Genomic DNA, 72,089 nt, shown 5'->3' on the forward strand with positions numbered 1-72,089 from the left:
GCTGTCATACTGTAAACAATGACCTTTCTGTGGTCTATTTAGTACCACATTAATGCTTTTTGGTGGTGATTTCACTGTTGAAAATGGCGCTTAAGTGTAGTCTTTATGTGCTGTGTGGTGTTCCTAACCTAAGCACAAGGCTGTGTGATGTGTCTTAGAAAGAAAATAGGTGTTAGATCAGCTTTGTTGAGTCATGAGTTACGGTGCTGTTGGCTGTGAGTTCAATGTTCATATGACAATAATACATAGCAAGGTGTCTTTGGATAGGAACACGCATGAAACAATGTTATATATTGATCAGTTGGCAAACAAGCTGTGACCCAAGGTTCTTGGGAACACAAATCTGTATTTCCTCTAAAAGCAATGGTTTTCGATGCAGAAATCAGTAGTGCAAACACTTAATTAGTGCAACGAAAAGACTGCTTTTGAGAACATAACTTCCATGAATAATGGTGGTTTTATAAAACATAGCTACCATGATAATGAGAAGTGACTGTACTTTTTTTTGGCCTCACCACATGGCGTGCAGGATCTTATTAGTTCCCCGATCAGCGATCAAACCTGCGACCCCACGGTGAAAGCGTGGAGTCCTAACCACTGCACCACCAGGGAAGTCCCTGACTGTACTTTAATACTGTTTTTTTTTTTCTTGGCCACGCTGCTCAGCTGGTGGGAACCTTAGTTCCCTGACCAAGGATTGAACTTGGGGCCACAGCAGTGAAAGCGAGGAGTCCTAACCACTGGACCGCCAGGGGATTCCTGCTAATACGTTTATTTTTAAAACACAGGTGATTCTCACCATTTCTCATTCCTAATCATTATATTGTGTTTTACCATTATGTATGTTCCTGAGGTTGTGACTACCGAATCAGTGTGTTGGGAACAGAATACCAAGTTGTGTTTCTGCACATCTCTTTCCAATTCCATGTTGTGTGACGTTGTGACAGCTTGAGATGGGCCGTGGAGGGAGTATTTACATGAGGGATATTGATAAACACTACCAACCCGGGCTTGTTCTATTGATGTTTAGACATTAGAAAGTGATGCACAATATGTTAATAAAGCAGATTACACTAAAGTGTATGGTGTCTATGGCTGTTACGTTATGAATAGCACAAAACATTGAGGATATAGTCTTCAGTTCTCAAAAACAATTGTTATTTTAAAAAAAATTGTTATAGACTTATTTGTGTCCCATGGCCCAATTTATAGTTGAAGCTTTAACCCTAATCCAACTGTATCTGGAGTTAGGGCATTCAAAGAAGTAATTAAGGTTAAATGAGATCATTAGGGTGGGCCTCTAACACAACATAGTTACTGTTTTTATAATGAAAGGGAAAGACACCAGGGAGGCAGTCACACAGAGAAAAGCCACGTAAGGACACAGCAAGATGGCGGCCATCTGCAAGCCAAGGAGAGAGCCCTCAGGAGAAACCATCCTCGATGGCCCCTTGAACTCCGTCTTCTAGCTTCCAGACCCAGATCCAGATTCCTCTGTGCGTAGATGCATAGAGAGAGCGCCCTCTGCTGTCTCTTCCTCTTCTTATAAGGACACTAGTCCTGTCAGATCAGGCCTTATTTACCCTGAACTACCTCCTTAAAGGCCCTATCTCCAAATATAGTCAAATTGGGCATTAGGCCTTCAAATAAGAATGGTGGCAGTGGGGAGAAGAGAGATAATTCGGTCTATAACACAGTACAGTACTTAGGTAAAGGTCTTTACCCCATGTGAACATTCTGATGTCTTAGGGGGAATTCCCTGGCAGTCCGGTTGTTAGGACTCTGGGCTTTCATTTTAGGGGGCACGGGTTCAATCCTTGGTCGGGGAACTAAGATCCCGCATACCGTGTGGCACGGTTAAAAAAAAAAAAATTTGATGTCTTAGGAAACTGGAGTTGGAAGCAAAGGATTTGCTACAATCTCTGCACTCATAGGGCCTTTCTCCAGTGTGAACCCTAGTGTTTAAAACAGATTTAGGCTCTGTTGGGACTTCCCTGGTGGTCCAGTGGGTAAGACTCCATGCTGCCCATGCAGGGGGCCCGGGTTCGATCCCTGGTTGGGAAACTAGATCCCACATGCATGCCACAACTATTTGGCGCAGCCAAATAAATAAATATTTTATTTTAATTTTTTAAAATAAATTTACTTATTGATTTATGGCAGCGTTGGGTCTTCATTGCTGTGCGTGGGCTTTCTCTAGTTGCGGTGCGTGGGGGCTACTTTTCATTGCGGTGTGCAGGCTTCTCATTGTGGTGGCTTCTCTTGTTGCAAAGCACGGGCTCTAGGCACACGGGCTTCAGTAGTTGTGACATGCGGGCTCAGTAGTTGTGGCTCGCCAGCTCTAGAGCACAGGCTCAGTAGTTGTGGCTCACGGGCTTAGTTGTTCCGCGACATGTGGGATCTTCCCGGACCAGGGCTCGAGCCTATGTCCCCCGCATTGGCAGGCGGATTCCTAACCACTGTGACACCAGGGAAGTCCCTAAATAAATATTATTTTAAATAATAAAATAAAACAGATTTAGACTGTATAGGCAAGAAGGGCGAATGCCTTTCATATGAATTTCAAACTTTCTATGCCTCAGAGGGGACAGTTTGATGGTGGAAAATAGATTCCCAGTTTTGGCCAAGAATGGGTTGCTGTCCATGGGCCTCCTGGGAAAGAGGGCTGGGCTTTGTGGTCCTCATTTGGGGCCTGGATGCCATGAGTTTTAGAAGACTCAGAGGAGGGGTCAGTGTTACAATCTCAAGTGCCTCTGGGAGCAGCATGAATTTCCCCCCTTGTTCACAGGGCCTATCAGCACTGATGAGGGGAATGTCTTCTTCAGGTCTTGCCAAGAGCCGTGTCCCCTGACGTCCAGAGTTCAGCAGGTGATGTTCACTGGTTCTACAATCACAGAGTCATGGGCAACCATAATTGGTACAGCAACAGGGGAATAATAGGGAGTGAAGGAAACTGCAGCCGGTTGGATATAATGAGGAAGATGTGGGTGAAGGTTTTCAAAAGATACAAATGTCCAGTTAGAAAATAAATAATTCCTGGGCTTGTAATGTACAGCCTTGTGGCTAGAGTTAGTAACACTATATGACCCAAATGTAAGACTGGAAACCAGAAAACTCCTAGAAGAGAACATAGGTGGAACATTTTGACATAAATCATAGCAATATTTTTTTTTTGGATTTGTCTCCTAAAGCAAAGGAAATTAAAAATAAATAAATAAACAAACAAGTGGGGCCTAATTAAACTTAAAAACTTCTGCACAGCAAGGGAAACCATTGACAAAACAAAAAGAAAACCTACTGAATGGAAGAACATATTTGCAAATGATATGACCGATAAGGGGTTAATATCTAAAGTATATAAACAGCTCATACATCCATTTCAACATCAAAAAAAGCAAACAGCCCGATTAAAAAAATGGGCAGAGGACCTGAATATGCATTTTTCCAAAGAAGACATACAGATGGCCAAGAGTCACATGAGAAGATGCTCAACATCACTAATTATTAGACAAATACAAATCAAAACCACAATGAGGTATCACCTCACACAGGTCAGAATGGCCATCATCAAAAAGTCTATAAATAATAAAGGCTAGAGAGGGTGTGGAGAAAAGGGAACCCTCCTACACTGTTGGTGGGAATGCAAATTGGTGCAGTATGGAGGTGCCTTAAAAAACTAAAAATAGCACTACCAGATGACCCAGTAATTCTACCCCTGGGTATTTATCCAAAAAAAGAAGACACTCATTCAAAAAGATACATGCATCCCTTTGTTCGTTGCAGCACTATTTACAATAGCCCAGATATGGAAACAGCCTAAGTGTCCATCAACAGATGAATGGATAAAGAAGGTGTGGTGCATATATACAATGGTATACTACTCAGCCACAAAAAAGAGTGAAATAATACCATTTGCAACAATATGGATGGACTTAGAGGGTATTATGCTAAGACAAAGAAAGACAATATGTATGATACCACTTATATGTGGAATCTAAAATATAAAACTCAGGAATTCAGTGGCAGTCCGATGGTTAGGTCTTGGTGCTTTCAATGCCAGGGGACCCTGCTTCAATCCCTGGTTGGGGACTAAGACCCCACAAGCCATGTGGTGTGGCCAATAAATAAATAAAATATAAAGCTCACCCCCCTCTTGTTTTCCAGAGATAATCTCTAGTCCCCATGCAGACAACATCATTGCTCTTACATATGAAATGATAATCACTTCCCAGCAAGGTAGTGATTGTGGAATACAAAACCTTAACCTCAGTATTCAGACGTCCACTTTCCACATCTGTACATATGCTATCACTGCAGCGACCATCCTGGCAGCAAATGTAAATTTGGGAAGTGACCACTTTTCCCAGGTAAGTATCACATTCTTGGAAGGATAGATCCTATCTCAGAAAATTAAATAATAAATGCTGTATCGAAAAACAATTCAGATTTTTGGATTTGGAACAGAAATACTGACAAAGAGAGGCAGAAGGGATGTCTGAGGGTCCCGGAGGCATCGCCCCACCTCATCCACTTGTTTTAGGGCTGCCTAATATCTCTCCTCCATGTTTCCTCTCATAACCTGTCTGTACTTTTCTGCCTCTTTTCTCTGACCAAACACTGAACCTCATAACATCTATTATAACAGCTTAATTCCACGTGAAGTGAAGAGCAAGACTGTTTTACTTGTAATTTTTTGTGTACATGCAGTGTCTTTTTAGTAATAGTTGACTGTGCATATTTTAGTCTTTTGGGTGGATGATTTTCAAATGGATCCTTAGGAGAATTTTAGTAACATGTCTGAAGAATGCAAGAGCAAAAACTTCCTGCCCCATTTTGTGAAAGGAAGAATACACTTAAACATGTGAACAAAAGAAGGTAAGTTAAAATAGTAAGGTAAGCAGGGATGTAAAGAATCTCTAAATGTTACCATGTATGAAAACATATTTTATATTTGCATAGTATCTTCATTACTATTAATATTATGATCCCTTCTCTCTAAAAAGATTTCTGGTGACCCTGAATCAATATAGATTTTTAATGTGTCATCTAGAAATCATGAGATGGCTTATTCTAACAAACCGTATTATGATCACTCTCATTCCCTAATGGGTATCTTCCTAATCCTTCTTGTGGAAATTGAAATTTTCTAGAGTCCCTTAGAAAATAAAACACAAATGTCCTAAGGAATCTGTTGTAGCCAATAAATTAATTTATGTTTTATGCATCTCGACTGCAATTTTTTTTATCTCCTAGGGATAATAAGGACAATATTCATTCAGATGCAACAAAATACACAAAGCAACTAATTTCAGGCCTTGAACGGTGGATAGCGTAGGGCTGTAACCTTGAGGGCTGTAATGAGAGGCCAGGTGCAGAGAGCCAGTGAATCCTAGCTTTCTCCTCCAGCAGAGGTATCCTCATCACTGGCCTCAGAGGCTGAGTCTCCACGCCTTCCTCCAGAGTTTGATACCCTCTGTGGCACCTGAACAGTGCCAACTCCAATGTCAGGACAACCTCAGAGACCAGTCCAGGACAGAACACAGCCAGGATGATAGGGCTTTTGTTGCTGCCTCCTGGACTTCATGGTGGGCTAGAAGGCCAAATGCAGCCCCAACCTGCATGACCAGATGGATCTGGATCCCAGGTCTTGGGACAGCTTCCTTATGCCCTGGACTTAATACCAGCAATACCTTGTACTGGGATTTGGCCTGGGGGACCTGGAATGCTGAGGAACTGGCCTAGGATGATGCCAGGTGCCTCAACAGAGTTTCCCATAGCCTAGAAGAGGGACCTTGCAGGGAGCAAGGGGAGATCAGTTCTGGCCTGGTTCCCGCCCTCCTGTAGCAGCCAGCCACAGAACATGCAGACAATGAAATGCAAAATAGGCAATTTGAGGTCTACTAAGTGTGGCAACAAGGAGACATCAAGTGTGAAATGAGGAAGTAAGCTTAGGATGTCTAAGATATATTGCTAAGTGAGAAAAGGAAAGTACAGATCTGTATACAAAATACGTAGGACTTTATTTTTCCTGAGCCAACAACTTTTATAGGAAAATACCTGAACACAGACCCACATAGAATGACACACATAAATGCAGACACAATTCTAAAAGGATAATACTATAGTGCAAACCTCAGCTATTCCATTTATTTTTGCAATCCTCTTTACTCTGAATGTCCTCTTTAACTCTTCCTCCAACTGGGATTTGGTCAATGTTTTCAAGAATGAAGAAGGATCACAGTTTGGAGACAGACTCTTCAGAGTGACCATTCTTGTCGGGTACTGAGCTTAATTCCATGTCTTCTCAGACAACTGCTAAAACTTCTCGGAGATCTTAACTTTTTTCACCATTCACTTATGTTTCACCAGAACTATTTCTGCTACCATCTTTGAATCACTACTTAATTGTTATTAATAGCTTTCTGTAATTTGCATTTTACAGCTGCTTTTCTGAGATAATTTCGATTCCACGTGGAGGTCAGTCCCAGTAATGACTAGAAAAATAATCATTATTTTCCAGCAAAAAGATGAAATCATCTGTTTAAGATATTCCCAATATTTCAGTTGTTAAACAAAAGTCAGCTGAGTAAATTTGAAGATCTAATTGGCTTTATTAGGTGATTCATGTATTGGGTAGCATTCTATCTAGCAACTAGAAGGATGCTCTAAGGGGCTGCACAAAATGGAAGGTTTTTATAGGCAGAAGTGGGGGGGGGGGCAAGGATGTTGCCAAAAAGAAAAGGATTATTTTAAGGCTGAAACATCTTTGGTGGGGAAAGGAATGGCACAGGTTTTGTCATGCTCATTGCCTCTTCTTCCTCAGGGGGAAGATAGAGAGGGCCCACAGATTACCTCATTGGTGCTGGCCAAGAAATTCCAAACTGGTTGATTATGATTACGTTTCTCAGAAAGGTTGAAATTGCAATTAGGTTAGGTATTAAGTCTAGTTTTGGAATCATGGTCTTTAGCACAAGTGATGTCATTTTGGGCCTGTGGTTTTTCTCTTTAACAAGGTGTTGAGAGCATGTTTTGCTATATGTTCCACATTTGTTTCCTTATTCTCTGTTTGAGATTGATTTCAGATTCCTGAAGGAATTGAATATGTGTCAGGTTATGGATTAAGAGATATTCAGTAGATAAGTGTTTCATAATTGGATACAATTATTAATTATAATGGAGGAGAAATGTTTTATGCAAGAATCACTGATGGAGATCCATCTTTCCACTCCTGCTTCAGGCTGGTGAACATCCCTCTTCTATCCTCCATGTTCTGGCCCTATCTGGAGTTGTTTTTCTCTTGTCCCTGACCAAGTGTACATGAACTGACAAAAAATGAATCTAAAGCTTGAGAGTGCATACCTTTGAACTACAAAACAATAATGTTTATTAGCTTCAGCTTCCAGTGGAGTCATTTTGTGTCTTAATTACTGTATGGAATGATACATGCCTTTAGATTTGTGACCACTGAGAGCATCTCAAATGATATTTTTAGACTCTGGGAACATGCTGAGCTGCTTCACTGAGTCTGAAATAATGTCTCCAAATGAAACTGAGTCCCCCTCAAATGGAGTTCCCTTACAAAGTTTATGATTAATCTCTCTATCCAAAACCTTATTCCCTTTCTTATCCCCTATAACCTCAATCCTGGGCTAACTGAACACTAATCAATCAGAATCAGACGACTAAAATTGCTGTTGTCAATAACATCACCGTAGGCACTAAAAATGCTCTTATAGATATCATTAACATACAAACTCAGGTTGTTTCTCTAGAGCAAGATTAGCTAACAGACCCCCGAGCCATGGACCACGTGGCCAGAGAATTATAAACCAGAGACATCCTGATTCCCATATCCACGATTAAGAAGTGTCACAAGATGATTAATCCTGGCCTCTTCTTCTTCCCCTTTAAAAAATACCCCTAACTCAGGGGCTTCCCTGGTGGTCCAGTGGTAAAGACTCCGCGTTAACAATGCAGGGGGTGCAAGTTCGATCCCTGGTGGGGGAGGTAAAATCCCACATGCCGGGTGGTATGGCCAAAAAAACAAACAAACAAAAACACCACCCCTAACTCAAAGACCGCATGGGAGTGGATCTGAGGCCTGTCCTCCACTCCATTCCTTGGTGCCCTGCAGTAAATGCTGTTCTTTCCTTAACCACAACCAGGTGGCAGTAGATTGGCTTTGTGAAGCCAGCGGACTAAGTTCCATTTGGTAACACAAACAGCAGCACTCCCACAGATTTTAGTATGGTCCTTTTATGAAGAACAAAATATATCCTTAGAACTGGAGTCACTGTTTTCCTGTTTTCCAGCACCGCTCATTGTGGAGTTTAGCCTTTTCTCTGAACTTCTGGTAGGTTTGTGCATCTATGTGAACTACATTACCCAGAATGCTCAACGGAAAAGGGCAGTATGAGTAACCAACGAGTTCTCAGAAAATAGGCAGTTTCCGTTTGAGGCGCAACTTGTAGGGGCGGGACTTCCGGCCTCCTCCTCAAGGTGACCGTTTTAACTGCTCTGGGTCAGTTCAGCTCTGGAGCTCCGTGTTAGAAACGGGGTGACGGAACCGGGAAGGTCCGAGTAGAGACATAGTCCCCACTTCACAGAGGCGGGTCTGAGGCTCGGCGACGCCGCCCGTGAGCCCCGCGCCAGGCCCGCGAGAGGGGCCGCCGTGCCCTGGTCCCACTTCTCCCGCGGCTCCCGGCGCCGCTCCGCCCACAGAGTCCGATAGCGGCGGCGGCGTCGCTGAGGCACCAGCCTCAGGTAAACGGTCGTCCTTCAGGCCCTCACCCCACCAGGCACTAAAGCCCCGAATGCGGGGCACCTGCTCACGTGCCCGCAGCCCAGGCCGCGGTGTCCAGGACGGTGAGGCGGTCGTGGGGTGGGGCTCTGTTTCCGACAGTGTAATGGCGCGTGGGAGAGGGTGACAGGCGGAGGGACCCGCAGGTGCAAAGGCTTGGAGGTCGGATTGAGCCGGGAGGATTCGGGAAACCTGGGGTCCATCTGATGTCTGCAGGACACAAAGAAGGTGAAGCGGAGTCATACCTGGACTGTCAGGCTGAGGGTTGTATCTTTATTGTGAGGACCTAAGAAGGCATGGAGAATTTTGAACAAAAGGGGAACAGGATTTACATTAGCGTTTTAAATGTTTCCCAAGGCCCTTCAAAGGAAAAACAGATTTGAGGGGAGTGGTGAGGACATTGAGGCACCAGGAGGTTGAATCTTTGTTCAAGGCCATGCTGCTGGTAAAGGGTGATACAGAGCACCGAGGAACAGGGGTCAGACGACCAACCTGAAGTCGTCTGGCTCCAAGGCCAGGCAAAGAAGGATACAGGGTGGCATGAGCCTCAACGTTTCTAACCCACAGTTACATTCTTCTAAGGCCTGTCTCTTCCCACAGAGTCCGAAGGCTGCAGAAGTACCTATGGAAACAAAACAGGTATGTAGTGGGTGTCCTAGTTCCTTACTGGCTCCAACTCTCACTCAGATGCTTTCTGGTTTGTGGTGTCCTGGGACTCTTATGTGCCATTTTCCCAGTCGTTGGGTCTGGGGACCCTAGAGAAACCCCAAGCTCAGAGTCCTAAGTCTATATCAAGGGTGATATGGAGGTGTTCCCGTTTCTGGCGACCAGTGTAAACTAGTGTGGAAGGTTAACCCAGGAGCTGCTACCAGGATATGCAAATACTTAGTGTTAAAACTGAGCTGGGAGTGTTAAGGAACCACAGGTCTCCTTTTCTGGTATGAACAAAGAAAAGGAATATAGGATGACTGCCTGAGAAATTGGGCATCTATTTTGGAGGTATTGGGAGGTTTGGATCAGAGGAGGGAGGTGATATTACCAAGGTCTAAAAAGGCTCCATCTGACTGTAAAGTGGAGAACAGACTGTGGGAGTGAGGGAGAAGCAAAGTGGAGACTACTGACATAGTCTAGGTGAGGGTTAATGGGCCAGGGCTGTGGTTTAGGAGATGTGGTTGGAGTCTGGATGCATGTTCTAAAAAAGGGCAACTAGGTTTTATAGTATGGATTATGAGAGAGTGAAACAGAGAACTCAGGGATAACCCCAGGGTGTTTGGTCTTGGCAGTTGTAGGGATGGAAGCTCCAACTGAGATGAGGAAGTTGGTAGTAGGAGTAATAATCACTGGGGGTATCAGGAGCTTTGTTTTGACCATGTTAAGAGTCTGAGGTATTTCAGAGACCAGTAAGTGGAGGCATCAGATTGTCAGCTGGACTCACAAGTTGGGAAATCAAAAGAGGTGTTCAAGTTGGAGACATTCAAAAAGTGGTAGCTACTATGTGGACCCAAGTAAGTGACCTGTGGTCACAGGAGGTATAGTCTTCATGTTACGGTCCTAAAGCTGTTCAGGAAGCAGGAAGTGGAGGATAGAGACTGACCACTGGTTCTCTTGCTTGAGTACCTGAGTGATGGTTTTGGGTTTCTTAAATGCAACTGAGGGAGGTATGTGGCCATAAAGGTAGGGTGTATCAGACATGAGAGCCTGGCAAGTGGCCAAGGCTTCCAAGAGAAGAGTAGATATGAGATGGATGTCAAGGCATAGGAGTGTTTGAGGCAAGATGACATGCAGACCAGAGCTATTTCTTATTCACCACGCTATGGACTCACCAAGATTCTGTGAGGACTTTGCTGGGGCCTGGAATGTTTCAATTAGCCTGGTGGATATGGTCAGGGCAAGTATGGTCATTTGTGATAATTAATAGGACTGGGGTGGTTGGTAAGTGTTACTGGGCTTTGAATGAGGGTTAGATGGACAGAGAAGGCTGTCATCGCTGAGGGACAGAAAGAGCAGCACAGAAATGGAAGAGGGCCATGGGCATCCAACGTCGACAGGTGGTTCTGTGTGGCTTAGTCTTAGGCAAGGAATAGCCATACAGGGAGGGAGGCCTTCATAGAAGGATTAGATGTTTCCACCCCTATTGGGAGCCATGGGAGGTCTAAGCTAATATTGAATCTTGTTTGAATTTGCCAGGCAACTCTGGGTGTTTTCTGCAAAGTTGTATTTTTAAGGCCTAAAATAAAGGCCCATTATCATGTGCTGCCTTGACATCTAATAAAACCTGGAGTGGCTCAAATGGCCTGAGTGTAAGTTCCGCTCTCGAATTGGTGATCTTGGATAGGGTCTCCCATTTTATCAAGGGGACTAGAGCAGTTCCTGCTCTTAAGAAAAACTCAACTTACATTGGCGGAAATTCCCTGACGGTACAGTGGTTAGGACTCGGCACTCTCACTGCCGGGGCATGGGTTCGATCCTTGGCCGGGGAACTAAGATCCTGCAAGCTATGTGGCGGGCCCAAAAAAAAAGAAAGAAAGATCAAATTAGCTTTATTCAACAATTCATGCTTTGGGTAGCATCCCATCTAGCAAATAGAAAGGAGCTCCACTGAGCTGTAGAAAAGGAAGGGTTTTTAAATGTGGAAAGGGGATGGAAAAGGGAAATTATTAGCAAAGAATGCATTGTCTCAGGCAAGGTTGCCCTCCAGTGGGGAACGAAAGGGGTCTATTGGGCGGATTATCTCACTAGTTCTGACCAGGAAATTCCAGGTTGATTAGTTAAAGGTTACTTTCCTGGAGGTTGAAACCGCAGTTAGGTTAGGTATTGAATATTAAGTCTTGGTTTGCTTATGTGGGGTTTAGCACAGTGACTCTGTTTTCACTTGCCATCTCCTTTTTAACATTGCTAATCTTTTTTGAAGTGGGTTTCAGTTCTCTACTGGCCTGCAGAGTTATTCAGACAAGCCATTTGCATCATCCTCTAGGAACCAGGTTGTACCCCGACCTTTTGATCCCACAAAACTTCCACCGCACAACCCCTGGTGGTTGTTTTTCTCCAGTGTACAACATTCATGTGGCCCTGTATGGTATGTGATGTCCTCTCCCAGGCTGTTTCTCTAATTAATAAACAGTTGTTGATCTCATCTGTCCAGTGTCAGGTGTCGTGTGTTCTGCATCGCCATAACCCTAGGACAGGAATTCCAGTGGGGTAAAGAGGAGGTGATTAAAACAAAAATAACATATAGAGAGGCCAGGGAGATGCCTGTGCTGTGGGGCAGTGAGGCGTGGTGGCCATGGGCATGTGGCTGTGGTGTTGAGGGATGTGCAAGTCATGTGTACTTGGAGAGGGAGTGTGTCTGATGGCCCCAGGGCTCTGGTGGTGAGACTTCTGTGCCTTTGATTGTATGGGGAATAGCTTGACAGGAGTGGGTGGATGCATCTTCGCCAGGCCCACAGCTTAGACACCTGTTTCTCCACCTGCCACTTGTTGCTGATTGTTGGACTTCATGACCAGTGAGCCCATAAGGAGACAACAGCACAAGTTGCACCAGGGCCTGGTTTGTCCCCTGAGTTGGGGGGCTTGGGAGAAGGATGGGCATGGGGTAGATGTGTATGGGATGCATTGTGGGTACTCAGAGAAGAGCTGTTTATGGTTTTATCTGTTCACCACCATGACAAGGCACTGTGACCTTTGAAGGTGTGGTTGTGTACTTCTCCTGAGAGGAGTGGACTCTCCTTTATGAGGTTCAGAGACACCTGTAGCGTGATGTGATGCTGGAGAACCTTAAACTTAAAACCTTCCTGGGTAAGGTCCTCACACCCACCTCTGTACTGTGAAGTATTCCCTGCTCTCTCTCTTCTTTTCCTAGAGCCTGGTCTACCCTTCCTACATCAGAACCACAGAAACTGCTTCCTTCCCCAAGTCCTTAAGTAGGTGCTGTGGTTGGTTGGGATAAGGTGTGTGCACTGCCCTCTTCTCTCCTTGAAAAGCCGCAACACCTTCCCTGTAGCCTCACAAAGAATGATTCAGGGTCAGGCATCTACTGGTCACTATAATTGATCCTATTTTGCTTGCCCTCTCCCTGGCCTGGTAACTGTCCAGATCTAAGGCACCCCAGTACCCCAGATCCTATTTCTTTCCTCTAGCTGACATTTCCTCATGCCTGCTTATGCCAGGAATTGCCATCACTGACGTGGTTACTAATTACGTGGACCATGGTCTTTTCTTGCAAGACTCTCCAAAGTTTTCTGTAATAGTTTCTTTCCTGTGGCCTATTGTGTGCTGAGTTGTTCTGGCCTAGTACTGGCTGCACTTCTGTAATGTCTTTAAGTACTTGCATCACGTGGTTGCCATGTATATTTGCTCATCTTGGGAGTAGGATAGAGAGCCTTCAGTGGTTCACAAATGGCTATTAATCCAGCCACAACAAGATGAGTCAGGAGGCTGCTGGTTTTGAGTGGCACCTTGGGGAGGGCATGACGTCAGGGCTGTGTTCAAATTACAGGAGAAACTCAACTGTGTTTGATTAGTATTTTGTGCCAGTTCTAGTGGCCACACCTCATTTCTGGTGTTCCTTCCCCATTCTTGACACTTCGCTGACTTGTCAACTCTACTTGTCACTTCTACTTTTACATCCCATGCAGGAGTAATCCTCATCTCTCTGGACTGTTACCTGCTTTTCTTACTGCTCCGTCTGCAGTGTTCTCCAACATTGACCTTTACATATTGTGTCATAGGTGAGGTGTGCATATATCTTTAAATAGTCCTTGAACACAGGCTACTCTATTGCATTTGGATATTCTTGGTCCTGGACTTACCCTTCTATTTAGTGGTCATGTGTCACCAGCAAATAAGAGCCTGCTGGAAGTTATTTGCAGAGAAACCAGTTGTAGGCCCTGCTGTCCTCCAGATATCCCATCCCACAGTTGTGTCCTTCACCTTGTGAGACCTTCCCCATTCTGTGCTCTTTATTCCCTAGTACAGCAAAGCAGCCTGATCCTCAACCTGCATCACCTCCCTTGTCCTGCAAACAATCCCATGGATTTGTCCTGAGTTTGTTAAACACACTCTTGTGTTCCGGTGGCCCCCTCCAACCACATACTGTGTTATCTACCATCATCTACAAGAATGCATTATAAAAATATACATGGCTCTGCAGTGTGAAGAGGCAACATGAGGTTTTCAGAAGGCAGCTGGAAAAGCAGAAGACAGAAATACAACTGCACTATAAATTTTAGGTTTCATAACTATATCAAAACACACATCCCTTCTTCTGGGTTCCACTAAATAATATGAAGTACAAAGAGAGAGAGAGAGAAAATGACATCTGGGACTTGTCTTGACTTCAGCTCAGTAACATTTCCTCTTCATTTTGCCAGGAGTAAATCCATATGGAGAAGATTCCAAGTCTGGGAAGTCACTCTAGATGGCTCATCATTCTCCTGTGTTCCCTTTTCATGGAAGTTTAGTACAAGGTCACTGCATACATTTAATAAATTATCTGTGGCCAGGTATGTTCTTGGATCAGAAACATAGAGAACAAACACATGGGGTAAAGCCAAAGAGTAATATAGCAAACAAAGGAGAGAAGTGGGAGAAAGAGGAAATGAGCTATGAATTATGGTAGAGATCACACATAAATGTCAGAAAGTGGCACAATTCTGAAAATGAGAGACTGTTAGAGTTATATATATGGTTTTTGAACATGGAAAGCATTAATGTATAATATTTTAAGTCAATTACTTCCTCAAGGTGTAGAGAATGAGAAGCAGTTCATTAGCAAGAATAAGGAGCAAGCTATAAAGAGCTAAACTACAATCTATACTCATGAAAATCCAGGTTCTTAGACAGATGGGACAGTATGATAAGTCTTCAACAATGAAAATTAAGAACTGACATAACTGCCAGTCAGGAACTAAAGGGAAGTACATTTTCTAACACAATTGAAGTGACATCGACTTCAAAGGAGTATAATCAAAATAGAATTCTAATAGAGGTTTATTTTGCTAAGCCAACAAACTGTCCCTGGGCCCTGATATTAGGAGAATTGATAGGAGCAGCGTTTGGAAGCAGTGTGGATTCACAAAGAGGAGAAAGTTCATTCAAAAACAGCAGCAATAGGAACGAGCTGACACTGCTGTGCTCCATGATGGGGTGTTACTCTTCTGAATCCCAGTCCATGTGGGCTGTAAACCTGGCACTCCCCCTCCCATCAGGACATCTGAGGTTCTTTTACTGTACAGAAGAGATGGCAGGGCTATGCACTGGGGATCTGAATGTATGTGACTAGAATCCTCTTACACCTTCTTTCTAGAATCATAAGCTTATATTCTAAAACTCTTCTTAGATTCAGCATACACTTGGATGACAATATTGCACCTTCCTGTCCATGAACGTGGGATGTCTCTCCATTTATTTAGTTTTTCTTTGATATCTTTCATCAGAATTTTATAGTTTTTCCCAAATAGCTCTTGTATATGTTTTGTTAGGTTTATACCTGAGTATTTCATTTTGGAGAGGTGTCAATGTAAATGGTAATGTATTTTTAACTTCAAATTCCATTCATTCATTGCTGGTGTATAGGAGCAACCTTGCTATAATCACTTACTGGATTGAGGATTCGTGCTGTTGTTGATTCTTTCAGATTTTATACATAGACATTCGTATCATTTGTTTACAGAGACAGTTTTATTTCTTCCTTCCCAATCTGTATACCTTTTTATTTTATTTTCTTGTCTTACTGAATTAGCTAGGACTTCCAGGACAATGCTGAAAAACAGGGAGTAGCAGGTTGCCTTGTTCCTGATCTTAGTGGGGAAGTTTCAAACTTCTCACAAGTAATTATTATGTTAGCTGTTACATTTTTGTAGATTTTCTTCATCAAATTGAGAAAGTTCCCCTCTATTCCTAGTTTGCTGAGATTTTTATCATAAATGATTGTTGGATTTTCTCAAATGTTTTTTCTGCATCTATTGATATGATCCTATGATTTTTCTTCTTTTAGCCTATTGATGTGATGGATTACATTAATTTGTATTTGACTGTTAAACCAGCCTTGTATACCTAGGATAATCCCACTTGGTTGTGGTGTATAATTCTTTTTACACATTGTTGGATTTGCTGCTGTGCTCATGAGAGATATTGGTCTGTAGTTTTCTTGTAATGTTATTGTCTGGTTTTGGTATTAGAATAATGCTAGCCTCATAGAATGAGTTAGGAAGTATTTCCTCGGCACTTTTCATCTGGAAGAGATTGTAGATAATTGGTATAATATCTTCCTTAACTATTTGGTAAAATTCACCAGTGAACCCATCTGGGCCTGGTGCTTTCTGCTTTGGAAGGTTATTAATTATTGATTCAATGTCTTCAATAGAAAGTAAGAATAGACAATCTGAATAGGACTTTTATTTTATTTTTAAATTTATTTATTTTTCTCTTTTGGCTGCATCACACAGCATGTAGGATCTTAGTTCCCTGACCAGGGATTGAACCTGTGCCCCCTGCATTGGGAGCACAGAGTCTTAACCACTGGACCACCAGGGAAGTCCCCGGCCTATATTTTTTAAATAAGTTAATAAATGCCAAAAAAAGCATTTGAGAAAATCCAACACCCATGCTCTCCTGTTTTCAATTTCATTAGTTTCTACTCTAATTTTTATTATTTCTTTTTCTGCTTTGGATTTAATTTGCATTTCTTTTTAGAGTTTTCTAGGATGGAAGTTTAGACTAATGATTTTGTATCTTCTTTTTATGCTGTAAATTTTCCTCTAGACACTGCTTTCACTGCAACCCACAAGTTTTGGCAAGTTGTGTTTTCATTTAGTTCCAAATAGTTTGAAATTTCTCCTTGATGCATGTGTTATTTAAAAGTATGTTTTAAAATCTGCATGTATTTTGGGATTTTCCAGCTATCTTTTTCTTTTTGATTTCTATTTGAATTCCATTGTGGTCTGAGAGCAGACATTGTATGATTTCTATTCCTTTAAATTTGTTAAGGTGTATTTTGTAGCCCAGAAAATGGCATAGTGAATGTTCCATGTGAGCTTGAGAAGAATGTGTAATCTGCTCCTTTTGGATGAAGTAGTCCATAGATGTCAATTATGTTAAATTGATTGAAGGTGCTTTGAGTTTAAATATGTCCTTAACTGATTTTCTTTTTTCTTTTTTTTTTTTTTTAGTATTAGTTGTTTTGTTTGTTGTTTTATACTGCAGGTTCTTATTAGGCATCAATTTTATACACATCAGTGTATACATGTCAATCCCAATCGCCCAATTCAGCACACCACCATCCCCACCCCACCGCAGTTTTCCCCCCTTGGTGTCCATATGTCCATTCTCTACATCTGTGTCTCAACTTCTGCCCTGCAAACTGGCTCATCTGTACCATTTTTCTAGGTTCCACATACATGCATTAATATACGATATTTGTTTTTCTCTTTCTGACTTACTTCACTCTGTATGACAGTCTCTAGATCCATCCACTTCTCAACAAATGACTCAATTTCGTTCCTTTTTATGGCTGAGTAATATTCCATCGTATATATGTGCCACATCTTCTTTATCCATTCGTCTGTTGATGGGCATTTAGGTTGCTTCCATGACCTGGCTATTGTAAATAGTGCTGCAATGAACATTCGGGTGCATGTGTCTTTTTGAATTACGGTTTTCTCTGGGTATATGCCCAGTAGTGGGATTGCTGGGTTATATGGTAATTCTATTTTTAGTTTTTTAAGGAACCTCCATATTGTTCTCCATAGTGGCTGTATCAATTTACATTCCCACCAACAGTGCAAGAGGGTTCCCTTTTCTCCACACCCTCTCCAGCATTTGTTGTTTGTTGATTTTCTGATGATGCCCATTCTAACAGGAGTGAGGTGATACCTCATTGTAGTTTTGATTTGCATTTCTCTAATAATTAGTGATGTTGAGCAGCTTTTCATGTGCTTCTTGGCCATCTGTATGTCTTCTTTGGAGAAATGTCTATTTAGGTCTTCTGCCCATTTTTGGATTGGGGTGTTTGTTTCTTTAATATTGAGCTGAATGAGCTGTTTATATATTTTGGAGATTAATCCTTTGTCCGTTGATTCGTTTGCAAATATTTTCTCCCATTCTGAGGGTTGTCTTTTCGTCTTGTTTATGGTTTCCTTTGCTGTGCAAAAGCTTTGAAGTTTCATTAGGTCCCACTTGTTTATTTTTGTTTTTATTTCCATTACTCTAGGAGGTGGATCAAAAAAGATCTTGCTGTGATTTATATCAAAGAGTGTTCTTCCTACGTTTTCCTCTAAGAGTTTTATAGTGTCCAGTCTTATATTTAGGTCTCTAATCCATTTTGAGTTTATTTTTGTGTATGGTGTTAGGGAGTATTCTAATTTCATTCTTTTACATGTAGCTATCCAGTTTTCCCAGCACCCCTTATTGAAGAGACTGTCTTTTCTCCATTGTATATCTTTGCCTCCTTTGTCATAGATTAGTTGACCATAGGTGCGTGGGTTAATCTCTGGGCTTTCTATCTTGTTCCATTGATCTATGTTTCTGTTTTTGTGCCAGTACCATATTGTCTTGATTACTGTAGCTTTGTAGTAGAGTCTGAAGTCAGGGAGTCTGATTCCTCCAGCTCCATTTTTTTGCCTCAAGACTGCTTTGGCTATTCGGGGTCTTTTGTGTCTCCATACAAATTTTAAGATGATTTGTTCTAGCTCCGTAAAAAATGCCATTGGTAATTTGATAGGGATTGCATTGAATCTGTAGATTGCTTTGGGTAGTATACTCATTTTCACAATGTTGATTCTTCCAATCCAAGAACATGGTATATCTCTCCATCTGTTGGTATCATCTTTAATTTCTTTCATCAGTGTCTTATAGTTTTCTGCATACAGGTCTTTTGTCTCCCTGGGTAGGTTTATTCCTAGGTATTTTATTCTTTTTGTTGCAATGGTAAATGGGAGTGTTTCCATAATTTCTCTTTCAGATTTTTCATCATTAGTGTATAGGAATGCAAGAGATTTCTGTGCATTAATTTTGTATCCTGCAACTTTACCATATTCATTAATTAGCTCTAGCAGTTTTCTGGTGGCAGTTTTAGGATTCTCTATGTATAGTATCATGTCATCCGCAAACAGTGACAGTTTTACTTCTTCTTTTCCAATTTGTATTCCTTTTATTTCTTTTTCTTCTCTGATTGCCGTGGCTAGGACTTCCAGAACTATGTTGAATAATAGTGGTGAGAGTGGACACCCTTGTCTCGTTCCTGATCTTAGAGGAAATGCTTTCAGTTTTTCACCATTGAGAATGATGTTTGCTGTGGGTTTGTCATATATGGCCTTTATTATGTTGAGGTAGGGTCCCTCTATGCCCACTTTCTGGAGAGTTTTTATCAGAAATGGGTGTTGAATTTTGTCAAAAGCTTTTTCTGCATCTATTGAGATGATCATATGGTTTTTATTCTTCAATTTGTTAATATGGTGTATCACATTGATTGATTTGTGTATATTGAAGAATCCTTGCATCCCTGGGATAAATCCCACTTGATCGTGGTGTATGATCCTTTTAATGTGTTGTTGGATTCTGTTTGCTAGTATTTTGTTGAGGATTTTTGCATCTATATTCATCAGTGATATTGGTCTGTAATTTTCTTTTTTTGTAGTGTCTTTGTCTGGTTTTGGTATCAGGGTGATGGTGGCCTCATAGAATGAGTTTGGGAGTGTTCCTTCCTCTGCAATTTTTTGGAAGAGTTTGAGAAGGATGGGTGTTAACTCTTCTCTAAATGTGTGATAGAATTCACCTGTGAAGCCATCTGGTCCTGGACTTTTGTTTGTTGGAAGATTTTTAATCACAGTTTCAATTTCATTACTTGTGATTGGTCTGTTCATATTTTCTGCTTCTTCCTGGTTCAGTCTTGGAAGGTTATACCTTTCTAAAAATTTGTCCATTTCTTCCAGGTTGTCCATTTTATTGGCATAAAGTTGCTTGTAGTAGTCTCTTAGGATGCTTTGTATTTCTGCAGTGTCTGTTGTAACTTCTCCTTTTTCATTTCTGATTTTATTGATTTGAGTCCTCTCCCTCTTTTTCTTGATGAGTCTGGCTAACGGCTTATCAATTTTGTTTATCTTCTCAAAGAACCAACTTTTAGTTTTATTGATCTTTGCTATTGTTTTCTTTGTTTCTATTTCATTTATTTCTGCTCTGATCTTTATGATTTCTTTCCTTCTGCTAACTTTGGGTTTTGTTTGTTCTTCTTTCTCTAGTTCTTTAGGTGTAAGGTTAGATTGTTTACTTGAGATTTTTCTTGTTTCTTTAGGTAGGCTTGTATAGCTATAAACTTCCCTCTTAGAACTGCTTTTGCTGCATCCCATAGGTTTTGGGTCGTCGTGTTTTCATTGTCATTTGTCTCTAGGTATTTTTTTATTTCCTCTTTGATTTCTTCAGTGATCTCTTGGTTATTTAGTAACGTATTGTTTAGCCTCCATGTGTTTGTCTTTTTTACGTTTTTTTCCCTGTAATTCATTTCTAATCTCATAGCCTTGTGGTCAGAAAAGATGCTTGATATGATTTCAATTTTCTTAAATTTACTGAGGCTTGATTTGTGACCCAAGATGTGATCTATCCTGGAGAATGTTCCGTGCGCACTTGAGAAGAACGTGTAATCTGCTGTTTTTGGATGGAATATCCTATATATATCAATTAAATCTATCTGGTCTATTGTGTCATTTAAAGCTTCTGTTTCCTTATTTATTTTCATTTTGGATGATCTGTCCATTGGTGTAAGTGAGGTGTTAAAGTCCCCCACTATGATTGTGTTACTGTCGATTTCCTCTTTTATAGCTGTTAGCAGTTACCTTATGTATTGAGGTGCTCCTATGTTGGGTGCATATATATTTATAATTGTTATGTCTTCCTCTTGGATTGATCCCTGGATCATTATGTAGTGTTCTTCCTTGTCTCTTGTAACATTCTTTATTTTAAAGTCTATTTTATCTGATATGAGTATAGCTACTCCAGCTTTCTTTTGATTTCCCTTTGCATGGAATATCTTTTTCCATCCCCTCACTTTCAGTCTGTATGTGTCCCTAGGTCTAAAGTGGGTCTCTTGTAGACAGCCTATATATGGGTCTTGTTTTTGTATCCATTCAGCCAGTCTATGTCTTTTGGTTGGGGCATTTAATCCATTCACGTTTAAGGTAATTATCGATATGTATGTTCCTATGACCATTTTCTTAATTGTTTTGTGTTTGTTTTTGTAGGTCCTTTTCTTCTCTTGTGTTTCCCACTTAGAGAAGTTCCTTTAGCATTTGTTGTAGAGCTGGTTTGGTGGTGCTGAATTCTCTTAGCTTTTGCTTGTCTGTAAAGCTTTTGATTTCTCCATCAAATCTAAATGAGATCCTTGCCGGGTAGAGTAATCTTGGTTGTAGGTTCTTCCCTTTCATCACTTTAAGTATATCATGCCACTCCCTCTGGCTTGCAGAGTTTCTGCTGAGAAATCAGCTGTTAACCTTATGGGAGTTCCGTTGTATGTTATTTGTGGTTTTTCCCTTGCTGCTTTCAATAATTTTTCTTTGTCTTTAATTTTTGCCACTTTGATTACTATGTGTCTCGGCGTGTTTCTCCTTGGGTTTATTCTGTATGGGACTCTCTGCGCTTCCTGGACTTGGGTGGCTATTTCCTTTCCCATGTTAGGGAAGTTTTCGACTATAATCTCTTCAAATATTTTCTCTGGTCCTTTCTCTCTCTCTTCTCCTTCTGGGACCCCTATAATGCGAATGTTGTTGCGTTTAATATTGTCCCAGAGGTCTCTTAGGCTGTCTTCATTTCTTTTCATTCTTTTTTCTTTAGTCTGTTCCGCAGCAGTGAATTCCACCATTCTGTCTTCCAGGTCACTTATCCGTTCTTCTGCCTCAGTTATTCTGCTATTGATTCCTTCTAGTGTAGTTTTCATTTCAGTTATTGTATTGGTCATCTCTGTTTGTTTGTTCTTTAATTCTTCTAGGTCTTTGTTAATCATTTCTTGCATCTTCTCAATCTTTGCCTCCATTCTTATTCCGAGGTCCTGGATCATCTTCACTATCATTATTCTGAATTCTTTTTCTGGAAGGTTGCCTATCTCCACTTCATTTAGTTGTTTTTCTGGGGTTTTTTTCTTGTTCCTTCATCTGGTACATAGCCCTCTGCCTTTTCATCTTCTCTATCTTTCTGTAACTGTGGTTTTTGGTCCACAGGCTGCAGGATTATAGTTTTTCTTGCTTCTCTTAACTGATTTTCTGACTGCTGGAGCTGTCCATTTCTGGTAGAGGGGTGTTGAAGTCTCCCAAATATAATAGTGGATTCATTTATTTCTGTTCATCTGGAGCTCTAGGTCCGCTTTCACACTCACAAAGCAGAATTAATCTCCTTCTCATAGTTTCCATCTGACTTCCTCTATGTTCAAGCTGCAACAGGAGATTGTCAGTTGGAGTCTTTCTTCTTACACTTCAGATCTCCCTGACTTCCACTTCTGTCTTAGCCAGAACAAGTTCTCTACTTTTAAGAGCTCATGTGATTACATTAGGCCAACCTGAATAATCTCTATTTTAAAGTCAAATGATTAGCAACTTTAATTACATCTGTAAAGTTCGTTTACCATGTAACATAACATATTCATGGGAGTAACCCCAGGAGTCAAAGTTCACAGCCATCAAAACCCTGCCAACCACAGTCTCTTTTCCTAATTCACCGTTGGGTTTTATAGCAGATTTCATACTTTATCTTCTCAATAGTAAGTCTGAAATTATTTTATTTATATAAATCTACTCACAATTTATCCACACAACTCAGCCATGAGATAAATATCCACATATAACTGCAACCACCATTGTATGGCACAACTTGACTTAAATTCCAGGTTTTCCATGTTCAACACAATGTGATTAAGCAGCAGTTTGCTTGTAAGTACATCTGATGATCTCTGCTTTTGTTTTTTTGAAACTAAATGCATCATTTTGGGTAAGGTCTTTATTTTGCTTATTTATTTTCATTTTATAGACTAATCTTTTGCTCTTCTCATGATATTAACCTGGGGGCTCACTCTCTGGGTCTGTGAAGAATTGATACTGATGCTGCCTGTGTGTTTAGGTCTTACTCTTGCCCCTCATGACAGGGACCTCATTAGGAAGAGACCTAGCACATAAGCCTAATATCTACCAATGTTCTACACGATGAATACTTAGGCAATGATGATGATGACACAAAAAAGTCTCCTACAGTTCTTGCTGTACATTTATTAGATTTTCACACAAAGACACACATACATACACAACAGCTAAGTTTATTAACTTTACAGCATGATAATTATTTACTATTCATTAAGTGGAAGTGGATTATCATAAAGGTCTTCATCCCTGATGTCTTCATGTTGAGTAGGGTGAGGAGGCGGAGGAAGAGGAAGGATCAGTCTTGCTGTCTCGGAGTGGCAGAGGTGATAGAGGTGGAGGAGGTGGAAGGGGAGGCTGGAGAAGCAGGCACACTCAGTGGAACTTCACAGAAATACATTATTTCTGTCTGACAAATATTGTATGATTTATCATTTCACTTTACATGAGGTCCTGGGAGTCATCAGAAAGTAGAATGGTGGTTGCCAACATCTAGGGATATGAGGAAATAGGAAGTTATTGTTTCATGGGTACAGAGTTTCAGTTTGGAATGATGTAAGAATTCTGGAGATGGATAGTCTTGATGGTCGTGCAGCAATGTTAATGTACTTTCTGCCACCAAATTGTATATTCAAAATCATTAAAATGGTGCATTTTTCATTATGTATATTTTACCATAATAAAAAATGTAAAAATAATAATAATAATTACTCAAAGATGACTTTCTAAAATATGTGTGTTATTTACTAATGAAGTTCAGGGATTTCCTGATAACACCATTTAGGAAATTTTCAGTGTTTTGGAGTTCTGAGTTAGGAAGTGTTGTGGAAACATAATTATAAATAAAATGTCCTGTTAACCCAGAAAACCTCTGCACATAAATAGAAGAGAAAGAAAACATTTTTTTTCTGTTGAATAAGCATTAAAGCAGAATGTGACGTGCATTACAAGCAATCTAGTAAGGAGACTGTGAAGTAAGTAAGAAATCTCACCCTTTTATGTAGCCAGGCAATACAATCCGTTACATAGGTGTTTTTGAGATAAATGAGAACTAGTTCTCAAGTTAGAGGATTTTTGACAGTACCAGTTTTCATATAGTTAATGATAAATTTACCATGTAATTGGGGTGGCCATTGGCATCTGCTAAGTGTCTTTATCTAAAAGAAAATAAATTTCTTATACCTTTATGACAGGAGGTAGTTGTGTAAATTAGACCCAGGCACCTGCTGAAGTTAGGCTCCTACTCTTCCACAAAGACTGAAACATAAGGGTACTCTCTTCCGTGATGGTTGAATTTCAAAGAGCTGTCTCTCTCTCAGGTCCTGGAGAAAAAGATTCCCGGATTGTAAAACTGACAAAAGGCATATATAGCCTTTAAAAATATTTTCTTATATCATAATGGGCAAAGGAAAAAAAAAGTTTTTTCAAGTTAATACCCTAAGAAAAAGTGGATGCGGTGATGAAACTCTCCTTTTTAGCCTCGGCGGATTTATTTTTCTTTTATAAATTTGTATTTACCGTTACAAAACTCACTGCTAATTTGAGCTTTAAGCTGATCCCCAAAAGATTTATTTGCATTTTCTTTTTTTTTTTAATTTATTTTAAAAAATTTTTGGGTGCATTGGGTCTTTGTTGCTGCACGCGGGCTTTCACTAGTTGCGGCGAGCAGGGGCTACTCTTCGTCGCGGTGCACAGGCTTCTCATCGTGGTGGCTTCTCTTGTTGTGGAGCACCAGCTCTAGGGAGCGGGCTTCAGTAGTTGTGGCTCGCGGGCTCTAGAGCGCAGGCTCAGTAGTTGTTACACACAGGCTTAGTGGCTCCGCAGCATGTGGTATCTTCCAGGACCAGGGCTCGAACCTGTGTCCCCTGCATTGGCAGGTGGATTCTTAACCACTGCGACACCGCCACCTACGAAACCCCTATTTGCATTTTCTAAGCATATTGGTTGGGTGAAGTTCCTTTCAAATGCAGAGGAAAAAGTCCTAGGGATATGCGGGCTTCTGGAGGCTTTTGAAGACTGGAAGAACTGAAGGGAGTTCAAGAATTGTGTATGTCCCCATGTAACCCATTTTCTTTATTTTTGAAACTGCTACCTGGCCAAATGCTCAGTACTGTGAACTACAGTAGTAGTTGTAGTAGGTAAAAGGTGAGAAAATTTTCAGAGGAGACATAATGGGTCACTTGAGTGTTTATTCATGTAGGAGAAATGATAAGATTCGTTAAAAAATTCAATTAAATAAATTATTTTTTAAAGATTGTATTTTTTAACCCTTTAACTTTAGTTTTAAGTACTAAATGAATATTTTTAATGAAATATAAGTAATTTTTAGCAAAATTTGACAGCCATTAGCACCTAAAAGCAACTTTCAAAGACCTACATTTTCATGTAGTCTTTATTGTCCATATTTAATAATCATTTGTCGATTATGACTAACTTATAAACAATACTTGGTAATTGAAAAATAGTCTTACCTGTGGCTAAATGTGTAATTCTGCAGTTCTGTTGTGTCTGCTTTACTTCAAATTGATTGGAAAATTGTTTTAATCTTTTTATATTTAATCATGTAAAATGCTTTTTAATGTGTACAGATATGAAGCACATAACTTGTCTAAATATTATTTCAATCCAGAATATTTAGGTAATGTGGTTGTTATTAATGATAAATTTTGCTGAAATAAGTTATATTTATTACCACTAATAAAACATCATAGTAACATTACCTCCCAGAATGAGTTTTTCTTTTCAACATTAGTTTATATTCCTGTAGTAAATTAAGACTCTGCATGGATTTTTTTTTCAATATTTTAATTTGACGGTTTCCTATTATTTACAGACTCAAAGTTTTTAGTAATTGCTCAGTGACTTATTAGATGATCTCTTGAATGTGGTGCCATTATCTTGAAATGTTGAGTCTTTTTATTCTTTTCACCACCAAATGTTGACTTTGAAATCTGTCCTAATTTAAGATCCTCAAAATTATCTGTTGTTCCCTTGCCACATTTTTCAAAAGCATAAATATTATGTGAACTTTTTTATGCCTATTATAGTGCAGTGATCTGTGAGGAGCCTCATCCTCTCCTGTCCCACAACTTTACATGGTATTTACAGTGAGAAACTTGTGGTCACTTAAATATATGCGAATTAGTAAATCAATGTCAAAACTCATTACTGCAGAGATTGAATATGATCTTTGGTAATGATTCATTCTTCAAAATTGTTTTATGATTCTATATCTTAATAGATGTAAAAGACATCAGAAGAAAATAAAGCAATTTCCTTCACTCTTTGATCTGAACACACTCAATACTTCAGTATAGGAATGAACACAGCTCATAGTGCTTCTAACTCTCCATTCTCTGTTCTTTGCAATCCTTGCATGTGTTTCTTCATACACGATCTGTCAGTGGGTTCTACATTAGTAACAAAATGAAAATTAAAAAGGTTCACCTTCCGAGGATATGGCTAGCGTCCTGATCAGTGTCACTTGGGAAATCTCTCATAACTGTAAGTCAGCTTATTGTTACATAACTATAAGGAAATTGGGTTTGGAGATGTATATTTTGTGACGCGTCTGTTAGAATCCAAAACCTAACTCCAATTTGTAAAAGTGTTAATAAAATCCTACACTGAGTTTTAGTTTTTGAAACCTTCAGAACCACTTTGGGTTTTTTCAAGTGTGTTGTAGGTTCTGGTTGTGATACAGTAACAGACTGACTCACACCCCTACCATAAACTACTATAAAAGTGGCAAAATATGCGGAGTTCCTGCTTTGAGGCGTGGGATGGCACACAGCACGGGGCTGTGAGCTTGAGGGAAGGACGGCACAGCGGGTGAGGTCGCATCCTCCCATCCTCCTGCCAGGGCACTTTCTAAACCTGCACGGGGAAATGGAGCCCAGAAAGCAGAGGTAGAGGGACCAGAGCTCAGAGCCCAGGGCTGCAGAGGCAGCTGGAAATTCCATGGCTGCATCTTTTCAGGGGGCCCTACCCAGGCAGAGGTGTTCTGAAACCTCAGGCGGGACCTCCCAGGGGCAGAGACCCTTGCTCTTGCATCAGAGGTCAGGTGTGGACAGGTGCCACCAGTCACTGCATCCCAGCTTCCCCCTCCAGGGGCAATGTCCTCACCTCTGGCTCAAAATCTGAGGTCCCACTTCCTCCTACTCCAGAAGCTGATTCCCCACCTGTGGCACCTGAGCAATGCTGGCCCCTCTCTTGCACACGTGTCCATGCCATCTCAGGGACCTGCCCTCTGGTCAGGAGGTGGCCTCTTGAACTCCACAATTGTAACCTCAGCTGGACCTGACTCCTGGGACATGATTGTCAGCCTCTAGACCTTCAGGCCATCACTACTTGGTCTGGTTTTTCTGCCCATGGGGAACATCATTGGGATTGGACTGGCACTTGAGGACTCTGGTCACCTCTGAAGAATTTTCTTTGTCCTTGGAGAAGGGCCCATACAGGCACTGAGAAGCAATAGTAGCCATGAGCCATGAGCTCACAGCAGCTGGCCAGCCATGGTACATGCAGAAGACAAAATGCAAGGCAGTCTTTAAAAGGAGGTAGCTTTAGGTCGACAAGGTTTTGAGAGAAGGAAGTATCAGGAAATATTGGGTGTAAAATGAGAAAGTAGCTTTACATTACATTAGTTCCAGATGTACAGCATAGTGATTCAGGGGGACTTCTGTTATTGCAAGAAATAGAGTGACCTGGTCCACAGAAACTTCAATGGTGCGATGGAATATTCTTGAAAATGTATCAGAATCACCCGGAAGATTATTAAAACACAGATTCTAGAGCCTGACCCACAAAATGTCTGCTTCACTAGGTTGGGTTTTGAAATGAAAATGAGCGTTTCATGGTGAAGGTCCAGGGATCAGACTTGAAAACCAGGGTTTGATGAAAAATTACGCTTCCTGGTTCCAGACCTTAATCCACCAGAGTGGAAGTCTGCAGACGCCCAGAGGCGGAGCCAAGGTTTCTCACACATCCCCTGAGTGTCTTTGCAGTGAGCAAGTCCGGCTAACGGCCAACTTGGCTAAAGTCCTAGCCAGGCCCTCCACTGCCAAGGAGCCCTGTGAGGCTCCACCCACCAAAGCTATCTAGCCACGTGCTTATTCTGGCTAGAATTTATTCCCAAAATTCCCATATAGTTATTCCTCATCTCCTTCACGTTTTTGCGCAGTGATTACTCAGCTCTGTAATCTGCATACCACACTCTACTTCTAAGTACATTCACCTTATGTTCTTTCCATTATGCCTCCTACATTCAACATACTATATGACTTAGCATTTCTTCTTTCATGATTCCTCTGTCCTCCTGAATATAATATAACCCCTAGGAGGGCAGGCGTCTTTGTCGCTTTTGTGTGCCAATGTCTCCCACGCATCTACAATAAGTTCTTGAAGCCAAATATTTACTCATTGATCATTTGTCAGAACAGTGACTAAACAAGACACTTTGGCTTCAGCTTCCCTGTGTATTTTTGCAATTCCATGTACTCTCAATGTCCCCCTTAACTTTTCCTGAACGCTGATATTGCATAATGACTTCAAGCATGAAGAGGAATCACATTTTGGAGACAGTCTTCAGAGCGATTGTTCTAGTCAGATGTTCAGCTTAATTGTACCTCTTCTCAGACATCACTGCTAAAACTTCTCTAAGATTTTCACCTTTTTACCATCCACTGATACTTTCTCTGAGACATTTCTGACACAATCTCTGAATCACTACATAGTCATTAATAGCTTTCTATAATTTGAATTTTATAACTTTCCCAGACAATATCAATTCCTCATGCAGAACAGTCTCTGTAATCACAGGGTAAATGATAACCACTTCCCAACAATGATATGAGATCATGGTTTAAGTTACCCCGTGCATTTTGGGGTTCAGAACATCTTTTTCATATATGCTCCACCTGTGAACACCGCACCCATTGTCCCATATCAATACAGCATATCTTTCATTGTTCTAGTTTTGAGATTGATGTCAGATTCCCAAAAGGAAGTTAACTATCAAGCTATCCAAAAAGATACTAAATGGATAAAAATATTGCTTATAAATTGGGCACACTAATTTACTATGCTGTTAGAAGTATTTTCTAAAGTGACTACAGAGATCCACCTGTGTACTCCTGCTTTGAGTAGCCCAGCATCCCTCTACTGTCTTTCCTGTCATGGCCCATCTGGAGTGTTTTTTCTCTTCTCCCTGACCAGACATACAGAGACTGATAAAACTGAGTCTAGCACTTCATAGTGTATAGATTTAATTCCAACATGGTAATGTTTATTCTTCATTATTAATTTATTTTTATTGAAGTATAGTTGTTTTACAATATTAGTTAGTTCCAGGTGTACAACATAGTGATTCAATATTTTTATAGGGCGCAGTGGTTAAGAATCCGCCTGCCAGTGCAGGGGACGTGGGTTCAAGACCTGGTCCGGGAAGATCCCACATGCCGTGGAGCAACTAAGCCCGGGCGCCACAACTACTGAGCCTGCACGCTAGAGCCCGAGAGCCACAACTACTGAGCCCACGTGCCACAACTAATGAAGCCCACGTGCCTAGAGCCCGTGCTCTGCAATAAGAAAAGCCACTGCAATGAGAAGCCTGCGCACCACAACGAAGAGTAGCCCCCACTCTCCGCAACTAGAGAAAGCCTGCGCGCGGCAACGAAGACCCAACGCAGCCAAAAATAAATAATTAAAATTTTAAAAATATATTTTTATAGATTATACTCCATTTAAAGTTGTTAAAAACAGTGTCTATATTTCCCTGTGCTATACAATATATCCTTGTTGCTTATCTATTTTATACATCGTGAAACTGAGCAGGACCCTGTTGGTCCTTCCCCGGGACAGACACCCCCAATCCCCATGTCTCCTGACTTTCCCCCCCACCCCGCCCCCGGTCTTGCTGCACAGCTTGTGGGATCTTAGTTCCCCGACCAGGGATTGGACCTGGGCCCTCAGCAGTGAGAGCGTGGAGTCCTAACCCCTTGACCGCCAGGGAATTCCTGACCTGACTCTTGTTAATAGAAAAGTTTTAGCCTCCTAGGCCTTTCCCGAATTCCAAATGCAAAATCAGAGAAGTGAGAAAATGCAGAAACAAAGGAAAGCAGTCAAGCAAGACAAAATAATAATAGTTTAGCCATAAAACAAAGCCAAGGACCTTTAGTTCCTCCTCAAGGGCTATAGATAATATCTTGAGCCATATCCTGAGTTGTTTTGCAGAAACTAAAACCACCACCAGGTGGAAGAAGTTAACTGTGTGCTGACAACCAGCACATAGACCCCAGACCAGTTAGAGCCAGAAAACTGATAATTGAGATTCCGAAAATATCACCATTACCTCATCATCAACCAGAGAATTGTGCACAAGCTGATCACACATCCTGCCACCCTCCCTCCTCACACTGTCTTTAAAAACCCTTCTTTGAAAGCCATTGGGGAGTTCAGGTCTTTTGAGCATGAGCTGCCTGTTCTCCTTGCTGGTGCCTGCAATAAGCCCTGTACTTTCCTTCACCACAACCGAGTGTCAATGGATTGGCTTTGCTATGCATCAGGTAAACAGCCCAAGTTTGGTTTGGTAGCAGTAGTAGTTTGTGTCTCTTAATCCCATACCCCTATTTTGCCCCTCCCCCATGAAATGTTTATTAGCTTCTGCCACCAGTGGACACATTTTGTGTCTGAATGACTAGGAATGATATGTGCATTTGGATCTCTGTCCTCTGGGAGCTTCTGCAATGATATGTTTAGTCTCAGGGAGCATGATGAAGTTCACAGGGTCTGAACTAATACATCTCCAACCTTGGATGAACGTCTGCAGGCAACACAACATCCCCCAGAAACCCTGAGTTCTACCCCTTAAGAATGGACAAGTCCCTGAGACTTCCCTGGTGGCACGGTGGTTTAGAATCCACCTGCCAATGCAAGGGACATGGGATCGATCCCTGGTCTGGTAAGATCCCACATGCTGCGGAGCAACTAAGCCCATGCGCCACAGCTATTGAGCCTGCACTCTAGAGCCCGTGCTCTGCAGCAAGAGAAGCCACCGCAATGAGAAGCCTGCGCACCCCAAGCAGCCAAAAATAAAAATAAATAAATTTATCTTTTTAAAAAAAGGACAAGCGCCTTCTAAGTCCTTTGGCCCGCTGACTCCATTTCCCAGCGCCCCTCAGGGGTCTAAGATCGCCAGTAGTCCACGCGCGGGTTACCCCAAGTGTGGGAACTACATTACTCAGAATACTCTGCGTCGATCGGCAGCCTTGCTGAGCCAATGAAGGCTCAGAACAGAGGCGTTTCCGTGAGGGTTGCCTAGCGTGGGGCGGGACTTCCGGCGTCCTCCTCCGGGCGGTCATTTTGGCTGCTCGGGTGTGTTCCTACGGGCAGAAGTTCTGGAGCGTTTAGTGGGGCCGACGGGACAGGACCGAGAAAGCGACGGGGCAGTCGTTGTTCCCGCTGCACAAAGGCGAGTCTGAGGCTCGGCCGCGGCGCCGCCCGAGATGATCCGCACCAGGGCCGGTTTAAGAACCGCCGGCCCGCTCCTGGCCCCGCTCCGCCCACAGGCCTGGATGGCTGCGGCCGCTCGGAGGGACCCGCCTCAGGTAAACGCTCGTCCTCGGGCCCTCACCCCACTAGACACTAAAGCCCCAAGTGCTCTCGTCCCTGCAGCCCAGGCCCCGGTGTCCAGGACGGTGAGGCGCTAGTATATGGGCTCCTGTTTCTGACAGGGGTTAACACCTCAGCTTTCCTGTTTAATTTTACTATCGGGGGTGTGATTAGATGTGGGAGAGGGTTACAGGCGCAGGAACCGGCATGTACAAAGGCTTGGAGTTGCGACTGAGCCGTGAGGATTCGGAAAACCTGGGCTCCGTTGTGCCTGGCGAGGAACAAAGTTTGAGGTGGAGTCGCGCCTGGAATAGCAGGCTGAGGCCTCTGCCTATATTCTCAGAACTCTGAGCGCTGCGGAAAATTTTAAACTAAGGGGGGACACAAGCTACATTAGGCTTTTAAAAGTTTCCCAAAGGCTGTTCAACAGAGGAACAGACTGAAGGAGGAGAATGAAGCATTTGGGCACCAGGAGGTTGGATCTTCGTTCAAGCACACAGAGCTAGTAAGGTGAGACACTGAGGCACGGAGGTTAGGCATCCAGCCCTAGTTCACCAGGCTCAAGGGCCAGGCGTGGGCACACAGGGGCCTGAACCCACTGAAACCTGACATGGTTATATTCATTCATCTGTAACCTGTCTCTTAAAACATGGCTGCAGAAGCGCTTATGGGACCTATACCGGTACGTGTAGAGTGTCCCAGCCCCTTACTGTTCCCTACCCCCACCCATATATTCTCTGTATTGTGGTGTCGTGGTATTCGTTAAGGATCCAAGCTCAGGGTCCCGAGTCTACGAAGGATTATATGGAGGTATTTCCATTTCTGGCACCGAATGTAAATGGATGTGGAAAGGTTATCCCAGTATCAGGATGTAAAAATGTTTAGAGGTAGAGCTGAGTTGGGATCATTAAGATCTCCTTTCCATCAGGTGGGAAGAAGGAGCAGGAGGACAAGATTCGGGACTGGAATGGCTGCCTAAGAAGTTAGGTATCTATTCTGGAGGTGATAGGAAGTTTGGATCAGAGGAGGGGAATGATCTTACCTAGGTCTTTAAAAATTTTTTTTAATATTTTTAAATTTTTTTTAAAATTTTTTGTCTGTGTTGGGTCGTCTTTGTTGTGCGCGGGCTTTCTCTAGTTGCGGTGAGCAGGGGCTACTCTTTGTTGCAGGGCGTGGGCTTCTCATTGCAGTGGCTTCTCTTTTTGCAGAACACGGGCTGTAGGCACACGGGCTTCAGTAGCTGTGGCACGCGGGCTCAGTAGTTGTGGCTCTTGGGCTCTAGAGTGCAGGCTCAGTAGTTGTGGCGCACGGGCTTAGTTGCTCCGTGGCATGTGGGATCTTCCTGGACCAGGGCTTGAACCCATGTCCCCTGCATTGGCAGGCAGATTCTTAACTACTGCGCCACGAGGGAAGCCCCCCCTTTTTTAAAAAATAAATTTATTCATTTATTTATTTTTGGCTGCATTGGGTCTTCATTGCTGCGTGCGGGCTTTCTCTGGTTGTGGCGAGCGGGGGCTACTCTTCACTGTGGTGCGCAGGCTTCTCATTGCGGTGGCTTCTCTTTGTTGCGGAGCATGGGCTGTAGGCATGTGGGCTTCAGTAGTTGTGGCACATGGGCTCAGTAGTTGTGGCTCACGGGGTTTAGTTGCTCCGCAGCATGTGGGATCTTCCCGGACCAGGGCTCGAACCCATGTCCCCTGCATTGGCAGGCGGATTCTTAACCACTGAGCCACCAGGGAAGTCCCTTACCTAGGTCTTAACAGGCTGCATATGGGTGCATAGTGGAGAACAGATTGTAAGACTGAGGGAAGAGGAAGGAAAACCAGGGTGGAGGCTATTATAGTAGGCCACTTGAGGGTTAATGGAACAGAGTGGTAGCTTAGAAGTGGCTGGATTCTGGATGTGTTTTTATTAAGGGTTATCTAGATTTCTTAATGTGGAAGGAAAGTGTCTTGTTCTGCTTGGGTTGCTATAACAAAATACCATAAGCTAGATGACATAAACACCAGGAGTTTATTTCTCACAGTTTTGGAGGCTAGAAGTCCAAGATCAGGATGCCTGCATGGTCAGGTTCAGATGAGGGCCTGCTTCCTGGTTCATAGACACCATCTTCTTACTGTGTCCTTACATGGTGGACAACAGAGAGAGGAGCAAGCTCTCTCCTGACATTTATAAGGGTGCTAAACCCATTCACGTGGGGCCTGCCTTCATGACCTCATCTAATCCTAATTTCCTCCCAAAGGCTCCGGCTCCTAATACCATGAAATTGGGAGGTTTTGTGTCAACTATGAATTTTGGGGGGACGTAAACATTCAGTTTTATAACAGTGAGAGAGTGAAACAGAGGATTCAGAGATGAGAAATCCAGGTGGTTTTTTTCCCCTGAAGTATTATATAATTGACTTCTATTAGTTTCAGTTGTACAGCATAGTAATTAGCTATTTTTGTACGTTACAAAATGATGACCATGATAAGTCTTGTTACTGTCTGTCACCATTCAAAGTTATTACAATATTATTGACTATGTTCCCTACGTTGTACATTACATCCCTGTGACTTACTTGTTTTGTACCCGGAAGTTTGTTTTGCGGTTACCCTGAGGTTTTGATACAGCAGTCTATATATGTATATCGTTTTAAGTTGCTGGTCTCTTAATGTCAAATGCATTTCCAATATCCTGCACTCTCTGCTTCTCATGATTGCTGGTTTTGATATCATATTTGTGTGTGGATGATTTCCTACTTTGACTGTATGTTTACCTTTACCGGTGAGCTTTCCCATTTGTAATTTTCTTGTTTCTAGTCCTGGCCTTTTCTTCTAGAGAAGTTCCTTTAGCATTTGTTGTAAAGCTGGTTTGGTGATGCTGAATTCTCTTAGCTTTTGCTTGTCTGTAAAGCTTTTGACTTCTCCGTTGAATCTGAATGAGAGCCTTGCTGGGTAGAGTATTCTTGGTTGTAGGTTTTTCCGTTTTCTGACCTGCAGAGTTTCTGCTGGAAAATCAGCTGATAACCTTATGGGGATTCCCTTGTATGTTATTTGTTGCTTTTCCCTTGTTGCTATTTTTTTTTTGGCTGCAGCTTGCAGGATCTTAGTTCCCCGACCAGGGATTGAACCTGGGCCACAACCATGACAGGGCTGAGTCCTAACCATTGGACCACCAGGGAATTCCCAAGTTCTGTATATTTCAGTGATGTATTTATGGTTATATATGCTCTCAAAAGATGCTGAATTGTACATTAGAAAGAGTACATTTTGCAGTATATACTACACAAAATTAAGACAAAGGTCAGAGAGCTATTATTATTATTATTATTTTAAATAGGGTTGTCATGAAAGACTCGAATGAAGACATTAGGCCGGTAACTTGAAAGGATTGCGCAGCAAGCACTCCATGTGGCTATTTGAGAACAAAGAAATTCAGGCAGAGAGATCTGAAATTATAAAGCTCTCTGGTGTTTGCTTAGGTAACATCAAAGTAGTCCCATTTGGTTTTGTTAAAAAACAGAATTCAGCCAAGTAAATTTTAAAGATCTTATTGGCTTTATTCAGTAATTCATGAATTGGGCAGCATCCCATCTAACGAATAGAAAGGAGCTCCGAAGAGCTATGAGAAAGTTATACTATAAAAGAGCTTATTGTTTGTGGTAAGGTTACCTTTCTTTAGGCGACGGCAGGCAGGGGTTTGTCAGGCAAATTACCTCACTAGTACTGACCAGGTTAATTCTAGATTGACTTATTTAAGATTCGGTTTCTAGGGGAGGCTGAAACTGTAATTAAGTTAGGTGTTAAGTCTTGGTTTGGTGAGTGCAGGTCAGTTCAAGTGACTCCATTTTGGGCCAGTTTTCTCTTTTTTTAAACAATTTTTAAAAATTTAATTTTTATTTTATTTTTTAATATATTATTTATTTATTTATTTATTTGGTTGTGCTGGGTCTTAGTTGTGGCAGGCAGGCTCCTTAGTTGTGGCTTACCAGCTCCTTAGTTGCGGTATGTGGGCTCCTTAGTTGTGGCAGGTGGGCTCCCTAGTTGCAGTTAAAGGGCTCCTTAGTTGCAGCACGTGGGCTTTTTAGTTGCAGCAGGCGGGCTTCTTAGTTGCGGCCATGGGCTTCTTAGTTGCAGCACATGAGCTCCTTAGTTGTGGCATGCGAACTCTTAGCTGCAGCATGCATGTGGGATCTAGTTCCCTGACCAGGGATTGAACCCAGGCCCCCCTGCATTGGGAGCATGTAGTCTTAACCACTGTGCCACCAGGGAAGTCCCTTTAATTTTTATTTTATATTGGGGTATAGTTGATTAACAATGTTGTATTAGTTTCAGGTGTACAGCAAAGTGGCTCAGTTATACATACACATGTATCCATTCTTTTTCAGATTCTTTTCCCATATAGGTTATTATAGAATATTGAGTAGAGTTCCCTGTGCTATATAGTAGGTCCTTGATGGTTATCTATTTTAAATATAGTAGTGTGTATATGTTAATCCCAAACTCCTAATTTATCCCTCCCCCCCACCCCCACCTTTCCCCTTTGGTAACCATAAGTTTGTTTTCAAAGTCTGTTTCTGTTTTGTAAATAAGTTCATTTGTATCATCTTTTTAGATTCCACATTTCAGTGATATCATATGATATTTGTCTTTCTCTGTCTGACTTCACTTAGTATGATAATCTCTGGGTCCATCCATGTTGCTGTAAATGGCATTATTTTGTTCTTTTTTTATGGCTGAGTAATATTCCATTATATGTTTACCACATTTTCTGTATCCATTCCTCTGTCATGGACATTTAGGTTGCTTCCATGTCTTGGCTATTGTAAACAGTGCTGCAGTGAACATTGGGGTACATGGGTGCATGTATCTCTTCTTTCTTCCTTCCTTCCTTCCTTCCCCCCTCCCTCCCTCCCTTCCTTCCTTTCTTCTTTTCTTCCTTCCTTCCTCGGCTTTCATGATCTCACTTCCCCCACCAGGAATTGAACACTTGCCATGGCAGGAATCCTAACCACTAGGCACCAGGGAACTCCCCTGCATGTATCTTCTCGAATTATGGTTTTCTCCAGATATATGTCCAGGAGTGGGTTTTTAAACAATTTTAGGGAGAATACATTTTGTGAAACAGAAGTTGTCTTCTCAAATTTACAATATTTTGATTTGACATCCGTAATGATAGGGCTTTGGGAGATCTTTTTTTTTCCTTATACACAAACCACACTTCAATTTTAGATGGATGCAGTATCGTCTCCATGGTATATCATAAGCTGTTTGCAGCAGATGTCATAATTCCTATTTATATTTCTGACTGAAACTCTCCTTATACCACAACCACCAATTAGGGGAGTGGAATTGCATCCTACCCCAGTGACTGTTGGCACAGTTTCACTTACTGCCTGGAGCGTATGCTGGCTTAAAGAGAGAAGACTTTCAGAATCACCAGCTCGGGTCTCAGATACATTCTCTGCTCTTTAGAGATGTAAAGTCCTGGGTTCGACCATCACTGTTCTAAGATTTCAGTGTTCGCATTGACTAAAAAGACTCCACATGGAGATTTCCTTTTTAGCCTTACCACCTTCACTTAGTTGGGGAACATTCGGAAAATCTAGGACATCTTCCCCTGAACTGTCTTAATAATTATAAATATTTCAGTACTTTCAGGGAAAAGAGCTCAGTCATTATAGATCTGTCATTTAAAACTTCCCAAACCCTGCTCACAAATTTCACCTGAACTCCTGTGCACATATGTTGTCCCCTGGACCAGCAGCCTTTTTCCATCTCCTGTTATTTTCCTCTCCAGATTGCAGTTCTTGGCTCAACATGTTTATTAAACTTTTGGCAAGGCCAGTAAAATCTTAATTGTTAGTTCATTAAGTTCCCCAGTATTACTCCCCTCTATCTTGATATTCTGCCCCTGCCCCCCTCAGAAAGAACAAAGAAATCACCATTTGAAAACACTTTCTGCTTTTTAACATAAAACAAATCATTTAACTCTAATGTCAGCTAAGGACCATGCCCCCATGTCTTAACTTCTCTGTGGACTGGTTCTTTATCAAATCTCATGACTGGTGACCTGTTTATTACTGCTCTCTCTCTGGCTCTTTTTAAACTAACATTATAAACACTTATACCTTCTAAAAATAGTTTTTTCTGGGACTTCCCTGGTGGCACAGTGGTTAAGACACTGCTCCCAGTGCAGGGAGCCCAGGTTCAATCCCTGGCCAGGGAGCTAGATCCCATAGATTTGCTCAGCTAATGCAATGCTCAAATCCTAACTTTTAAAAAAAGTTGAGTAAAAGCAGAAAATTAAATCTCAAAATAAAATTTCAAAATTAACATTGAGCAATTAATTCTTAATAATGGAAGTGAAATAATTCACCCACATGCATGCCGCAACTAAGAGTTCACATGTCACAACTGGGGAGCCTGCCTGCTGCAACTAAGACCCGGCACAACTAAATGAATGAATGAATGAATAATTTTAAAAAATAAAAATAGTTTTTTCTCTCTTAGTGATCCAGTACATTTCCTGTTCTACTGTCTCTTTCACCTTTTACAACTGAACTTGTAAAGAGCATTTTTTTTCTCTCTTCCGATTACCTCAGCTATGTAGCTCTACTTACTCAGGTTTGGTTTATTAGCCTCACACCTCCATCGTCATTAACAAACTCCTAAGTCCAATGGTAACTTCTAAGATTTTGCTTAAATGTCCTCTCAGAAGCTTTTGCCACAATTGACATTTTTATTCTTAATTTGAATTTGTTGGGTCCTCTTTTTCTCCCATCCCTTTAATATGGGACTGCCCAAGAGCTCAGTCATGTCTAAATTCTCAATCTTCACACACATTCTATTGTGATTTCATGCAGTGTCATGACTGTAAATAGCACTATAAGCCCCAAACTTGCAAGTGTACATCTCCATAACATACCTCACTTTGAAACTCCACAGTTATCTGTATAATAGACCTTTTCTTGGAATTCTAGTAGACATCACCAACTCAACATGTTAAAAAATATTTCTCCTGAGCTTCTTTCCAATCCTTCCTGGTCATAGCTTTCCCTGTCTCAGTTGGTGCCAATTCTATTCTTCCATTTGCTGAGACAGGCCAAAAATCTAGATATCCTTGATGCATTCTTTTTCTTACACCTCATATGCAGTCATAAGAAATCCTATTGGTTCTGCTCTCAAAATTTATCCAGAGTTCGACCACTTTCCATAACCACTTCTGCTGCCAGCCTGGTCAGAGCCAACATCCTTTCTTACCTGGATTTCTTCAACAGTAGTCTCTATGCTCCCACCCTTATTCTTCTGCAGTCTTTTCTCAGCTTACCAGACAACACGGCCTTTCAGCAGGTGAGATAGAAAATGTCAGTCTTTTGGTCAAAATTCTGTAATGACTACCATTTTCCTAAGAGAAAATTCAAAATCCTTACCAGGACCCTACGGAGCTTCATGTTCCTTTCTGACCTCTCTCTCTGTTTTGTTTGTTTATTTATTTGTTTTTGTTGTTCTTGTTGTTTTGGCTGCGCCGCACTGCTTGTGGGATCTCAGTTCCCTGACCAGGGATTGAACCCAGGCCCCCTGAAGTGGAAGCGTGGAGTCCTACCCACTGGACCACCAGGGATTTCCCACTGACCTCCTCTCTTAAACTTTCTGCCTCACTCAACTGGTTTCATGTACATGGGCACCTGAGTTTGCCTGGGACATGACATGACCCTGGCTGTTTCTTTTGCTTGGATCATATGCCCAAAATATTCACATGGATTATTCCTTCACCTCTTTTCAAGTGTTGTCTAAAATATCCAACTGTCAATGAGGTCTCCCTTTACTAACATTTAATATTGCATCCCTTCCACTAATTGAGCTCCTTTTTTCTCCTAAGGTACCTTTATCTTATTACATATTGTATATTTTATTTTTTTAAAGTACCTTTTTAAAAAAATATTTATTATTTAATTTATTTTGTGCTGGGTCTTAGTTGTGGCACACAGGATCTTTGTTGAGGCATGCGGACTTCTTAGTTGTGGCATGCAGACTCTTAGTTGCACGTGCAGGCAGGATCTAGTTCCCTGACCAGGGATCGAACCCGAGCCCCCTGCATTGGGAGCACAGAGTCTTACCCACTGCACCACCATGAAAGTCCCTGTTTATTTTAATTATTATCAAATGTCCACCTTTCTTAGCTATCTTGATTCTCTAATTATGAGTCTCATTTCCTGACATAGCTCACCTACTGAGAATAATGTAACATACTTTAGGTGCTTAACACATATTTATTGAAGCAGCAAATATGGGTTTGACCCCCTTCTTCATGTTCATTTCTAAGAGTCTGGCAGTTTTTACTTAAATGGTTTTTTCTTTTCCTCTCCCTTCCAGGCTATAATTTTGCAAGGTTTTCCAAAATGAAAACTGAATAATATTTAGGGAAAAAACTCCTCAGATTGGCCTTAAACAGAGCCAGACCTTTTGCACAGATTCCTTCTCTCACTACTCAGACCTCACCTGTCATTTTCACCTGATCTTTTCAGGCATGTCATATTTGGTGGTACCCAGCATTATGTCTTGTTTCTGAACAATTTGCACATGCTTCTAATATTTAACCATGATAATACTTTTTGAAAACCTGTAATTTTGGAAGGAACAAAAGTTGTACATGAGGTGCCATACTGCATCTTTATCCATGAATGATATCAGATATTGAGACAGTTTTGGTATATTGGAAGTCTGTAAGCTTCTCCTAATAATAGACGTATATTTGCCTGCAAGGTGTTTTAATTGAACCTCTATTAAAAATTATTTTACCTAAGTCTGAATTTAAAAAATTTTTAAATTTTATATTAGAATATCGTTAATTAACAATGTTGTGTTAGTTTCAGGTGTACAGCAAAGGGATTCAGTTATACATATACATGTATCTATTCTTTTCAAATTCTTTTCCCATTTAGGTTATTACAGAATATTGAGCAGAGTTCCCTGTGCTACATAGTAGATCCTTGTTGGTTATCTATTTTAAATATAGTAGTGTGTATATGTCAATCCCAAACACCCAGTTTATCACCACCACCACCCCCAACCCCACCCGGCCACCTTTCCCCTTTAGTAACCATAGTTAGTTTTCTTAGTAGGTGAGTCTGTTTTCTATTTTGTAAATAAGTTCATTTGTATCTTTTTTTTTTTAGATTCTGCATATGAGTGATATCATATGATATTTGTCTTTCTCTCTCTGACTAACTTCACTTAGTATGGTAATCTCCAGGTCCATCTACGTTATGTAAATGGCATTGTTTCATTCTCTTTAATGGCTGAATAGTATTCTATTGTATGTATGTACCACATCTTCTTTATCCATTCCTCTATCAATGGGCATTTAGGTTGCTTCCATGTCTTGGCTGTTGTAAACAGTACTGCAGTGAACATTGGGGTGCATGTATCCTTTCAAACCATGGTTTTCTTCAGATATATGCCCAGGAGTGGAATTGCTGGATCATATGATAGCTCTATTTTTAGTTTTTTAAGGAACCTCCATACTGTTCTCCATAGTGGCTGTACCATTCTATTGGGTTGGCCAAAAAGTTCGTTCCGGTTTTACAGAAAAACCCGAACGAACTTTTTGGCCAACTCAATACATTCCCACCAACAGTGTAGGAGGGTTCAATAACAGTCTGAGTTTGATGACCTGGTGGTAATAGAAGTGAAAACTTGGTGAGAACTATGAAATAACCCACAGAGTTGGGTTTTCTCTTTCCTACTTTACACCTCTGCCAGTATGGCTGACTAAGGTCAGCCTCTCCTGAGGTTGAAGGGATTCAGTATTTTTAATTTTGCTAAGGAAAAATGATGAGAAAGAATAATGTTATTAGAATCCAATGTGATATTATCTGAACGTGAGAGGTTTTGAGATATGTTACACTCCAGAATAAACGGATAACATTATAGCAAATGGAAAACAAACTCAACATGACTAATTATTAATATAAAAAATTTTAAAATAATAGTACAGAATATTAAAAAATCCTAGAAAAGTGAGGAGGGTGATAGGAAAAAACCCACAAGAACTAATCAAACAGCAACAAATGGACTGACTCACAGCTGAAATAATTTCATCTATAATCCTGCTCCATCTCCCTCCAGCAACTGCTTATGCTAAGACAAACTCCAAAAGTCGTGTCACTACATCCCTAAATACTTAAGTAAGGGAATTCCCTGGTGGTCCAATGGTTAGGACTCCACGCTTTCACTGCCGAGGGTGTGGGTTCAATCCCTGGTCAGGGAGCTAAGATCCCGCAAAACATGTGGTGTGGCCCCCCAAAAAAGAAAAATAAACCCTTAAGTACGTGTACCTAATAGACAAGGACTTTTTTTGTTTAACTTAATTGTAGTATTTTATCATATGTAACTATAAACAATAATTCCTCCATATTATCCAGTACCAAACAGTATTCAAATATTCCTGAATGTTTATATTTTGACAGGTTCATTTAAAGAATCATGAAATCATTTCTTATTTGTTATTATATTTTATATCTCTTGATTTTATAATTGTCTATGGATAACTCCCTTTTTAAAATTATTTATTTATTTTTGGCCACGTTGCGTCTTCGTTGCTGTGTGCAGGCTTTCTTTTTAGTTGAGGTGAGCGGGGGCTATTCTTTGTTGCGGTGTGCAGGCCTCTCATTAAGATGGCTTCTCTTTTTGCGGAGCACAGGCTCTAGGTGCATGGGCTTCAGTAGTTGTGGCTCGTGGGCTCTAGATCGCAGGCTCAGTAGTTGTGGCGCACGGGCTTAGTTGCTCCATGGCATGTGGGATCTTCCCATACCAGGGCTCGAACCCATGGCCCCTGCATTGGCAGGCGGATTCTTAACCACTGCGCCACCAGGGAAGCCCAGTAACTCCCTTTTATACATTAATTTTTTTTGTTTGAAAGAGATCATATTCCATGTAGAATTTTCTGATACTCTGATTTGGTGTACTGCCTTCTCATGATGTCTTTTAATGTGACCTCCCATGCTTAATATTTCCTGCAAAAAGGTAGTTATTTTAGAGATGAGATCAGATTCAGAATTATTCATTTTTCTCTTTTGTAAGATTATGATCAATGTAGTCAGTGTGTCAACTGCACCTGAGTCACTCTCATCTAAGGGCTTTAGCAGCCATTGATGATTATTGCCTGTACCATCAATGTAGGTGATGGTTCTACCCTCCCTTTTCCTGTATTAGGTGGAACATGTTTTTTACAGACAAGAAAGGTATTGGAGGAGAAGTTCAGATAGAAAAAAATATGCAAAAGTATCTGGATTCTTTTTATCTCTCCTTTCTCAGTGTGATGATTTGATCCTTTGCTATTCTTCAAATAGAGGGTTTTTTTTTTTAGTAGTAGTAGTAGTAGTAGTAAACGTAAAGGATTTTTACAAATTTATTCTTTAATCCATTGTAGATACAGTTGACCCTTAAACTGTGGGGGTTAGGGGTGCCAACCCCCTACATAGTCAAAAATTTGAGTGTAACTTTTGATTTCCCCCAAAACGTAATTACTAATAGCCTACTGTTGACCAATACATATTTTCTATGTTGTATGTATTTTATACTTAAGGGTAGAGAAAAGAAAATGCTGTTGAGAAAATCATAAGGAAAAGAAAATACATTTACAGTATTGTACTGTATTTATGGATGGCCAACAGGCACATGAAAAGATGCTCAACATTGTTAATCATCAGAGAAATGCAGATCAAAACCACAGTGAGATATCACTTCACACCTGTCAGAATGGCTATCATCAAAAAGACCACAGGATTTCCCTGGTGGTGCAGTGGTTAAGAATCTGCCTGCCAGTGCAGGGGACATGGGTTCGAGCCCTGGTCCGGGAAGATCCCACATGCTGTGGAGCAGCTGAGCCATGCACCACAACTACTGAGCCTGCGTTCTAGAGCCCACGAGCCACAACTATGGAGCCCATGTGCCACAACTACTGAAGCCCGAGCGCCTAGAGCCTGTGCTACACAACAAAGAGAAGCCACCAATGAGAAGCCCACACACCGCAATGAAGAGTAGCCCCAGCTCGCTGCAATTAGAGAAAGCTCATGCGCAGCAAGAAGACCCAATGCAGCCAAAAATTAAAAAAAAATAAAAAATAAGATAAGACCACAAATAACAAGGATGTGGAGAAAAGAGAACCCTCCTACACTGTTAGCGGGAACGTAAATTGGTGCAGCCACTGTGGAAAAGAATATGGAGGTTGCTCAAAAGAACTAAAACTAGAACTACCATATGATCCAGCATTGCCACCCCTGGCTATTTATCCAAACAAACAAACAAAAACCCACTAATTTGAAAAGATACATGTACCCCAGTGTTCATAGCAGCATTATTTACAGTAGCCAAGATATAGAAGCAACCTAAGTGTCCATCAATAGATGAGTGGATAAAGAAGATGTGGGATATATATAGTTGTATATATCATGATATATGTATTATATATATTATGTGTATATGTTTAATAGAATAGAATACTACTCAGCCATAAAAAGAATGAAGTTTTGCCATATGCAACAACATGAATGGACTTGGAGCGTATTATGCTTAGTGAAATAATTCAAAGAGAAAGGCAAATACTGCATGATATCACTTATATGTGGAATCTAAAAAAGAAGACAAACTGGTGAAGATAACAAAAAAGAAACAGGGACTTCTCTGGTGGTCCAGTGGTTAAGAACCCGCCTTCCAATGCAGGGGACTCAGGTTTGATCCCTGGTTGGGGAACTAAGATCCCACATGCTGCGGGGCAACTAAGCCCGCTCATTGCAACTACTGAGCACTTGAGCCACAACTGGAGAGCCCGCGTGCCGCAATTGCTGAGGCCTCAAGCCACAACTAGGACTCGATGCAGCCAAAAATTAAATAAATAAAAATATGTTAAAAAGACTCACAGATATAGAGTACAAACTAGTGGTTACTAGCAAGGAGAGCAAAGGGGAGGGGCAAGATAGAAGTAGGGGATTTAGACGTACAAACTACTCTGTATAAAATAAGCTACAAGGATATATTGTACATAAGGAATATAGGCAATATTTTATAACTGTAAATGGAGTATAACCTTTAAAAAGTGTGAATCACTATGTTGTACACCTGAAGCTTATTGTAAATCAGTTCTACCTTAATTAAAAAATAAGATAATATGAAAAAAATTCATATTTACAGGTATAATAATTCGTATGTTAATAATAAAGCAGCAGTATGATTGCTTCATGATAGCCTAGCCTATACACTAATGAATGAATGATCATAAAATTTTTATGGCATACAGTATTACAATTATATTCATACGAGTTACCTGTGATGACAGGTTGATATGCAGTTTCTCCAATTAAGAGAAAAAGAGAGAGATACTATATAATAATATAATTATTTGAAAGCAAAGTTATAAAACAGTAAAAAACTAACACATTATTAATTTTATATTAAATATCACTCACCTTATTCCTATGTAAGGATGGGCTATCCACTTCAATACAAGTCTTTTTTTTTTTTTGGCTGCCTCATGCATCATGCGGGATCTTAGTTCCCTGACCAGGGATCTTAGTTCCCTAACCAGGGATTGAACCCATGCCCCCTGCAGTGGAAGCGTGGAGTCCTAACCACTGGACCGCCAGGGGATACCTCAATACAAATCTTGCACACAGTGTTCTACATGATGAATACTTAGGCAATGATGATGATGATGCAAAAAAGTCTCATACAGGTCTTACCATACAGTTATTAGATTTTCACACAAAGACACACACACATACACAACAGATAAGTTTATTAACTGTAAGTCATGATGATTATTTACTGTTCACTAAGTGGAAGTGGATCATCATAAAGGTCTTCATCCTTGATGTCTTCATGTTGAGTAGGCTGAGGAGGGGGAGGAAGAGGAGGGATCGGTCGGTCTTGCCGTCTCGGGGTGGCAGAGGTGATAGAGGTGGAGGAGGTGGAAGGGGAGGCTGGAGAGGCAGGCACGCTTGGTCGAACTTCACAGAAATACATAATTTCTGTCCGACTTCTTTACTTTTTCATTTCTTTAAAAATGTTTCTGGGGCTTCCCTGGTGGCGCAGTGGTTGAGAGTCTGCCTGCTAATGCAGGGGACGCGGGTTCGAGCCCTGGTCTGGGAGGATCCCACATGCCGCGGAGCGGCTGGGCCCGTGAGCCACAGCTGCTGAGCCTGCGCGTCTGGAGCCTGTGCCCCGCGACGGGGGGGGCCGCGATGGTGGGAGGCCCGCGCACCGCGATGAAGAGCGGTCCCCGCACCGCGATGAAGAGTGGCCCCCACTTGCCTCAGCTAGAGAAAGCCCTCGCATGAACCGAAGACCCAACACAGCCAAAAAAATAAAATTAAATAAATAAATAAAGTAGCTATAAAAAAGAAAAGTGCTTTAAAAAAAAAAAAAAAAATGTTTCTGTATGGTACCAATCCTTCTTCCACTGTTTGCCTTAGTTTCAGTGCCCGTATCATACAAGGGTCCATGTCGTAAAAGAAGTCAAAAGCAGTCTTGAATAGTCAGAACTCTTCACCAGATTGTCTAATGTCAATTTGTTTTCAGGCCCTGATGCTTCTACATCACCTTCCTCATCGTCTGGCACTGGTTCGGAAGCACTCGTCTCCATCAAGTCGTCTTCGTGAATTCCTCTGGAGTGGTGTTCAGTTAGCTCTTGAATTTCTCCAAGATCCATATCTTGAAACCCTTCACCTTCACACCTTTTTTTTTTTTTTTTTTTGTCATATCCACAATCTCTTTCATGATTTCCTTGATTGGCTTTGTTTTATTTATTTATTTATTTTAATTTATTTTATTTTTGGCTGCGTTGAGTCTTCATTGCTGCAGGCGGCCTTTCTCTAGTTGCAGCGAGTGGGGGCTACTCTTTTTTTTTTTTTTTTTTAAATTTATTTATTTATTTATTTATGGCTGTGTTGGGTCTTCGTTTCTGTGCGAGGGCTTTCTCTAGTTGCGGCAAGTGGGGGCCACTCTTCATCGCGGTGCGCGGGCCTCTCACTATCGCGGCCTCTCTTGTTGCGGAGCACAGGCTCCAGACGCGCAGGCTCAGTAATTGTGGCTCACGGGCCCAGCTGCTCCGCGGCATGTGGGATCTTCCCAGACCAGGGCTCGAACCCGTGTCCCCTGCATTGGCAGGCAGATTCTCAACCACTGCGCCACCAGGGAAGCCCCGGGGCTACTCTTCATTGTGGTGCACAGGCTTCTCATTGCGGTGGCTTCTCTTGTTGCAGAGCACGGGCTCTAGACACACGGGCTTCAGTTGCGGCAGCACGCGGGCTCAGTAGTTGTGGCGCACGGACTTAGTTGCTCCGCGGCATGTGGGATCTTCCTGGACCAGGGCTCGAACCTGTGTCCCCTGCATTGGCAGGCGGATTCTTAACCACTGTGCCACCAGGGAAGCCCGATTGGCTTTGTTTTAAATCCTGTGAAGTCATCTGGACACAGTTTTCTCCAGTACGAATTTATTGTTTCAGGCTTTATGGCTTTCACAGCTTTTTCTATAGCAACAATAGCATCTTCAATGGTGTAATCCTTCCCAACTTCCATGATGATTTCTTTATCAGGATTCTCTTCCATAGCTTTGGTAATCTTTCCATATGAGGCTTACAGGTTGTTATGATCCCCTGATCTAGAGGCTGAATTAGAGGCATGTGTTTGGGGGCAAGTAGACCACTTTGAAGCCTTTGGTGTTGAACTCATTGGTTTCTGTGTGACCAGGGGCGTTGTCCAATTTAAAAGAACTCTGGGGCTTCCCTGATTATAGGATGCAGCATGATTTATTCAGTCTCCCATTGATAGATACTACGTTGATTAATCTTTGTTATTATAAAACAATCAATACCAAATAGCTCTGTTATTACAAAAGACTTGCTCTTGTTAAATTAAAACAATTTGCTATGTGAGCAAATCAATTTTCTGGTAGATTCAAATAAAATCAGTCTCTAACGTACTTTCTAAATTGATGGAGTAATTTCTACTAACATTACTTTGCATATTATCTTCATTCAGACTGGGTTGGGATCCTTGGAAATTCCTCACTCTTTATAACTTTGTAACTCAAACTGGGGCATGGGTTGAGACCTCTGTGGATCAGTTGGTCTTTGCTAACAAGTTGGTTCTTTCTCTAAGGGGATCATCTACCAATGGCATGTTTTGGATTGAATGATGCTGGAAGTCAACATGTCTTCTGTTTACACAGAAAGGGCATGGAGCTTTCCCCCAGCATGACTTGCTTCCTGAGTAGTTTCTAGGCCATTAACCTTTGTCCCAGTACCTCTTTGGAGATCAAATTCTTAGCTCCATCCACTGAGTACATTGGCTTCTCCTATTTCCTCGACTGTATCCTGAAACTCCTGGTATATATTAACATTCCTGTGAGAGTAGCGAGGAGCAGAAACAGAAGTATGGGGGGTGGGGAAACATATGCATATCTTCCTGGGATATTCCAGATAGATTGAGAGGAAATATCGTCAGTATCTGTGATATTGATGTAATGTGTTTGAGCCTTGCGGTCTGGGCTAATGACTCTATTGTCTTTGTTCTTTACAGATACAAGCAGTAAGTCCAATACATTCTCAGCAATAGACTTTCTTCTGGACCTTCCTATGAAGCCAGAGCCACATGCACCATCCTGATCCTGGTGAGCATGTTTGGCTTTTTTACCTATTCACTTCTATTTTGTCCTTTTAGATGGCCCTAGTTGTAAACCCAAGCTCTGGGCTGATGAAAACGTTTCTTCACTTGCGTCTTTGTATTTCTCAACATTTTGTCCCTTTGTGCTGATTAGCAGTGACAACCCTGTCTCTAAGTTCTGTTTGTCTGCTGTGTAAGGCAAACATCTTTTTTCCAAATATGGCCTCTGGGCTTTAAGTTCCCTCCAGGACATTCAATCGTGTATTTAGTAAATTTTTCTTTTTATGTTTATAGTCTTATAAAGTATGCCAGTTAATCTGTTGGGAATTTTGCATCCACTATTGAATAACAATTGAAATAACTCATAGTAGTTGTAGGATACAAAAGAAACTGTCGAGGAAAGGGGAACCCTTCCAAGGCCGAAGAGTGGGCTCTTGTCTTACACTAGGAAGTGAACTGTCCGAGGAGACACACGTGCTGACAAAGCAAGAGACTTTATTGGGAAGTGATGCCCGGGCAGAGAGCAGCAGGGTGAGGGATCCCAGGAAGAACTGCTCTGCCACGTGGCTCACAGTCTCATGTTTTATGGTGACAGGGTTAGCTTCCAGGTTGTCTCTGGCCAGTCATCTCGCTTGGCCCATAGTCTGACTTAGGGTCCTTCCTGGTGGCTCGCACATCTCTCAGCCAAGATGGATCCAGCGAGAAGGGCTCTGGGAGGTTGGTCGTCTCCTCCCTCTTTTGGCCCCTCCCGGTTAGTTTTCGGGTTAGCTTTCTGCTCCCGCACCTTGTTCCTTATCGGAACCTCCTGTTGTGAGACAGCTCAGGCAAGCGGGCCTGGCCAAGGCAGGTGGTTTTGGTCACCAGTTCCCTAATGAAACTATTGTGTAAATAATTATTCAAAGATGTCGCTCGAAAGTAACGTGTGGCTTTTTCAGGTTTTGGGAGTTTGATGGTAGAAATCCAATGCTGATTTGAAATTTTTTTTTTAAATAACCCCAGTTCTTTAATTATTAAGGGAAGGGCTCTGAATCTGGTCCTTTATCTTTTTTTTTTAATTGGAGTATAATTATTTTACAATGTTGTGTTTCTGCTGTACAAGGAATTGAGTCAGCTATATGTATACATATACCCCCTCCCTCCCTCCCTGCCTCCCTCCTAGGTCCCACCCATCTAGGTCATCACAGAGCACCGAGCTGAGCTCCCTGTGCTATACCGCTGGTTCCCACTAGCTATCTGTTTTACACATGGTAGTGTATTTATGTCAAACCTAATCTCCCAGTTCATCCCACCATCCCCTTCCCCTTCTGTGTTCACACATCCATTGTCTATGTCTGCATCTCTATTTGTGCCCTGGAATTAGGTTCATCTGTACCATTTTTCTAGATTGCACATACATGCATTGATATACAATATTTGTTTTTCTCTTTCTGATTTCACTGTGTATGACAGACTCTGGGTCCATCCACATCTGTACAAATGACCCACTTTCGTTCCTTGTTATGGCTGAGTAATATTCCATTATATATATATATATGTACCACATCTTCTTTATCCATTCATGGATAAAGTGTCAGTGGACACTTAGATTGTTTACATGTCCTGACTATTGTAAATAGTGCTGCAATGAACATTGGGGTACATGACTCTTATTGAATTATGGTTTTCTCAGGGTATATGCCCAGTAGTGGGATTGCTGGGTCATATAGTAGTTGTAGTTTTAGTATTTTAAGGGACCTCCATACTCTTCTCCATATAGTGTAGGAGGGTTCCCTTTTCTCCACACCCTCTCCAGCATTTATTGTTTGTAGGTTTTTTGATGATGGCCATTCTGACCACTATGAGGTGATACCTCATTGTAGTTTTGATTTGCATTTCTCTAATAATTAGTGATGTTGAGCATCTTCTCATGTGTTTGTTGGCCATCTGTATGTCTTCTTTGGAGAAATGTCTATTTAGGTCTTCTGCCCATTTTTGGATTGGATTGTTTGTTTTTTTGATATTGAGCTGCTTGAGCTGTTTGTATATTTGGGAGATTAATCCTTTGTCAGTTGCTTCATTTGCAAATATTTTCTCCCATTCTGAGGGTTGTCTTTTCATCTTGCTTATGGTTTCCTTTGCTATGCAAAAGGTTTTAAGTTTTATTAGGTCCCATTTGTTTATTTTTGTTTTTATTCTCAATACTCTAGGAGGTGGGTCAAAAATTTAGGTCCTTAATCCATTTTGAATTTATTTTTGTGTGTGGTGTTGGGGAGTGTTCTAATTTCATTCTTTTACATGTAGCTGTCCAGTTTTCCCAGCACCTCTTATTGAAGAGGCCGTCTTTGCTCCATTGTATATTCTGGCCTCCTTTGTCATAGATTAGGTGACCATAGGTGTGTGGGTTTATCTCTGGACTTTCTATCCTATTCCATTGATCTATATTTCTGTTTTTGTGCCAGTACCATACTGTCTTGATTACCGTAGTAGCCCTGTAGTGTAGCCTGAGGTCAGGGAGTCTGATTCATTTTTTGTTCTAATTCTGTGAAAAATGCCGTTGCTAATTTGATAGGGATTGCACTGAATCTGTAGATTGTTTTGGGTAGTATAGTCATTTTTACAATATTGATTCTTCCAATCCAAGAACATGGTATGTTTCCCCATCTGTGTCATCTTTGATTTCTTTCATCAGTGTCTTATAGTTTTCTGAGTACAGGTCTTTTACCTCCTTAGGTAAGTTTATTCCCAGGTCTTTTGTTCTTTTTGTTGCAATGGTAAATGGGAACGTTTCCTTTATTTCTATTTCTGTGCATTAATTTTGTATCATGCTACTTTACCAAATGCATTGATTAGCTCTAGTAGTTTTCTGGTGGCATCTTTAGGATTCTCTATGTACAGTATATCATGTCATCTGCAAACAGTGACAGTTTTACTTCTTCTTTTCCAATTTGTATTCCTTTTATTTCTTTTTCTTCTCTGATTTCTGTGGCTAGGACTTCCAAAACTGTTGAATAATAGTGGCAAGAGTGGACATCCTTGTCTTTTTCCTGATCTTAGAGGAAATGCTTTCAGTTTTTCACCATTGAGAATGATGTTTGCTGTGGGTTTGTCATATATGATTGTTATTATGTTGAGGTAGGTTCCCTCTATGCCCACTTTCTGGAGAGTTTTTATCATAAATGAGTTTTGAATTTTGTCAAAAGCTTTTTTTGCATCTATTGAGATGATCATATGGTTTTTATTCTTTAATTTGTTAATTGGGTGTATCACATTGATTGGTTTGTGTATATTGAAGAATCCTTGCATCCCTGGGATAAATCCCACTTGATCATGGTGTATGATCCTTTTAATGTGTTGTTGGATTCTGTTTACTAGTATTTTGTTGAGGATTTTTGCAACACTGTTCATCAGTGATATGGGTCTGTAATTTTCTTTTTTTGTGATACTTTTGTCTGGTTTTGGTATCAGGGTGATGGTAGCCTCGTAGAATGAGCTTGGGGAAGAGTTTGAAAAGGATAGGTGTTAGTTCTTCTCTAAATGTTTGTTGGAATTCGCCTGTGCAGCCACCTGGTCCTGGACTTTTGTTTGTTGGAAGATTTTTAATTACAGTTTCAATTTCATTACTTGTGATTGGTCTGTTTATATTTTCTAATTCTTCGTGGTTCAGTCTTGGAAAGTTGTATGTTTCCAAGAATTTGTCCATTTCTTCCAGGTTGTCCATTTTATTGGCATAGAGTTGCTTGTAGTAGTCTCTTATGATCCTTTTTATTTCTGCGGTGTCAGTTGGAATTTCTCCTTTCCATTTCTTTTTTTAAAATATTTATTTATTTTTGGCATACGGCCTTCTCTCTAGTTGTGACACGCTGGCTTGAGTGTGTGGCTCAGTAGTTGCAGCGTGCGAGCTTAGTTGCCCCACGGCATGTGGGATCCTAGTTCCCCAACCAGGGATCGAACCAGCATCCCCTGCATTGCAAGACGGATTCTTTATTTTAAAAAAATTATTTAATTTATTTTTTCGGCTGCATTGGGTCTTTGTTGCTGTGTGCAGGCTTTTCTCTAGTTGCAGTGAGCGGGAGCTACTCTTCGTTGCAGTGCTTGGGCTCTAGGCACACAGGCTTCAGTAGTTGTGGCCCGTGGGCTTAGTTGCTCCGCGGCATGTGGGATCTTCCTGGACCAGGGATCGAATCCCTGTCACCTGCATTGGCAGGCGCATTCTTAACCACTGCACCACCAGGGAAGCCCGTTTGTTCTTTAGTTCTTCTAGGTCCTTGTTAAACATTTCTTCTATTTTCTCGACTTGTGATTTTGGATCATCTTTACTATCATTATTCTGAATTCTTTTTCACGTAGGTTGCCTATTTTGTCTTCATTTATTTGGTCTTGTACTTTTTTACCTTGCTCCTTCATCTGTAACATATATTTTTTTGTCATTTCATTTTTTTTTTTTTTTTTTTTTGATGAGTGGGGCTGTGTTCCTGTCTTGCTGGTTGTTTGGCCTGAGGCATCCAGCACTAGAGTTTGTAGGCTGTTGAGTAGAGCCAGGTCTTGGTGAGGAGCTCAGGTCTGACTCCTCATTTCTCAAAAGTTTCTGCTTTTAATCAGATAAGGGATGTTCTGGGAAGGTTTCTTTCTGCATGTGTTGATTCTCATCTGCCTCCAGCTCAAGATAATCCCTATGCCAATGTGGCATATTTTGGTCCCCTGCCTTTGTATCTGATAAATTCAGCAGAAACACTCTTTCTCATAGTAAGAGTTGCTTCTTTGCAGGAGAGTCTTATCATCTAATCAACTGAAGATCTGAATGTTTTCTCTATGGGATTTATCTAATGTATTCAGTCTTCAGAGGCTCTGTGTAAGCACTTAGTGGCTTACCTAGATGGTCCTTTGAATAGGGCTCCATTACCTGGAATATAAAACCTGTTGTTTCCCCAAGAAAATTATGAGCTTTGTAATGTTTTCTAAATCAAGATCCCAAAAGTTTTCCTTGGTGCAGTTATTGTACTTTTTCAAGAATTCACATATTTTGGAAATGTTCTTAGTGCTTATGAAGTCATGCAATGGTTTGTGCATGCACATGCACTTGTAGGGAGTGCTTGCCCCTTGTTACTTTACATGGTATTTTTAGTTAGAACTTCTTAGCGTCTTTCATACCAAATGATTTATATACATGTAGATTAGCAAATCACTGTCACTAAATCATTCTCACAGAGAGCCGGTGTGATCTTTGGCAGCTCAATTCAAGAGTAAATACCTCAAGGGAGTTCCCTGGTGGTCCAATGGTTAGGACTCTGTGCTTTCAATGCCAAGGGTGGGGGTTCCAGCCCTGGTTGGGGAACTAAGATCCCACAAGCTGCAAGCCATGGCCAAAAAAGTAAATACCTCAAAATATTCTTAAAGATTTTATATCTTCATCTATTTAAACTCATTAAGTAGATAAAATATACAGAGGAGTTTTATCCACTGCTTTAATTCAGTGTTTTATTTACTCTTTAATTCAGTGTTTTATTCACTGCTGTGAGAACTACATTGCCCAGAGGACCCTGAGCCAGCAAATTCACGTCAGCGTGGAGCCAATGAAGGTCCAGGACAGGGGCATTTCCATGCGTGCCATTGTGTCAGGGCGGGACTTCCGGCATTCTCCTAGTGGCAGTCTGTTTCCTACTCAGAGGTTCCAGAGCTCTGGGTCTGGTCTGAGGTGACCAAACTAAAGAGGAGACACGACCAAGAGGAATTGTTGTCCTTACTGCACAGCGTCGGATCTGAAGCATTGGGTTGCTCCACCCACAGACTCCGATGGCGGCGGCGGTGCTGAGGGACCCACCTCAGGTAAATGCTCATCCTCCAGGCCCTCACCACCCTCACTCCACCAGACACTAAAGCCCTGAGTGCGGGGCACTTGTTCCCGTGCCCGCAGCCCAGGCCCCGGTGTCCAGGATGGTGAGGCGGCCATGGGTGGGGCCCTGGGGCCCTGTTTCTGACAGACAGTGTGATGGCGCGTGGGAGAGGGTCACAGGTGAAGGGACCGGCAGGTGTATAGGTTTGGAGGTCGGAGGATTCGGGAAACCTGTTTCTTTAGGCAACAGAGAATTGAGATGGAGTGGCCCTGGATTGGCAGGCTCAGGGGGTTGTTTCTTCATTCTGAAGGCCCTGGGAACCGTGGGGAATTTCAACAAAGAAGACAACTGAAGTTTTCCAAGAGGCTTTTTAAAGGAAGAACAGACTAGAGAGGGTTGATGACAGTGAAGCACAGGGAGACTGAGTCTTTGTGCAGGTCACATAGCTGCTAAGAGTCAGCACTGAGGACTGAATCCCAGAGTTTAGACAGCCTGAGGTCTCTTTGCTCCAGTGGTAAGCAGAGCTATAATGGAGACCAGAGCCCACTGAGCTCCACCATGGTTGCCTGCCTCCACTGACCTCTGCCCACTGGTTCCCATAACAGTTGAAGTGCTTTTAGAATCTACACAAGTAAGGGGAGGGTGTCCTAGGGTCTCACTGATCATGACCCTATATGCATGTGGTGTCTGGGGTTGTGGTATCCTGGGACCCTTCACCTGCCATTCTCCCAGCCTTTAGTCTGGGACCCTGGAGAAACGTCAACCGAGGCTGGAAGTTATATGGAGGTGTTCCCAATTCCAGAAATTAGTAAAGTCAAGTCGTCAAGGGCATAGGTACCAGTATGTGCCAGATGCTTGAAGGTGAGGCCAAGCTGGGAATATTCAGGGAAATATAAGTCTCCTTCTGATGAGAACAGAGCAGGGAGGCAGGACTCAGGCCTGGAATGTCTCCCTGAGAAGTGGGTTTTGATTTTGGAGGTGGTAGGAGCAGTTGCGGGGGCGGGGTTGGGTCATAAGATGGAGGTAAACTTACACATGCCTTAACCTGTTCCATCTAGCTGCAGAGAAGAGAAGTCTAGAAATTTGAGACAGAGTTCAGCATTAGACACACATGGGTGGTGACTGCTTGGTGGATTGGGTGGGGCTTTCTGTCACATTTAGGAAGGGGAATTCTTGTCCTGGTGGTAATACTATTAACAGGTCAGGAAGAAGAGAGTAGGTGTCAATTCTGGGTCTCTTTCTTGGGCACCAGGTTGGAGGAAGTGGTCTCTCAGACATAGGTAAAAGGTTTTAAGAGAGGTAGTCATTGAGGGAGGAGAGGATAATCTAGCAGCCACGGTTTCCAAGGGAAGAGTGGACATGAGGTGAATGCAGAGGCCTAGGAGTAACTGAGGCAGGATGACCCTGAGGATGGGGCTGCTGCTTATTCACCATTCTTGACTCACCAGAATTTTGTGGTGACCTTTTGTGGATCCTCTGAGGCTGGTTGATGAGCTCAGGGATGAATAGGACAGCTGTGAGTTACTCGGCCCCATGTTACGGGTGGAATTATGTCCCCCTAAGGTCTTATGTTGAAGTATTAATCCCCAGTAACTCAGCATGTGACTGTGTTTGGAAATAGGGTTTTTTATTAATATGAACCCTCATCCAACATGTCTAGTGTCCTTGTAATAATAGGAAATTTGGGCTCAGACACAGAAGGAAGACCACGTGACATCACGGGGAGATGACAGCCATCAATAAGCCAAGGATTGAGGCTGTAAACGCAACCAACCCTGCCAACACTTGAACTGTCAGAAAACAAATTTTTGTTGTTTAAGCTAGCCACTATGTGGTACTTTGTTATGGTAGCCGTAGCAGGAGGTGGGGTCCTGCAGAGGTCTGTAGTAGCAGGGCACTCTTGATGCTGTATGATGAGTAACGGGGAGACAAATGGAATTCCTGTGGCTGTGGGGATGCACTTATGGGGTGCACAGAGGCAAGAGGTGCTAAGAAAGATGTGCACACGGAGAGGGAGCATGAGCTGATGATTCCACATCCTTGGTATTAGGGACTTAAGAGTGCAGGTTGAGTCTACATTTGGTTGTACCTGAGAGGTACGCTCTGAGGTATCCCAGGGATATGGCCTGGCTGGGGGCTGGTGGGGCCCTGCAGGCAGGACCATGAGGAGAGAGTGACATTAGTGGCACCAGGGCCTGGTGTCGCCTCCAAGTTGGAGAGCTTGGGAGGAGGGTAAGCATGGGATAGATGTGTGGGTGATGGGTTGTGGATCCTTGGGAGAGAGGCTTTTTGTGATTTCATTTCTCCCCATCATGGCAGGGTAGTGTGACCTTTGAAGACGTGGTTGTGTACTTCTCCTGGGAGGAGTGGGGGCTCCTTGATGAGGCTCAGAGATGCCTGTACCACGATGTCATGCTGGAGAACTTTGCACTTGTGACCTCACTGGGTAAGGCCCTCACACCCACCCCAGTACCTTGGGCTAGACTCTGATCTTCTCACATTTGAACAGTAGGTTCTGCCTCCTTTCCCAGTTCCCTGGCTGGGTGCTGTGGTCGACAGGGCTGGGCTGAGCGACTGCCCTCTTCTTGAACCTGCAGCCACTGGTGTGCTGCCCCAGTGAGCCTGATGGATCACACCTTACTTGCCCTCTCCCTGGCTGGGTAACTGTCCAGATCCATGGCTCCTCTGCCCAGGTTTTTCTCTTTCCTTTCTGTTGACATTCTTCCTGTCTGTGCCAGCAGTTGCCATTGCTAATATGTTGACTACCTTCGGGGACGATGGGCTTTTTCTTTTTTTTTTGGCCATGCCCCATGGCTTATGGGATCTTAGTTCCCCAACCAGGGATTGAACTTGGGCCCTTGGCAGTGAAAGTGCAGAATTCTAATCCCTGGACGGAGGGGAATTCCCATTGGGCTATTCTTATAATATGCAGAATTTCTCTGGGCCAATGCTAGTCCATCACCTGTCCTGTCGTTGCCTTAGGACTTAGGTCCCAGGCAGTTGTTCAGCTGGGGTTCAGAAAGAAGAGTGCTGGGATGGACATGACTCCAGCCATGGCGAGATGGGCTCAGAGCAGGCCTCTCTTTGGTGAATGGCAGCTGATGGAGGGCATGACATTGAGACTGTATTCAGATCATACAGAACCTGTCCTGTGTCCACCAGTGTGTTGATGGTGAATGCCAGTGACCACACATCATTTCTACCTTTCCTTCCTTACACTGGACACTTCTATAACTTCTGATTCTTCTCTGGGTCCCTGGCTGTCCCCACCTTTCTACCTTCATGTGTCACCTTTTCTCTACTGTTTCCTCTACAATGTTCCCCAGGATTAGGTCCCACATAATGTGTTGCAAGGCATGCACGTATCATTAAATAGACTTTGAATACCATGTAGTCAGTTGCAACCATATCTTCCTGGGCCTGGATACTTGAACGCAGCACTGAAATGTCATCAGCAGCCAAGGCCCTCCTGAAGGGCGTTGGCAGAGAAGTGAATTGGAGGTGTTTCTTCCTCTGCTGCACGCCACTCTGACAGCCTCCATCTTGCAAGGGCTCCCTACTTCTTAGGGCTTTCAGAGTCCCAGTACTGCAAAGCAGCTCTTTCATCAACCTCATATTGAAAGCAATCCAATGGCCTCATTCTTTGGTGTGTCTGACACATTTGTGTTGGGGCTATCCCCCCACCACCAAAGACAACTGCATTTCACCAGCATTTCTGTGCTTTCAGGTTGTTGGTATGGAATGGAGGATGAGGAGGCATTTTCTGTGCAGAGTGTTTCTGTAGAACAAATGTCACTGCGCAAGACTCCAACTCCAGATCCATCCACTCAGAAGACTCACCCCTGTGAGAAGTGTGTTATGGCCGGGAGAGACATTTTGTATCTGCCTGAGTACCAAGGATTGCCTCCTGGGCAGAAATCATACACCTGTGAGGCATGTGGAAAACAATTTTGGTTCAGTCCAAACCATCACCAGCACCAGAAGCACAATGATGAGAAGCCATTCAAAAGGGACATAGATAGGGCCTCATTTGTGACGACCTACAGGTTCCATGTTTCAGGGAAGCCCTTCACCTGCGAGGAAGTCGGGAAGGATTTCCTGGCTATGTTGAATCTTCTCCAGCATCAGGCCACTCTCAAAGGGGCAAAGCCACACAGCAGCTCCAGGTGTGTGGAGTCCTTTCATAGCGGAAAAAGTCATTACAAGTACAGTGAGTATGAGAAATTGTTCAGCTATGAATACACACTTTTTCAGGATGAGCAACTTCACACTAGAGAAAGTTACTATGACTGTGAGAAACCCTTTAACCAAAGCTCCATCCTTATTAATTGCCAGAGACCTGACACAGGAGCAAGGTCTTATGAGTGCAGTGAATGTGGGAAATCCTTTAGCCAAAGCTACAGACTCATTCAACACCACAGAAGTCACACTGCAGCAAGGCCGTATAAGTGCAATGAATGTGGGAAAGCCTTCAGCTACAAATTAAGACTTGTGCAGCACCTACAAATTCACACTAAAGTGAGACCTTATGAGTGTGGCGAATGTGGGAAGTCCTTTAGCTACAGCTCCACTCTCATTAAACATCAGAGAGTTCACACTGGAGCAAGGCCTTATAAGTGTGGTGAGTGTGGGAATTCCTTTAGCCAAAGCTCCAACCTCATTCAGCACCAGAAGATTCACAGTGGAGCGAGGCCTTATAAATGTAGTGAATGTGGAAAATCCTTCAGCTACAAATGCAAACTTGTGCAGCATCTGCGAATTCACACTGGAGAAAGGCCTTATGAGTGTGGGGAATGTGGGAAATCCTTTAGCCACAGCTCCACTCTTAATCAACACCAGAGAATTCACACTGGAGCCAGACCATATAAGTGTGACGAGTGTGAGAAATCCTTTAGCCAAAAGTCCAACCTCATTCAGCATCGGAGAGTACACACAGGAGAAAAGCCTTATGAGTGTGGGGAATGTGGGAAGTCCTTTAGTCAAAGCTCCCACATCATTCAACACAGAAAACTTCACACCAGATAACCTCATGAATGCAGTGACTGGGAAAAAACCAGTTACAGCCAATGGTCTGTAATTCAACAGAAGTTCACAGCCTGGATAAATTTTATTTGTGCAGCAAAGTTGGGAAAACCTTCATCTAAAGGTCTTTGAGACCTACAGGGAACATGGGTTTTCAGTGTACTAGAACTAGAGTGTCTTTGTGAGGGAGCCATCTGCTTGACGTTGAACCTCATACAGCTGAGCATCCAGAGTGGGAAGGTTCCCCATGAGTTCTAGGTTTGTGGAAAGCTTTTAGGATCCTCTTTGCATATTCTACTGCTGGCTCCATTGTCTGAATTATGTCCCTTCCAGTTTCTGTGGCAGAAGCCTCACCTCTACCACTTAGTAGTTTCCAGGTTCCAATAGTGTGTATGTCCCTTGCAGTGATCAGGGAAGGCAGATGTCTCTGTCCCATTCTCTACAGAACAGTAGGAGGAGTAATTTTCAAGGGAGGAAGCACCTCTAGTGCCTCTGTGAGAAGTATAAATCAGTTCCCTTTTCCCAGGGATATCACATAATGCTGAGCACTACTGTGGGGAAGCTGTTCCCCAGGTACTGCAAAGGAATCATGTGCCTTCATGTCTAGAGTTGGGTTTTCTGGTGTTGGTTGTAAGACAGGGGTGAGGCTGGAACCTAAATTCACACACACTGGATGTGATTCATACGCACTGGAGGAGGCTGTGGCAGTGAGAAAGGTGTGCCTCTTCTAAGGTGCCTCCACAAATGTTGTGACTGTGGCTACATTGTGTTGGATGAGGTGTACATGCCATAGCTGTGTTCTTCCTGTAGCTGCAGTCATTGTCAGAGCAAATAAAGCTGTGTATATTCGTGTAGCCTCAGGGCTGTTCACTCGAAGGATACTGCTGCATAGAGAAGAAAATGAGAATAGACAGAAGGGAGATCCTGGAGCCCAGAGATTTAGTTTTTGTGACCTAGCAGCTGTTCCTGCCAACTCAAATGATCTTTATGAATACTTTTTCCCCTCTTGGAGGGCTGCCCTTCCCAAGCTTTCTAAACCTTTGGTTATGAAAAAAATGGGGGGGGGATTAGATTTCTATTTAAACAAATTCTTACAAAGGTTTATTGACATATAATTTAAATTGTACAGTGTGGTTAGTTTTGACATAGTGTAAAAACCATTAAAAATAATCCTGATGGTTATCATATCTGTAATTCATAGTTACTTCCCTTTTATTTTTGGCCACACCACACAGCTTGGGGGATCAAGCCTGGGTCGTGGCAGTAAAAGCCCAGAATCCTAACCTGTAGGGTACCAGAGAATATACCCTTTTAAAATCTCTTTCTGCCCTCACAACTACTGATTTACTCTTTCACAGTAAATTATTTGTTTCAGAGAATTTTATGTTGTTTACTTTTTAAAAATTGTGTTTTCCCTCCATGCTGCATAATTATTTTCTGATTCATAAATGTTTGCTTATGTAAATACTTCATTCTTTTTATAGCTGAGTACTATATCCTGTCTAGATGTACCACAATTTGTTTACCCACTTTTCTGTTAATGGCCATTTGGCTTGTTTCCAATTTTCGGCTGTTACAAATAAAGCCTTATGTACATACACAATGGAAAGGAACAGGCGATGAAGCCTCCTTTGTTTTTTTCATGTTACGGGTAACTTGTTTCATCTAGCCCCACTATATTAGTGAATTATATAACACATAAACCTCTTCAGAGTTCATTTCTAAGATGTAAATCTTTCACAGCTCCAATATCAGTGTTCAGACTTCCCACCTTAAAGCTTTTGTGTTTCATAAATTTCTTAACCTAGAGGTAGGTAGATATTACCTCTCTGAAGTTCCCCAATCATTCCACTAGAGTTTGCAACATTCTAGATGTGGTTTGTTGGGTCTTTCAAACTATTTAACATGCTGACCGCCCCACCAATTGAAGAGATGAGGGCAAGTTGAAGTGTCTTGATGGTGCACATCTGTTGCATTGTTTTTACTACCACAGCTCCACACAGCCAGGAACTTTTTCAGGTACTGTAATGTGCAAGAGTGTGAGGAACTCTCCTTCCTACACCCTAATTCCCAACCCTTCTGGTGTAAATTTGCGAAGGGTGAACCCGTGGAACACCCCCATCCTTCCTTGGACCCTAATAAGGCAGAGCTTCAGGTCCGTGCTCCTTCCACCCACAACCTCACTGTGGCATGCCCCCAGGGTGCCCTCCAGAATCTGTGAGTGATCTTGTTCCTCAAAGTTTGATAGTTTCGAAGTGCTTCCTACCACCTCTTGCAGTTCTCTTATCATGATCCTAGGTAGGAAGCACTTCAAAAAACTAAGAGAACTGCAAGGGGTGGCCCAGCCACAGTGTTGGTTGGCCCTGGTGAAGGTATAAGTGTCTTTTCCAGGTGAGCCTTGGACATTCCCAGCTGAGATTTACTACTGCCACTAGGCTGGGAACCAGAATATACTAGCCTCAAAGTGACTTGAAAGGAGTGAAAAAACCTGTCATTTCACTAAAAAGTACCCCTTCAGAGAGCACAACTATAAGCAGAAAAAAATCACAACCTGTATGTACTTTTTGGTAAAGCACAGTAAGTGCAACCAAGGGAAATATTTGAGCCCTGACTTTTGCAAGACTTCTTTAACTGTAGTGGTAAAGTGGAATAGAATCCTACATAAAAACTTAGGAAACTTCTTATGGAATATTTCTATTATCATTTTCACATTAACAGTATTTTTTAATCACCCTAGAATGTTTTCTTCAAGAAAATTCAAATGATTAAAACACTCTTCACCCTGTAATAGGTATAAATTCACTTCACTTGGGAAACTTGGAATTTTGATAACTAAACGTTTAAGAGAACTATCCCTAAGCAAATCACAGTATCTTTGGCAGGATACATAATAGATTGATGACAAAGTTTAACTCCAACTCCATCCAGTGATACCTTTGAATGAGGAGGAAGGGGGATTGGGAAAGTACAAGGGGAAAAAAACGTACGTTTTTATATGTTTGCTTTAAAAAAGGCCCTGGGGATTTGATAGCAGATGGATTTAGTCAGCCAGGATTAGCTAGGGGAAAACATCTAATCCCTGAAAACTACTTGGTGTCAGGGAAGAGTCATCAAAAGATGCTGAGATCTGAGAAGTAACCCCACACATGGCTGTGTTGAATTTCCGTCAGCCCTCAAAATTTCTTAACTTTCACAGTAGAAACTTGGAAGGGAGAATAAGAAAAAAGCCAGCTTCATGAAACTGGCCCAAAATGGGGGAAATGCACATCAGAGCATTTATTTGTTGCTTTTGAACACACCTACTTAAAAATCTCTACTGTGTGTGCCACACATTATTCTAAAAAATAATTTTAATTATTTTTAATTATGAAAATTAATAAAATTGTTAATAGGATAAAAGTTTCTAAGGAGAAAGGCTGATTTATAGTAACAAGTGCAGGGGATTGGGCTCTAAATTTAACTTTGGGGAAAAGAAAAGCCTGATGGGTAGGGCTTCCCTGGTGACGCCGTGGTTGAGAATCTGCCTGCCAATGCAGGGAACACGGGTTCAATCCCTGGTCCGGGAAGATCCCACATGCCACAGAGCAACTAATCCTGTGCACGACAACTACTGAGCCTGTGAGTCACAACTACTGCACCCACGTGGCATGACTACTGAAACCTGTGCGCCTACAGCCCCTGCTCCACAGTGAGAGAAGCTACGTCAATGAGAAGCCTATGCACTGCAAGGAAGAGTAGCTCACGCTCGCCGCAACTAGAGAAAGCCCACGCAAAGCAATGAAGACCCAACACACAGCCAAAAATAAATAAATAAATTTTTTTAAAAAAAGCCTCATGGGTAAAGGATGTTCCAAATCCACATTTGATGAAGGTGAGGGCACGAGATTTGGGGGGTGGGAGGAAACACCATGGTAACGAGCCTGAGGCCAGAATATACTTTCAACTGTTCAAGGAAAAGAAGGCCACTGCAGAGGTCAAGAGATGTCACTGGGCCACAGATAAGACACTATACACTATTCCACTCCAAGGATTCAGACTTTGAAGAAAAGAGTTATATTTTTGGCGTAGGTCATAGTCCTTTGAGAGCACATCCTGTCAAAGGGAAGCACACAATAGGGAGCCCAGCTCACGAACCATTAAACGCAGGTAGGGGCGAATTTCCAAGGGGAAGAGAGGGATGCCTCCCTTACCCAGAGGTGGTGGAATAGGCCCTGTGACGGCACCGCCAGCCGCGCACCCGGGAGGTACGCTCCACAGAAACGGATCGTCAAGCAACGCTGAGAGGCATAGCCCCAGGAGGAAGCCGGGTCCACAAGTGAGTTCAAGCTGTGAGTGACCACCAGATCCCACAATTCACATGAATTTTCTCAGTTAGCGGCATTATTCATAACTGCACCAGCAGAGGGACCCCCACCGCCAAGAGTCAGACAAACTTTGTTGGCAGGGAACCCCCATCCCCGCACAACCCCAGAGGGTGCAGGTCAGGAGGCACGAGGAGACCTCTGAGGAGTTATAGGGTTTGAAGCCAGGGTGTGCAGCACGACCTTAGGAGCCAGCCGAACAGCCCACAGTCGCCCACGAGTTCCCACCTCCCCCGCGACGCGGAGCGCACACTGCCCGCCGGCCGCAGTGTCCTGGCTGCGGGAGGGAGAGGTGGGGCAGAGTCCACCTACCGGAACCTCACGCGAGCCCACTGCCCAGACCGTGGGGCCCTCCATGGGCCTCCCCGCACAGCCTGTTCTGGCCTAGTTCCCACCTCCGGACCCGGGAGACCCGCTCCAGCTCCCCTCGGCAGCCGGAGGAGCCCCGGCAGAGGCTGGTCGTTCTGGCCGGGCGGCCGCAGTCTCTTCCCCATGAGTCTGCAGGTACAACCTCCGGAGAAAGCACGAGGCGCGCCCGCCCAGCACGACCGGGACGATCCCGCCAGTCCCGCCGGCCTCCCGGAACTCTGCTTCGGGCACCGCGGCCGAATCCCATCCCCTGAAGACGTTGCCCGAACTCCGGAAGAGGGAAGGGACAATATAAACGTGGCTGCCAAATGGCGCCCGACAACCGGCGCCAACGTCAGCGGGACGGATTCGCATCCCGGACCGACGAGGGCGCACTGCCGGCCCCCCGGGGTGCTGGACCTAGTCCCGGCCTACCTCGGAGCGCGTCTCTCAGCCCGGGACCGTCACTCGGGCTGCCCAGAATGGCACCAGCGAGTTCCCGGGAGGACTTAGAAAAATTCTGCAGCAGGCAGTGTACACCTAAAACCGTACAAAGATTCATGGAGAATAACGGGTGAATTTTTTTTTTTTTTTTTTTTTTTTGGCTGAGTCGTGTGGCTTTGCGATCTTAGTTCCCGGATCAGGGGGATGAACCCACGTCCTTGGCAGTAAAAGTGCCGAGTCCTAATGACTGGACGACCAGGGACTGCCCGGATATTTTAATTATATCATTTTGAGCAGAGGTCTTTCTAAAGCAAAAAAAAAAAAAAAGCCCAGAAGACATGAAGGAAATAATTTATAACTTGACCACATAGAAGTTTAAACAAAATCTGCCTCTGCATTGACCATAACAAAGTTCAAAGACAAAAAATGGATGTGGGGAACACTGGTGCTAATGTACATGGAGTGATAAGAATACTGATCTCATCATTACTTACCATAAAAAATAGGAGAGGATTAATAGCCTTTTACTCAATAAACTTCCAGCATGTCTGTACAATGCAACAGTATGAAAGAGAGACTGTGTGTGTTTGAAGTGAGGTTAATGTTGATGGTGAATTGTTCCATGAAATTTTTTTTTAAGGTGCAGAATTTCCTTTGGTTTGGTTTTTTGTGTGTGTGTTTTTTTTAAGTACATGTATTTCTATTTTAAAAGATAGATGAACAGGCAAAGGAACTAGAATCACTACAGCAATTTCAAAATCCAAGAATAAAGTTGCCCATAATTTAAGGCTTATTTATAGAGCTGATAGAGACCATGTGATGTTTGCAGTTAGACACGTTGATCAATGGAACACAACAGAGATTCAAACAAATATGCCTAAGCCCAAGTGATTTTTGGCAAATGTGCAAAAGCAATTCACTGGAGAAAAAATGGCTTCTCTATGATATGGGCAATCGGACATCCACAGCAAAACACAAAAGCAAGCAAGCGAGCAAACAAAAAAACCTTAACCTAAACACCTTAACTTCACACCTCGTACAAATTCAAAATGGATCACTCACGTTAATGTAAAATTTAACACTAGAACACACTTCAGAGGAAAAAATTCCAGGAAAAAAAATGGGGATCTAGGGTCAGGCAAAGAGATTTTAAAATCTGACACCAGAAGTGTGATCCATACAAAGAAATAGAGACATTGGAAGTTTTCAAAATTAAAAACCTAGGCTGTGAAACACCATCTGAAGAGGATGAAAGGACCAAGGACTGAAGCAGGGAAAAAACATGAGCAAACCACACATCATATATGAATATGAAAGAACTCTCAAAACTATTATCTTAAAAAAAAATCCAAATACAAAATAGACAAAACACAGAACAGGTATTTCACCCAAGAGGAAGAGATATGATTGGACAGCAAATAAGAAGTGTTTGGACATACATAGCGAAGGAAGAATGGGCAGGACTGGGCAATGGGTTGTCTATGACATGGGGACATACAGGATGAGGAAACGCTTCTGGAGTTTGGAAAAGAGTCACTGAGTGAACAGTGGTACAATCCATTCAGACAGGGGGAAGTCTGGGGCGTGGCCAGTGTAAGGAAGCAGAATTTTTAGGATGGGACCACTTTTAATATGTCATTTCTGTGAGGCATCCAAGTCAGAAAACCAACTAGATGGTTGTATATCTAATTCTGGAAGGAGTTGAAATCTGGGGTTTATAAGCATAGAGTTCTTAATGACTTAGAAATGGACTAGACCACTCAGAGGTTATTTATTTTTTTAATCATATCGGTAATAGACTGTAGTGCCCAGCGTGGAGCAACAGATGCACTTCAAGTTTTAACACCCAGGCAGAGGAGCCTATGCTGGTGAACAGTGCTGTGGAGGAGCATCAAGAAAGGTAGTAGTGAAATGAGAAACCTCTGGTTGTCAGGAGCCAGAGAGAACAGTATTCCAAGAAACCAAGATTAGTGAGCCACTTACCTGAACTGCTCTGAAGGAAACCAGGACATGTCACCCCAAAATATCACCCACTGTTTGGCACATCAATTATTTTGAATTCCAGGTACTTATGACACAGCAGATGCAGGAAAGATGTTCTGACACTCCTTTTTCTTCCTGAGAGCAGGAGATAAAACTCCCATGTGAAAGGTACCCTCCCTGTACCAGGAGGAAGACATTCTTAATCATCAGAGACAGGAAATGTGAGTGGGAGAATTGGGGACTGAGCAGTTTGTACCAACAAAATCTTACTAATCTCATGCCTATCTTCCTAGTTCACTTCTTCACCGTGAACTACCCACAGCCCAGACCTGTCTTGTCAATTCTTCACAAATTGATTCTTTGTCTAAAAGATATAAAAGCTTCCTGTTCTTGTCATATCTTTGGGTCTTCGATCTCTCATGAAAGCTCCCATGTACATGTAAACATTTAATAAAATGTGTGTGCTCTTCTTCTATTAATCTGTCTTTTGTCAGTTTCAACCTTAGGCCCAGTCAGAGACCCTAAAAAGAGGGAAGAGGAGAATTTTTCCTTCCCTACAGCTGTTAGAATGTCCAGTAAGATGGTAAATGGAAAGTCAGCATTAGATGTTCACCAAAGAAGTCATTGGTGTCCATGGCAAAAGAGAGCAGTATTTGGAGCCATCTGGTGGGAAATTGTGTATACAGTGAAATAAAGAGCAGATGTCAGGTGAAGATATTGAAAGGTTATATGTTAAACAAAACTTCAACTCTTTATTTTTTGTTTGTTTTTTTAAAGAGCAGTTTGGGTTCACAGCAAAACTGGAGTACAGTTTGTTCCAATATGCCCCCTCCTCTGCCATCGCTGATTCCCACCACCCTCACAAATGAGAGAGAGAGAGAGAGAGACCTCAGAGCCTTCCCCTTCTCTACTATCCTATCAACATTCCGCATCAGTGTGTTGAGTCTACATGCATTAGGGTTCACTCTTGATGTACATTTTGTGGGTTTTGACCAATCTATCTCACCATTATAGTATCATAGAGAATAGTTTCCATCTTAAAAATCCTGTGCTCCCCCTATTCACCCCCACCCCAACCCCCGACCCCCTACAACGCCTCGCAACACACTGATCTCTTTACCCTCTCCAAACTTTTGCCTTTTCCGTAATATCATATATAGTTGGAACCATAAGGTATGCAACCTGTTCAGATTGCCTTCTTTCAGTGAGTAATATGCATTTAAGGTTCCCCTCCTGTCGCCTCACAGTTCCATAGCTCGCTCACTTCTTTTTAGCACCAAATAATTCCTTTGCATGAATGTACCCATCTGTGTCCGTTCAACTCCTGAGTGACATCTCGGTTGCCTCCTAGTCCTGGCAGTTATGAAAAAAGCCACCGTTAATGTCCACGTGCAGGTTTCTGCTGTTTTTGGCGGGGTGTGTGTATATATATATATTTTAAGTGTCTGTAGCTCAAAACAAGACTAGTTCCTCCTCCATTTATGTCTTTTACCTCATGTTTGGCTTTTGACAGAAAGGGACATTTTTCTGACACGATGGGGCTGGGGAGGCTGAAGTATAAGATGGGTGCAGGCCCATGCATATTCCTTTCTTATGTGGTGGGAAGATGACTCTTGCCGTTTGGGATCTAATTTCTCCGTGAATGATCAGGGAAGATACCAGGCGTAAAGAGGGAGAGTGAAGGTTAGAAAAACATGGAGAAGATTAGTTATAGATGCCGGGGTCTCCAGCACATGAACCTAAAAGATTTCTGGATGTGTACGGCAGATTTGGTGTGTAGGACTTTGAATTTACAGTGCTATCATCTAGCCACTTTTGGATGTCACACACTACCTCCTCACCACTAGAAAGAAGAAGGAAGATGGATAAACATGATTGAACCCCACAAATGGCACCTCTGAATCAAGACGGGTGCTCTCTTTGGGCAAATTGTGACTCTAAGTTGTGATCCCAGGGTTGTTTTATTTTACTTTCTGTTTTGTTTTTGGGCCGCGCAGCTTGTGGGATCTTAGTTCCCCAACCAGGGATTGAACCTGGGCCCTCTGCAGTGAAAGCACCAAGTCCTAACCACTGGACCGCCAGGGAATTCCCCCCCAGGGTTGTTTTAAAGACTGAACTAATAAGAGTTTACACAAGGAGGATGTGAATGTACTTAATGCCACTTATAAATAACAAAATGATAAATTTTATGTGATACATATTTTTAACCACAATTCAAAACAGAACACCCTCTCCCTGACTCAGACTAAGGGAGTTCCTGGGTCTATCAGGGTCATTGGCACTGTGGAAAACCAGGGGTCAGCAAACAGAAATATTTTCTTCCTCTTGAGGTGAATAAAAATTGTAAAAGACAGTAGTTGTACATCCTGTAATTCAATAAAGGAAAGGTAGGGATTAATTTTAGCATTTACAAGCATACACTGTCCACCTTTCTAAGTATTTACACTACAAATTATGTGTAATTTCTTGGGTCAAGCAGTGCTTGGAAACTTGCAGAGTAACTGAGCCTGTTGCCAAATCTTTTGTTGGTGTCCATGTCTGCAGACTGTGTGTGACCCAAATGGGGTTAAGACTGGGGTGGGGGAAGAATTTTGGAGTTTATGTCCATATTTAGTATGTGTAAGAGAGGAAAATGATGTTCCCTCTAGAAGCTTGAGTTTTTGGCTGTAACAAAAAGACGGATCAAGAAGAGAAAAACAAGGGCTTCCCTGGTGGCGCAGTGGTTAAGAATCCGCCTGCCAATGCAGGGGACACGGGTTCGAGCCCTGGCCCAGGAAGATTCCCACATGCCGTGGAGCAACTAAGCCCATGCGCCACACCTACTGAGCCTGAGTTCTAGAGCCCGCAAGCCACAATTACTGAGCCCATGTGCCACAACTACTGAAGCCTGCATGCCTAGAGCTTGTGATCCGCAACAAGAGAAGCCACAACGAGAAGCCTGCACACCGCAATGAAGAGTAGCCCCCACTCACCACAACTAGAGAAAGCCTTCGCACAGCAACGAAGACCCAACACAACCAAACATAAATAAATAAATAAATAAATAAATACATTTATAAAAAAGAAGAGAAAAACAAGCAATTTATGAATGAGTGCAGTGCACACCCTGTGGGAGAAACCTAAACCAGAAGTAACTCAAAATGGAGGCTCAGAACTCCAGCTTTTATGCAACTTCAACAAAGAACAATAAAGTTGTAGAGAAATGACAGGAGAGAGGAAAGCAGTTTTAGGCTTCCACAGGGGGCAAACTGTGGGAAGGGAAACATATGGAGGGAAACTAATGGAGTAAGGTATTGTTTGCAGATTCCTCTGGTGCCATCTCTGGGTTGATGAGAATGTCTTCTTTCCTTCTCTAGGGAAGATAACATCCACGTGGGAGTTCTATGTCCTGCTTTAAGGAAGAAAAAGAGTCAGAGTGTCCTTGCACCTGCTGTTTCTTAAGTGCCTTGAACTCAAAATAATCAATGTAAGGACTTCCCTGGTGGTCCAGTGGTTAAGACTCCTCACTTCCACTGCAGGGGGTGTGGGTTCGATCTCTGGTCAGGGAATTAAGATTCCACATGCCGCGCTGCATGGCCAAAAATACATTAAAAAAGAAAGAAAAAATCATTGTGCCAAATTGGGGTGACATATTTTGGTTCACCCCCTTCTCAGGGATAACTGTTCTCTAGTCACGATATAAAAATATAACATGTGTTCACTGATGTGTGTCTGGGCCTTATGGCCTGGTCTAATGGCTCCACAGTGAGCATCTTCTACAGGCACAAGAGGCAAGTATGATACATTCACAGCACCCAGCGCTGCCCCAGATTCTCCTGAGACCAGAGCCACCCAAACCATCCTGATCCTGATGTGCACCTTTGTCACTTTCTACTTGCTTTCCTTCATCTTGGTACTTTACATGGTGCTATTTGATAATCCAAGGGTATAAGGGTATAAGGATAAATACTGTTGCATTTGTGGAGACATGTTTCCCCAATGTTTTCCCTTTGTGCTCATCAATAACAACAACTCTGTCTCCAGGCTCTATTTCCTCTGCTGGGGCAAAAGGTAATTTTCTCTAAATCTGTCACAAGACCTGAAGGTTTCTGTTCTTTACAAAATATTCATATGTCCATTCATCCATTAGGTAAGGCTAAGCATCTACTATGGGCCAAGTACTATTAGGTAATTCAATTACCTAAATTAGACCAGTAGCTCCAGTCCTCATAGGGATTGCGATATATTTCAATGATCTTAGGACACACATTTTTCTTCCTTCTAACAGCTCTAAAATTGGGAGATATCATATACTGAATAGCATCTTATACTTGTGGCTGAGCAGTTGTGATATCGAGTTCACAGGCTTCATCCTAGTCCTAGTGCTTCAACTGAGTGTGGCAAATCACAGCAGAAGTTGCCAAATCCTTCAGAATGTAAGCAATTTGAAAGTAACAAAGGACTCCGTGACTGACTCCTGTATCATATAAAACTATCATTAAGGCACCTTATCACAGCATTTTTCTTTCTAAAATACCTATAAGATAATGGTCTGTTTTACACTTGGTGGTATCTTAGCTTTGGTTTAAAAAAAAAAAAAAGTTTAGCCAGGACACAGTCTTTAAGCATACATCTATACAAATTATTACACAACTTAAATTACTGTAAATGCTGGGAGATCAAATTTAGGTGATTATGACAAAATACAACTACTGGACTTGACCTAGTCTGAAGGCTCAAGAAAAGATACCTTGAGAATGTATTTCTGTGTATGAAAAAAATATTCTGCAATAATTTACTATATGTTGAGTGTTGGGAAGAATATTCCAGTGAGAGAGAGAAGTGCCTGTGAAGGGTTGGTGCTGGGAAGCTGTGTGAACATTCAGGAAAGACAGAAGGGGCTGAGACAGAATGAAGGATACTTCATGTCCAGACTCTGAACTAAGGAGACAGAATAATTTGTAGAGGGACTTCCCTGGTGGTCCAGTGGTTAGGGCTCCACAATTCCAGTACAGGGGGCACGGGTTCGAGCCCTGGTTGGGGAACTAAGGTCCCGCATGCTGTGCGGCATGACCAAAAAACAAACAAAAAGAAATAATAATTTGTGGAAATAATAACTTAGCTCACCCATAAATCCAATGTATGCAATTTATAAATTTGAAATCATTAGAAATTAAATCTTAGGTCTTATTAAACTACAATACTGTGATGACATTTTTTTATATGGTGATAAAATCAGCGAGAAGATGTAATTTCATTTCACAAATAATATTATTCAATCAATTTAATTTGTTCAAAAAGTCAAATTGATAAGGACATTATACGAATTTTAAAAACATAATTTGTAAACATCTACATACACAAATCAAATGTCTAAAGCCTCTTGAAAGCAAATCTCTGAGGCTCTCCTGCTTCTTCTTATCTAGTAACCTAAAAGCCAAGGCCATTATTCAAAATCACAGTTCAACAATTTTTCCTTCAAAAACACCTTTCACCAAGATTTTATGTAGCAATATAAAGAGCGGAACCACACAACACTGTAAACTAACTGTACTTCAATAAAGGATAAATAAATAAATAAATAAAAAGAGCCAAACCTCTGTAAAGCATTAGAAGATTAATGGTTATCTTTCTTTCATCCTATGTTAGAACAATTATTTTTCCAGATATTATCAATAAGTACATTTCACAAGTTTTGTGTTTTTTTCTCTTTTTAAAATTTATTTATTTATTTATCTTTTTTTTTTTTTTTGGCTGCATTGGGTCTTCGTTGCGCACAGGCTTTCTCTAGTTGTGGCGAGCAGGGGCTACTCTTCCTTGCGGTGTGCAGGGTTCTCATTGTGGTGGCTTCTCTTGTTGTGGAGCACGGGCTCTAGGCGCACAGGCTTCAGGAGTTGTGGCGGGCTCAGTAGTTGTGGTTTGCGGGCTCTAGAGCGCAGGCTCAGTAGCTGTGGCACATGGGCTTAGTTGCTCCA

General features: G+C 42.2%; 1 protein-coding gene and 1 non-coding gene across 2 annotated transcripts; one reads left to right on the top strand and one right to left on the bottom strand.

The window, feature by feature from the left end:
- Positions 1 to 8,500: 8,500 nt before the first annotated feature.
- On the top strand, positions 8,501 to 60,631 carry LOC132354035 (zinc finger protein interacting with ribonucleoprotein K-like). The gene is given in 5 exon segments (XM_059905582.1): positions 8,501 to 9,439; positions 48,084 to 48,174; positions 53,642 to 53,969; positions 56,297 to 56,423; positions 57,705 to 60,631. Coding segments are annotated over 3 exon segments (1,587 nt in total). The 5' UTR covers positions 8,501 to 9,439; positions 48,084 to 48,174; positions 53,642 to 53,936; the 3' UTR covers positions 59,132 to 60,631.
- Positions 34,613 to 34,684, bottom strand: TRNAD-GUC (transfer RNA aspartic acid (anticodon GUC)). Its single transcript has one exon. It is a non-coding gene; the product is annotated as a tRNA-Asp (tRNA).
- Positions 60,632 to 72,089: the final 11,458 nt, after the last annotated feature.

Source organism: Balaenoptera ricei, chromosome 19, assembly GCF_028023285.1.
Source record: "Balaenoptera ricei isolate mBalRic1 chromosome 19, mBalRic1.hap2, whole genome shotgun sequence".
NCBI lineage: Eukaryota > Metazoa > Chordata > Mammalia > Artiodactyla > Balaenopteridae > Balaenoptera > Balaenoptera ricei.